The following is a 72,089-nucleotide window of genomic DNA, read 5'->3' on the forward strand; positions in this document are numbered from 1 at the left end:
GGTCTTTGGCGGGAAGCAGAGTTCCAGGAGGGAGAGGACAGCTGTCTCTCCTCCTGTCAGAGGAAGTGGATGTCTCGGGTGCTGCCTGAGAATCCAGAGAGTACTGAGTTGAGCTGAGTGGGATCTGGTGTGCCGAGAACCAGCGGGGAGCAAGAGGGGTCCAGTCCCCGGAAAGCATACACAGGTCGTGAGTACTGAGGATTGCCCCTGTGGGTCTGCCTAGAGTCAGTGGGGACCTCTCTGGAGAAGGTTCTAGGATCCAAGTGTCAGCTAGCTGTAAAGGGGGTACCTAGTCAGAGGACCCTGAAGTGATCAAGGGAGTACCTAGGTTGAGGACCCTGAAGTGGTAAAGGGGGCGCCTGCAGTTTGGGCCCTGAAGAGTTAATGCACAGTGTGAGTGCATCAGTTGAGAGTTGCAGCCATACAGGAATTCACAGCAAGCTACCTCAAGCCAGGGCAAGGCTAGAGAGAGTAGTCAGTGACTTTGCAGTGCAAGTAGTGTCAGATGTTCAATACTCCACAGTCCTGGATCTGCTAGACTTAAGTCGGAGTTCCAGCACAGCTTTCAGAGATACCATGTGTTCAAAGCGTTAGCAAGCGTTGGCTAGTGTCGGCTGGCGTCAAGACAGCGCTAACGGGCATTTTTGCTACAAAAGTCCCAGAATTGTACATAGTCGAGCCAAAGGAGTATCCCACTCATTCCCTTCTCCCATCCCCTAAAACTACAATAAAACAACCAAACAAAGATGCCGGAGTTGTCAATGTCTGTTCTCACACCCAGTGCCGCAGCTCACATGGGCTGGAGAGGTAACCGGTAACAATGGCAGACTCACCTCAGGCCACAGGCCTGGAAACCTTGCTACAATAATATATTTATTTTTACAATCTTATATACACAATCCCATACCCACAGTTTATCCAGAGGAAGGCAAAACCCCCAGCAAAGCATGATCCAATTTGATCCAGCAGGGAAAAAAATCCTTCCTGATCCCCCAAGAGGCAATCGGATGATCCCTGGATCAACTTTACCTATAAATATTTTTTAGTTGCCTAGAAATTAGGTTTAAGCATGGAAGGATTACATACACTCACTGGCCACTTTATTAGATACACCTGTTACTGTATATTGCATAGTAACACAAATTGCTAATCAGCCAATCACATGGCAGCAACTCAACTCAATTTAGGTATCTAGATGTGGTAAAGAAGATTTGATGAAGTTCAAACTGAGCATCAGAATGGGGAAGAAAGAGGATTTAGGTGACTTTGAACGTGGCATGGTTGTTGTATTTCAAAAACTGCTGATCTACTGGGATTTTCACACACAACCATCTCTGGGGTATACAGAGAATGGTCCGAAAAGAGAAAATATCCAGTGAGTGGCAGTTGTGTGGTAGAAAATGCCTTGTTGATGTGAGAGGAGAATGGGCAGACTGGTTCCAGATGATAGAAAGGCAACAGTAACTCAAATAACCACTCGTTACAACCAAGGTATGCAGAATAACATCTCTGAATACACAACACATCGAACCTTGAAGTAGATGGGCTACAGCAGAAGAAGGCCACACTGGATGCCACTCCTTTCAGCTACAAGCAGGAAACTGAGGTTAAAGTTCACACAGGCACACCAAAATTGGACAATAGAAGATTGAAAAAATGTTGCCTGGCCTGATGAATCTCGATTTCAGCTGCGGCATTCAAATGGTAGCGTGAGAATTTGGCGTAAAAAACATAAAAGCATGTATCCATCCTACCTTTTATCAACGGTTAAGGCTGGTGGTGGTTTAATGGTGTGGGGGATATTTTCTTGGCAAACTTTGGGCCCCTTAGTACCAATTGAGCATCATTTAAATGCCATGGCCTATCTGAGTACTGTTGCTGACCATGTCTATCCCTTTATGACTACAGTGTACCCATCTTCTGATGGCTCCTTTCAGCAGGATAATGCAAGGTAGCAACAGCAGAGTGCTTACTGGTGTAGCGTGCTTAGCACTGTGCAGCATTACAGGCCTCCTCAAATAACTGTCCAGAAGCATTACAGGCCTCCTCAGACAGACGACAGTCCAGGGAACTGTGCAGCATTTACAGGTCTCCTGACTGTCTAGAGCACTGTGTGCATTACACACCTCCTCAGACCATCCAGAGCACTGTGTGCATTATAGGCCTCCTCAGACCACCATCCAGAGCACTGTGCAGTATTTACAGACCTCCTCAGACCATCCAGAGCACTGTGCATTACAGGCTTCCTCAGGCCATCCATAGCAGTGTGCAGCATTTACAGGCCTCCTCAAACCACCATCCAGAGCACTGTGCAGCATTTATAGGCCTCCTAAGACCACCATCCAGAGCACTGTGCAGCATTTAGAGGCCTCCTTAGACCACCATCCAGAGCACTGTGCAGCATTTATAGGCCTCCTAAGACCACCATCCAGAGCACTGTGCAGCATTTACAGGCCTCCTCAGACCACTGTTCAGAGCACTGTGTGCATTACAGGCCTCCTCAGACTGTCCAGAGCACTGTGCAGCATTACAGGCCTCCTCAGACCATCCAGAGCACTGTCAGCATTGCATGTCTCCTCAGACTGTGCAGAGCACTGTAGAGCACTAGAGGCCTCCTCAGACCGTCCAGAGCACTGTACAGCATTACAGGCCTTCTCAGACGATTCAGAGCACTGTGCATTAGAGGCCTCCTCAGATCGTCCTGTCAGGCTTATTTGGGGAGGTTAAGATAAAAAAAAAAAAGAAAATAGAAATGTCATATTTTGTTCTATATAGAAATACTAAGCAGTGACAGACCCATTTAAAAATAAGATTTACAGATACGTTATAATCTTATATGTAACAGAATATTAACAATGAAGTATATATATATATATATATATGAATAACATACATAGATATGTATGTAAACCTTCTATATTAAAGTTGTTTCATATTCTTGCTAAGGTAAAGTTTTACTAATATTGATGACTCATCACTACATGTCAAGAAAGAAAGGCTTCATGTTAATCCTTTGTAAGTGAGAAAGTAACATAAAAACTTTTCTAACCTTGCCAGAGTCTAGAAAGTCTGAGATGGTAAGCTCTTTGTCAATATAAGGTGCAAAGTTTATTTGTGGGTAAATAATGCTGTAATATTGCTCTATGCTGAAGCTCGGAGCAATACAATACTGCCATCTCTGGTGACTGACTGCTACTAATTGAAGTCTTAGGTTGAAAAGTAATGTCCAATATATATAAATATATATATTAATAATAGATTCTTTTTAAATGATGTTACCATATTTAATCCTTTATTTAGATACATGGTGAATATTAAATGGACATGTATTAGATGAGAGTATGGACAAGTTTTTATGATGATTATTCTTAAATGGAAAAGTCCTATAGTTTTAATATTCAATATACTGGTCAACCAAGAGGTGTCACCCAATGACCTCACCAATTAATGAATAAAATGTCCCAACCAATGGGGATAATGTTACTCCCTCTGGGTTTAACTTATGGTAATTTTAATAGTCCTTTGTTCTATACCATATAAAAAGGAAAACCCAGATGAGAGAGAGGACAGAACGGACATTGCCCAACATACATCACACATACAACACACACGCTACTACAGCCATGCATAGACTCATCTACACAGACTCCATTTTGCTCCATCATGTATCTGAAACTTTGAGGGACGCCAAACGAAACTCCTCCCTACCTGGCCACCATCTTGGAAAGGCAGCCATCTTAAGGACTCTGGTAACGACCATTCTAAGCTAGCAGCCATCTTAAGTATGGTAAATGTTCCTTGCTAATTATTTGATTATTATTCAATATTGTTTATGTACTTCCTTAAATGTTTTACATTGCATATTCAAGGGTAATGAGATTACAATCCCAGCCGTATTAACCATATGTAGATTTTTCTCTAAGAGTTGATTTTTGCTTTTTATAACATTTTTATTAATATCAGATTTAGCGCATATTGGCGTATTAGTCTCACGTTTTGTATGGCCTATTCTCGCTCCATCTGCAGTGAAGTGACTATCGGCTGTATATTGCGCAGACAATTGTGGTCTGATTATATAGAACATTCATTTATGGTTTATACTATACCTGGAGACAACGTAATCTTGCTTTATTTTTACTTTCATTATTGAGCTACATATCACATTGCATTTATTGTTTGAAGTTTGTATTTTATGTAAGGTTATCATTTTGTGTCATCTCAAGTTTGATCATTTATTGTGAATACATGTCTCGTGAATAAATATTCTTATATATTCCATACTGTAGACTGTTTTCACTAAGATTGGTATATGCTTTTAAAAAGAAATTAATGAATAAAAAGAATTCGCTACATATTGATTTGTGGAAATAAGTTGAGATTCTCCTACCGCACAGATCTTTGCTTATTGACATAAATAGACACTGTTATATTCAGAGCAGTATAAATATTCTGACAGTCCAGAACACTGTGCATTGATTATGTCACTCTCTCCTTTGAAACTAATTTTAAAGAGGGGAAGTAAAGTTCAACTTCAAGTTCCCCTTAAGATCAATGGCACAACTATCAGTCCTTCCACACATGCCAGGGTGCTAGGGGTAACCCTGGACTCTGAACTGTCTTTTTAGGCCCACCTCCAATCCCTGTCCAAATCATGCTGCCTTAACCTCCACAACATTTCCATATTACGCTTCTTTTTGACCAATGACACCACAAACTTTCTAATTCACTGCCTGGTTATCTCTTGCCTTGACTACTGTAACGTCCTCCTCATTAGATTACCTTTACATGAACTATCCCCCCTTCAGTCTATATTCAATGCTGCTGCAAGACTCCTCCACCTTACCAACCATTCATTGTCCTCCACCCCTCTCTGCCAATCCCTCCACTGGCTTCCACTCACCCAACAAATAAAATTCAAAGTACTAACAATAGTTTACAACCCCATTATACAACTCTGCCCCCAGCTAAACAGATCTCAAAATATCAACCAAGCCGCTCTCTTAGGTCCTCCCAAGACTCCTGCTCTCTAGCTCCCTTGTCACCTCCTCCCATGCTCGCCCCTAGGATTTCTCCAGAGCTTCTCCCATCCTTTGGAACTCCCTACCCCAATCTGTCAGACTGTCTCCTAATCTATCCATCTTTAGACGATCCGTGAAAAAACCTTATCTTTAAAGAATCCTATCCGGCTTCTAACTAATACACTGTTTCACTTTCTCTATCAGCTCATCCCCCACAGCTATTACCTATTGTATCAATTGACCCTCCCTCTTAGATTGTAAACTCTAATGAGCAGGGCCCTCTGATTCCTTTTGTACCAAATTGTATTGTAACTGTAATGTCTGCCTTTATTTTGTTAAGCGCTGAGCAAACTGTTGGAGCTATATAAATCCAGTATTATAATATTTATAATAAAAAAGAGGTTTTCCTAGTTGCATTTCCTGTGCAGGAGACCTGACTGCTGTGCTGCTGTATGTTACCGAACCCTCAACACACCCATGACGTTTCTGAATCAACTGGGTTTACATAACCACATCATCGTAAATCGTAATGTGGAAGTGATTAATATAAGGATGTTATTTCTGCCTATCAGCCCAGTTCTTCACACCGACTTCAAGCTCCAACCTCTGTATCCGTGCATTGCCTGGCTATTTGGGCAGTGACAGAAGAGTAAGCAACTGCACTGTCACCTCCCACAACTGTGACTACATTCCCTATGGATCATGGGACATTTAGTTTAGTCTGCAGCACTAAGATCTGGGAGTAAATTATGGTATGCACCTCTTCCAATCATCCAGACTTGGCTGCAAAGATGGAACCAATCTGATCTTGCCAGAAATTGAGTATCCTTGTCACATCCTGTGAGCTGAAAGCAAAAAACATTGTTATCTTTTTTGTATAAATTACTAATTCCAGCATTCCACCACATAATAGGGATGATGAACAAAGGTTGACATGTTTGAAAATCAGCCTGTGCGAGAAGCGTGGCTCTTTCCATGGATACAGTGGGGGAAAGAGTGTAGCCACACAGGGACAAGATGTGTTGTTGATTGCAGGATTACCAAGTGAAAATAAAAGGAAGAAAAGCCTGGAAAAATAAAACTATTACAGTCACTGCATTTAATGGCTTGAAATGCTATAATATATTAAAGCCGACCTCCTGCCTTACCTTGAGTCTTGAACAGTTGTACAGGCTCCTCTCATGTACTGAAATTGTTTACAAAAAACAAAGAAGGGCGCACCGACCTAGCGCATTATCCTCAATAGAAGCTTTATTAATAGAACATAAAAATGGCTACTCACAAACAAATGTGTAAATCAGTCATATCAAAACCAAGTGCTTGAATATCAGGAGCAGTCCATACAAATGTCCACTGTCTTTATCGGATGATGACTGACACATTTCGAGGCTTCGAAACTCTCTGAGGAAGAGGCTAAGCCTCGAAACGCGTCAGCTGTCATCCGATAAGGACAGTGGACATTCATATGGACTGCTCCTGATATTCAAACACTTGGTTTTGATATGACTGATTTACACTTTTGTTTGTTAGTAGCCATTTTTATGTTCTATAAATAAATATAATAAGGCTTATATTGAGGATAATGTGCTAGGTCGGTGCGCCCTTCTTTGTTTTTTGTTTGCAGTACCTGTTGGACTACCCCAGTCCTATAGGGCAGCAAGACCTTAGCCATTTGAGATGCCAAACGTGAGTCCCGTGGAAAGAGTCGGGGAGCTTGGATTTTGAGCGCAGGAGCAAGGTGTTATACACACTATATCATTTTGGAGTAACTGAAATTGTTTACTCTGATATCATTTAACACTATGAGCTTCTCACAGTGTGCATTAGAAGCTGCAACAAGTCAAATGGAGCCCATCTCATTTCTGGACTGGAGAATGTCAAGCATCAACAAACTCTTTACTCCCAAGCTTAAAGAGGAAGTAAACCATCCTCTGCAAGTTGTGCCTATAGGTAAGCCTATGATAAGGCTTACCTATAGGTACTGTAAATATCTCCTAAACATGCACTGTTTAAGAGATATTTACCTTAAATGCAGCCAGTGACATCACTGGCGCATGCGCTCTGAAGGAACGGCCGCTGGTGCCGTTCCTTCAGAGCCCCGTGCCATGACGTAATCGCAGGTCCAGCCAATCAGATGGCCGGATGCCACGAACCCGGAAGAAGGGTGACAGAACATGTCACCCATGGAAGAAGTGAGCGGTCGGCGCTTCGGGGCTTCATTCTAAGGTAAGTATATCATAATGAGCTAGTATGCGATGCATACCAGCTCATTATATGTTTGTCTTTCAGGTGTACTTTTTGAAAAAAAAAAAAAAATCTGAGGTTTACAACCTCTTTAACTGACCCACCTCTACATTAATTGGACTGAAGTTCCTTCAGTCATGGAGGCTCAGCATCACATGTGGGCATTACCTAGGCGGTTTTGTATGCAAGTACTTTTCAGGAAGCTATATTCAGGCATAACCCACTGTTAGGTACACAATGGGACCAGAGAATGTATGTAAATGAAAATGTATTTAAAGTGAAGCAATTACCTTTTTTAATTTTTCAATGCATGTAAATACATTAGCTCTATGGGAAACCTTGGTCAGCTTGACATGGCACTGCTCCCAGTTTTTAACATTTAACATTGGTGTCTATGGGAAATCTTGGTCAAATTGATATGGCACTGCTCTTGAACCATAAGTGACAGGGACACCAAACTTGGGGAGCATGTTAAGGGGACACAGGACTATGACATGTATTACCTAGGCAAGCTGGCCGACCCCAAAATCAGATATGTTGTAGTCATTGGTCCCCTCTCGGTGCTCCCCAAGTTTGGTGTCTTTGTCACTTATGGTTCGGGAGCAGTGCCATGTCAAGCGGACCAAGAATTCCCATAAACGTCAATGGTAAAGACAGGGAGCAGTGCCATGTCAAGTTGACCGAGATTTCCCATAGATGCCAATGTGTCCGTACTTGTGAGCAGTGGCGGCTGGTGCGTTGGGGGCGCAGGGGCGCCGCCCCCCCATCCATGCATCCGGCCCCCTAATCAACATGCGGGGTGCCAGACGCATGGAGTTCAATAGGGTTTTTTTTTCTTAATCACCTGATTAGAGCCAGAGGCGCTAATAGGCTTCATAAAAGGGTGGACCGGGGGCACCGAGCACTGCACCCTAGCCCACCCGTTTGTGTGACAATAGCGAATGAATATTGTCACACAAGTCCTCCTCCTGGCCAATCAGGAAGCGGGTCCGAGACCCGCTTCCCGATTGGCCGAAAGGCAAACCCATGCCATTGGCCGAGGAGGCGGGAGGACTCGAGGAGACGCGGGGGACTGAGGAGAAGCCGCCGGTGCAGGTAAGTGCACTGGTCTCTCTGCATTTAAGGGGGCACGGCATGCTGGTCACTCTGCATTGAAAGGTGGCACGCTGGTCACTCTGCATTGAAGGGGGGCACGATGGTCACTCTGCATTGAAAGGGGGCATGCTGGTCACTCTGCATTGAAAGGGGACATGCTTGTCACTCTGCATTGAAGGGGGCACAATGGTTGCTCTGCATTGAATGGGGGAATGGCACGCTGGTCACTCTGCAATGAAAGGGGGCCCGCTGGTCACTCTGCATTGAAGGGGGCACGATGGTCACTCTGCATTGAAAGGGGGAACGGAACGCTGGTCACTTTGCATTGAAGGGGGCACGATGGTCACTCTGCATTGAAGGGGGCACGATGGTCACTCTGCATTGAAGAGGGCACACTATACATTGATTACTGAAGGTCCCTTTCACACTTTTGTGACCTCAAAGTCACGCAATTTTTTACAGCGTTTTTTGCCGCAAAGCAACGCCTATTACATTTTTCTGTTTGCGCCCCCCCCCCCAAAATTTTGAGCACCAGCCGCCACTGCTTGTGAGTGTACGTAAAGTGGGGGTACTTAAAGCAGGGTATTCCTGTACAGAACACTGCCATCCCCTCCCCTCCCCTCATGATCTGCCAGCATTGCATATAGAAGCACAGATGCCCAGTGATGATGACAATTACAGTATGTAATGAAAACTGTAAGGTTTTATTAAAGAAAAAACTTGCAACATGCAGTATTAATAAGAGAACATACATATTCCATTATAAAACACAGGAAGAATGTATGCTGTTTTTAGACATTCCTTGAGTTTGTACTGCATGCTAAAATCAGATTACTTTAACCACTTTACCACCGGAGGATTTTGCTGTCTTCCGTCCAGGCCAGACAGGCCATTCGGCGCTGTGCGACTTCAACTGACAATTGCGCGGTCGTGCGATGCCGTACCCAAACGAAATTTACGTCCTTTTTTTCCCACAAACAGAGCTTTCTTTTGGTGGTATTTGATCACCTGTGCGATTTTTACTTTTTGCGCTATAAACAAAAAAAGAGCGTTTATTTTGAAAAAATAACAATATTTTTAACATTTTTTTATATGAAATTCCCCCCAAAAAAGATGTAAAAACCAATTTTTTTAAAAAATTTTGGCCAATTTGTTTTCTGCTACCTATGTTTGGTAAAAAAAATCGCAATAAGCGTATTTTGATTGGTTTGCGCAAAAGTTATTGCGTTTACTAACAAAGGGAAAGATTTCTGTCATTTTTGGTGGTTTTTTTTTTAACGCGTAATGGCGGCGATCTGCGATTTTTTTTGCGGGACTGCGACATTGCGGCGGATAGATCGGACCCTTGACTGACATTTTTGACACTTTTGGGGGTACCAGTGACATTACTGCAGTAATCAGTGCTATATATATGCACTGTTACTGTAAAAATGACACTGGCAGGGAAGGGGTTAATTTTATTGGAGAGGCAGGGGTTAATGTATGCCTGGTGCTTACTGACGTGTGGGGGGGGAGGTGACTGAGTGAGTCATGGACAGATCGGATGTCCAGCTATGCTGAACAGTCCGATCTGTCACTCCCTGTCACTATGGAGATCCGCCCCCTTGTGTTTACACAGGCGGGCGGATCTCCACACTAGATCCCCGGCGATCGGGGCAGAGCAGCGGCGATCGCCGCTGCTCCTCCCCTGGCCCGACTCCCGCTGTGAATGAAAACAGCGGGAGCGAGCCTCCGGCGGCGCGCAAGCGCCGCCCAGAAGGGGGAGTGTCTGACGACGTAGCACTACGTCGTCAGACGATAACGAGCCACTCTGCCGCAGTAATATTACTGTGGGCGGTGGTAAAGTGGTTAAAAAAAAAAATACCTACAATGCATTGGATGGACTGGATTTTAAAAGTGGTGCTACAGATGTGGTTGCATATTTCCTTTTTCTACAGATGATTTCTTTGTAAAGCTGAACTCCAAGCAAACATCTACATATGAAAAAAAATGTTTGTTTTAATAAATGTAGAGCTGCATTAACCACTTCTGGACCGGAAGGATTTGCCCCTTAATGACCAGGCCATTTTTTTGCGATTCGGCACTAGGGTACTTTAACGGACAATTGCGCGGTCGTGCGATGCTGTACCCAAATAAAATTGATGTCCTTTTTTCCCCACAAATAGAGCTTTCTTTTGGTGGTATTTCGGTGGTATTTCATCACCTGTGCAATTTATAAAATCTAAATTTTTTAACATTTTAGGCCAATTTGGTAAAAAAAAATCTCAATAATCGTTTTTTACTAGTAATGCCGGCAATCTGCGATTTTTAGCAGGACTGCAACATTGCGGAGGACAGATCAGACCCCTAACTGACATTTTTGACACTTTTGGGGGGACCAATGACATTACTACAGTAACCAGTGCTAAAAATATGGACTGTTACTGTAATAATGACACTGGCAGGGAAGGGGTTAACACAGTGGGTGATCAAGGGGTTAAATGTAAGCCAAGGGGAGTGTTTTCTAACTGTGGGGGGTTGGACTTTTGAAATGATCACAGAGACCTGTGATCCTATATATAGAAGGATTAAAAATAAAAATAAAGATTAAAAAATATTTTTTCAACAATACAATTTGTTCATTTTAATATTTATTTTCTATAATAATAATAATAATATCAATAATAATAACAGATTATTATTATAATAACAGCGCATGTGATCCTATATATATAAGGATCACAGGCACTGTTATTATAATAATAATCTGTTATTATTATTGATATTATTATTATTATTATTATAGAAAATAAATATTAAAATGAACAAATTGTATTGTTGTTGAAAAAATAGTTTTTAATCTTTATTTCTTTTTGTTTGGCTGATTACAAGAGCGCAATTCAATATTAATAATGATATTAATAATATTAAATAGGGCTCAAGTGATCAGCAATCAACAAATAGAAATAAAGATTTAAAAAATATATATTTTGTTTCAATAATAATAATAATTTCTCATAATATTTTTGTTTTTCGTAATCATAATACATAAATACAGATACAAAAAAAAATGTGAGTATCAGTTAAGGTGACAGGCTGCAAACCCCTGAAACACCTGCCCAACCCCCACCCCACCCCCGGACCGCGGAGGGGTTGTCTTCCATGAGGTCTGTCCCTGGTGCTGGGGAGGTTGAGGACCGTTGTACTAGAGAGTCAGCTGTGTGTGTCTGTTCAAAAGGGATATCAGCTGGTGTCCTGAAGAGCTCAGTCTAACTCTTTGTGAAGGGATTATGCTCTGGTTGCTCTAAAAGAAGCTTTTGCCCTTTTAACTGCTTCTACTACTGAAGAGCTCAGTCTATCTACTTCTATGTGAAGGGACTCTGCTCTGGTTACTCTAAAGACAGAAGCTTTTACCCTTTTAACTGCTTCTACTACAAAACCAAGTCCACAGTTTGCTTTTGCGAGGACTTCTGCTTCAGCTTTTCAGAAAGGAGTTCACAGTCCTCAACCCGTACAAAGTTCTCTTTTTGGAATATCTCACCCAATTCTTCAACCCTATCCAAGTTCTCAAAATAAAAACACCAAAAAGAACTCCTCTTGACTGATTATTGAGGAGAAGAGTGAGTGGCTGTGGATGTGTGCCTGGCTGCAAGGAAAAAGAACCTGGACAATTTCCAGCGGCTCCTTTGGGAGTAGTGCTGCACATATACACTGTCCATTCACATTAGTTTCTGCCCTCCAGGAGCTTACAATCTAAGATCCCTAACTCACATTTATACATACACACAGAGCTACAGTTAGAAATCACGGAGCCCCATACAGCCTACCTGGCAGGCTCCCCCCCCCCCCCCAAAACAAAATATATCAAGACACTAAAATACACTAAAATCATTATTAGCGGACACATAGTAGAGAACCTGTGTGAATTAGCCCTTTTTAATTATTTTTTACATACAAAAAAATATATATATTTATATATATTTTAAATGTTAAAAGTATTTACAATTATTTTATTTTACAACTTTTTAAAATTATTTATTACAATGTTTAATTATTAATATTTTTTTTCTTACAATTTGTTATTTTTTATTTTTTTACAGGACAGAGAAGCCTGCAGTGCTGTGGGCGGGGGGGGGGGGGGGGGGATCAGAAGCAGGCAGAATAGGGAGAGGGAGGATCGATGTTGGAGAAGCAATTGCAAGAACGATGCCCTGTATCTGTGTCTCTCCCTGCAGCAGCTGAAAGCTGGCAGGAGGGGGAGAAACTGGCTTTCAGCTGCTGCCTGCAGAGAGCCACCCAAGGCTACCTTTTGTAATTGCAAAAGTGAATATATCCGCTCAAACAATTGACTGTATGCAATCAACTAAAGGTGCAAAAATAAGCTGCTATACCAACTGAGTTTACCACTACAAAGCAATTCAATAATCCAAAACAACGGTACAGCGCTGTACCGTTGTTTTGGATTATTGAATACCCTTTGTAATTGCCCCTCCGCCCGACTGCACCAATTCACCGTGCTCTCGGGGGGGCCCCCCTGTGTTCCCGGGCCCCCTAAAGGAGGACTGGTGCCCCCCCCCCCCCCCCCGCCCTTATCAGCAGCCCTGCATACACAAACTAGGGCCAATTTAGACAGGAGCCAATTAACCTACCAGCATGTCTTTGGATTGCGGGAGAAAACTGGAGTATCCAGAGGAAACCCACACAGGCACAGGGAGAACATGCAAACTCCATGCAGATAGCATCCCAATTGGGATTAAAACCAAGGACGGTAATGTTGATTAATTGTTACTGTTCAGTTAAAAATGTAACACAGAAAAAAGTAATATACACCGAAAATTGTTCAGTTAATCCTCTGAACAGAATAAAAATGGACATTTTCAATCATATCTGTTTCTACACATTTTGTATTCAGAGCTGCACTTCATGTCTAGGTGCACATTTATCTTTCTCCTCTAAGTAGTTTCTGCTGTAACAGCGTCGTATACATTTCTTCAGAATAGAATAATTTTTCTTCTTTCAGACACGAATGATGTGACCCATTTTTCCAGAACCTGTGTCATGCCTCATGTTTAAAATTTTGTAGGTCATCCCTTGCCTTCTTAGTTGTGATTTGCTGCACTTGCTGTGTCTCTTTGCCACCAGAAGATGGCACTGCAGCTGATGTAATCCACATTTTTCTGCTCCATTATGCCTGTAGAGTTGGATTTGAGTAACATTCAGCAATATATGTTTTATAGTGCTGAAAACAATAAAATGACTGGCTTTATCTCATTCAATATCATGCCATATGCAAGCAAATATATTAGATGACGGTTGGCTGTACCTGAGTGATCTGACTGCTGACAGTTTTCTCTGTCTTTGGCATAGTCATTTATAATGATGTCCTGTGGGCATGAATGAACTGTGATTTGCAGAATTGTAAGCACGTCTGTCCTGACAATAGGGAATAATGTTATAAAATGAAAATCAGCTACCCAGTTGATAGAATTGCCCTGCATTGGTGGCGGCTGAAGAAAAAATGACGCAGCTGTTAAAAGAAAAGCGGCAGGCTTAGCCCTGTGATCTTAGCATCTACAAGACCCCTATCCTCTTTCAGTCTTTGTCTTTTTGCATCACTTTATAATAAAAATCTAAAAAAGAAAAACAAATAGAATCCCTGCTTTTAAAATGCAACCTTTCTTGAATCCCCCGAATTGGGTACTTTTCTCATTTATGCTTTTGGGGTGATTTTGATTGAAAATACAACATGACTTCTGAAAGTTGAAACCTACATCACAGGTGTCAAACACAAGGCCCGCGGGCCGAATACGGCCCCCCAGGCCATTTCATGTGGCCCTCGCACCTCTCCTGCAGCTGCGGCACCCTCCTTGTCTCTGCTCCCACCTTGTCTCAGTAGTCGGCAGCAGAGAGGACAGAGGAGCCAGATCCTGCACTCCTCTGTGCAGCTGCAAAAAGGCTCGCCTTGCCCCCCCCCCCTTCTCAGCAGTCCGCAGCAGAGAGGAGGGCAGAACTTGCCTCTGTCTACCCTGGTCTCAGCATTCAGCAGACTCTGGAAGCTGAATCCAGCCCTCCTCTGGTTCTCCTCCAGACCATGCACTTCCCAGATCCATCTTCTTCCTGGCAGCAGCACAAGGTAAGGGGGTGCATTGTGACGCAAGGAAGGGTGGGTGACTCTTGACTTCTAATGGTGGGGGGGGGGGGGGTTATTGACATCTCATGTGTAAGGGGGCGTGGGGTGCTCTGGACATCTAATCTTATAGATCTAACCGGCCCTTTGAGGGCAACCATGATGCTGATGCGGCCCGCAATGAAATTGAGTTTAACACCCCTGACCTAGATGTAAAAAAATGGAGGAGCTCCAAAAGAGCTGATTAGTAATAATCTATTTTATTTTTAAAGGGTATCTATGGTCAAAATGTAAAATCATATAATCATTTCCAAATTGTATTTCAATTATTTTTAGCCTACTCTTATTACTCTGAACAATCTTGAAGTTTGTAAATGCAGCACCCCCCTAACCCCCAGAGGTATTTGAGGGATCCCAAAGGCAAGGGTGTACTGGCATTTCACCCCAAGGCTGGGCCATAGGTAAAAATTGGGAACTAAGAAAACAGAGGGCACCAGTCACTTTAGTGTATTTTAACCAGTTCTGGACCGGAAGGATTTGCCCCCTTAAAGCGGAGTTCCGGCCACAAAGAAATTTTTTAGCTAAAAAATACCCCCCTAATCCTAAGCTAACCCCAATTATACTAACACTAACCCCGCATTACAGTACAGGACAGTAATTGAATAAAGATAAAATCTTACCTTTAAAATTGATTGCAGAGCGCGGCCATCTTTGGTGTGGGCGTCTGAAGCCACTGTGTCCCCCGCTGTGACCTTCTTCCTGGTTTCTGGCTCCCAGAATGCTGATCGCAATCTCAGGCATGCGCTGTAGATTGCGATCGGCAAAGAGAGTAGCGGCCGGCCATTCCCATTGCATCCTGGGATTGATGACGCTCATCTCCCAGGATGCAATGCAAAGGAGGAAGTGACGTCGGGGGCCGTGGCCGCCAAAGGAGGAAGAGGAAGGAAGGTAAGTTAATTTTCATTAAAAACAAGGTAAGTGAAACAAAAAAAAAATATTAATTATCCAATTCTTTTTCAGGTTGTTTTACTCTAACTGATGCTGTAAAGTTAATTTTTAGGGTGGGACTCCGCTTTAATGACCAGGCCAATTTTTTGTGATTCGGCACTGCGTTGGACAATTGCACAGTCATGCGAAGCTGTACCTAAAAAAAAATTGATGTCCTTTTTTCCCACAAATAGAGCTTTCTTTAGGTGGTATCTGATCACCTGTGCAATTTTTATTTTTTGCTCTATAAACGAAAAAAGAGCGACAATTCTTAAAAAAACACCAATATTTTTCACTTTCTGCTATATAACATTTCCAAAAAAAAAATTTTTAATTAAATTTTTTTTTTTTCAATAATGTTTATTGAGTTTTCAAGATACAAAGAACACATATACAAACAACAAAAAACAAGTAAACTCTCGCTCAAGACGAGGTGGAACGTAATGGTTATGATCAGTGACAAGGTTCAAACATGAGCCATTTACGAAAATTTTTAATTAAATTTAAATCATATTTTTTCATCCTTTTAGGCCTATTTGTATTCTGCTACATATTTTTGGTAAAAAAAAAAATACCAATAAGCGTACTTTGATTGGTTTGCGCAAAAGTTATCGCGTCTACAAACTAGGGGAAAGATTTATGTCATTTTTATTTATTTATTTATTTTTTTTACTAGTAATGACAGCGATCTGCGTTTTTTAGCAGTACTGCGACATTGTGGCTGACAGACCGGACCCCTAACTGACATTTTTGACACTTTTGGGGGGACCAATGACATTACTACAGTAATCAGTGCTAAAAATATGCACTGTTATTGTACTAATGACACTAGCAGGGAAGGGGTTAACCCAGGGGCAATCAAAGGGTTAAGTGTGAGCCTAGGGGAGTGTTTTTTAACTGTATGGGGGAGGTACTTGTGAAATGAACACAGAGACCTGTGATCCTATATAGAAGGATCACAGGCGCTCTGTGATCATTTCAGAGAGAACAACAGTCAGCTGTGTTTACAACAGCATTCCGTCGGTCTCTCTCAACGGGGAACGATCGCGGGTGTCCCCACGAGCGCTCCTGCGAACTGCCATACAGTATATCTTCAGTGAGCGGTCAGCAAGTGGATAAGAGACTTTATTACTCAAGCAACAGATTTCCAGATTCAGCTTGTACAGTGTAAGGACCTTTAAGTCAATTCCGGGGACACTATAGCACCTTTGGCTGATTTTAGTAGACTGTCCTGTGCTAATCCAGTACCTTTTTACATCAGGGATGTGCAGTCAGGGGAGGCAGGCGAGGCAGAGCCTCTCCTGCAATGAACATAAAAAAAAAGGATCGAGCTTCAATGGTTGTAGTTAGGCAGCCTGGGGTCACAGAAACCCCAAAGTAGCCAAAGTCCTTCCCCACCACTGGTTAAAATTTACGAACTGTGAGGGGGGTTGCACTGATTGGGGGAAGATAAAGATCTGGGTTCCTGCTTAGCGGGAAAACAAGATCTCCGTCTTGTCCCCTTGCAGAACCGTGATCTGCCTTTTTTACATCCTCACCATGTCACCATGCCCTTGCAAGAAACCAGCCTCTTCCAGGCTCCTTCCATTGGCAATGTCCTCTTCCTGTCCTTTAATCTTGGCACAGTTTCTTCCTTAACCATGTAGAATATTTTTAACCACTTGTAACCTACCTCCCAGCAAAGAGCACATACTAGACCCCTCACAGGCTACAAGACTTACAAATCAGATCACTCAGCAGCACCTTCCCAGGCCACAGTCCAGAGGAAGATAGAGCTCACACGGTCCACCTCAAATATTTATACTCTCCCGCAGCATGCACTAGTGGCAATGAAATGTAAATATTTATAACTCAGGATCCCTGTGTCCTCTCATGCTATTTCGAGAGGTACCAGTGAAACCTACTGGCAGCAGGGAGAGACAACAGCAACACTGGTCAATATCAGCCAAAATAGCACCTCTGGTTGGTTAGCTGAATTTCCTGTACTTTTTCAATACCTGTACATACTTCCAGACCTCCATGCATCCTTCCAAGAGAGTCATCAGGCCCTTGCAAGAAAACAAGCTTCTTCCATGCTCCTTCCTCCAGCAAGGTTCTTCTCCTGGGCCTCAATCTTGAAACAGTTGCTTCCTTAACCAGGCAGAACAGCTTTAAGGACCACTTGTGGCCTAACTCCTAGCACAGAGCACATGCTAGACCCCTCACAGGCTACAAGACTTACAAATCAGATCACTCAGCCAGGCCACAGTCCGGAGGAAGAGATAGCTCACAAGGTCCACCACAAATATTTATACTCTCCCCCAGCATTCACCAGTGGCAATAAACCTCCTTCTGCTTGACTAGAGAAACTGCAAATATTCATAATTCAGGATTAGGGATTGACTCGACACCCCTCTGTTTGGTTCGCACCAGAACATCTCGAACAGGGAAAAAGTTCTAGTGAACATGCGAACTCTAATAAAGTCTAACATCAAAAATCAGAGTCCTCATTTTAAAGGCTTATATGCAAGATATTGCCATAACAAGTGTATGGGGACCTGGGTACTGCCCTGGGGGACATGAATCAATGCAAAAATTAATTTTAAAACAATCATTTTTAAAGAAGCAGTGATTTTAATGATGCTTAAAGTGAAACAATAAAAATGAAAAATTGCTTTAAATATAGTGCCTGGTCCCCTTAATGTGCCTGTAAAGTGGCGCATCTGTACGATGTATAGAGCCTGCTGCAGCAATACTGTAATTTAAACTTGCTCGCAGGTGTAATGTAATGCCGGCTGCCGGCATTACAGATAAAAAGAAAAATGAAAAAAAAAAAACGGCATACGGTCCCCCCTCCCCAGTCCATACCAGGCCCTTTGGGTCTGGTGTAGATTTTAAGAGCAACCCCACGGCAAAATTGTAAAAAATGGCGTAGGGTCCCCCCCAAAATATTTACTAGACCCTTATCCGAGCATGCAGCCTGGTAGGTTGATGGGGACAAGTGCCTCTTCTCAGATCCTGGCCCCCTCCTATGTGAATGGGTATCAGGTACATAGTACCCCTACCCATTCACCAAAAAAGGTCAAGAAGTAAGAAACACAAGAAACAGTTTTTGACTTTGTCCTTAAAAAACAAAAAAATAGTGTCCCTCAATGCTAATAAATCCTCACTCACGACGCCAGCTGTACCTGAAAAATAGAAAAAATAAAAATTGCTCCACCTCTTGGGAGGAGTCCCGCCGTCTTCCCACTCTGCGCTTTGACAGTTCTTATATAGGCAAGGGGCTACCCAGCTACTTCACCCGGTGGCACCGCCCCCTTCTGACGGCACCTCAAAGCACCCTCCCCATGTTGAGGGCAAGCGGCCTGGTATGGTTCAGGAGAGGGGGAGGCGCTCTCCCCTCCCCCCCACTTTTCTGGCCTGCCAGGCTGCATGCAATTCAGGTGTTAAGCGAATCCTGAATGGGCGATGTTCAGGCCAAACTTATGCTCAGTCCAAACCATTCGCCTGCCGGGCTGCATGCAGTTCAGGTGTTAGGCGAGTACTTGAATGGGCGATGTTCAGGCCAAACTTATGCTCAGCCCAAACCATTCGCCTGACAGGCTGCATGCAGTTCAGGTGTTAGGCGAGTACCTGAATGGGCGATGTTCAGGCCAAACTTATGCTCAGTCCAAACCATTCGCCCATCCCTAGTGGTGCCTGAACACTGTAACCCCTCACAGTTACTCTTGCTGGAACATGCCCAGCTGTTATAAATGAGAAAAAAAAATTTAAATGACAGACACCTGTCAAACAGGTGCAGAAAATTGGGCCTTGGCTGTTGGTGAAGCCTGAACACTCTAACCTGTTTCAGTGCTGCTGCAGAAAAAAAAAGGAAACGACTGTTGACGTAGGTGAGCAACACCTGCGATGCAGAAAGGGAGGGGGCAACAATTATGCTCTAAATATTTTAAGTGCTGCTGCACCAAAAATAAAAGAAAACCGCTGCTGACGCAGAAAGAGGAACACCTGTGATGCAGAAGGGGGGACAGCAATTATGCCCTAAATACTATTAGTGCTGCTGTGCCACAGAAAAAAAGGAAAAGCACCTGCGACACAGAAGGGGAAGTACTAATAATGCAGCAACAGAACCTGCTGCTGCTGCTGCAAAAATAAAAAAAATGATCAATGAAAAAAAAATGGGATTAGTGAGGTGACACAGACGTGTATACACCAACACTTCAGTGGCATCACTACACTGTGTTACACAAGAATCACAGCACAGCACTACACTGACTACACTTAGCTGGAAATTTTGTAGATCACCGATCAACGATTGCAGGGATCTTACCTGGAAGTGGGAGCGGGTACCTGGATTTGACCCCCCCAAAGGTGCCAAATGTAGCAGCAGAGGGGGGAAGGAAGCAACAAGCAGAGCTTCTCTCCCCTTTTGGGTGGAGCCTTGCTTTAAATTGATGAAGAACTTTGTTTTTTTTTTTATTTCTTAATTGGATATGTTTTATAGCGGAAAGTAAAATATATTGTTTTGGTTTTTTTCAAAATTGTCGGTCTTATTTTGTTTATAGAGCAAAAAAAAAAAAAAAAGTCCAATGGTGATCAAATACCACCAAAAAAAGCTATATTTGTGGGGGAAAAGCGATACAAACTTTATTTGTATACAGCGTTGCATGACCGCTCAATTGTCAGTTAAAAAAATGCAGTGCTGTATCGCACAATGTGGCCTGGTCATGAAGGGGGGGGGGATCTTCCGAAGGTCAAATGGTTAAATAAAATCAGTTTGAAAAAACGTTATTGTAAAGTAAACCGACAAATATGTGGCCTGGTCATGGAGGTTTCAGTTGCCTCCAGTCATAATGGTGTCAACATATTTAAAGCACAATATTGCTAAAGAATGTAGGGTTCACAAAAAAGGGACAGAGATAAACACATTTAAAATCATGTTAGCTAAGCTACCCTTTCCTGCCGTTCTCTTTCTTTCCTTTTCACTGCCCCCCACCCCTTCTGTATGACTATATCTTGTTCCACCATCCCAGACTGCAGTCATCTTCTGCCAAGGTTGGCACTGTGAATGCTTTGATCTTTATACATGTCCCTCCCTTTCCCTTTTATTTATTCTGCTTCTATCCCTTCCATGTGAATTCAGCTTGCCTCTTAAAAAAAAAAAAAAAATTTAATTGACTACATGTATATTCGCTATAACGAAAAAACAGCACTCCCAAATTTATTATTTTTAATTTTTTTTATTGCAAATGCTTTTTATTAGGGTTATAAAAAGTAAACCACATACATCAATTGAAGCTTAGAATATAAAGGCATTAAAATACTATGCATCTTCTATAGTCTCACATCAGTAAAGTATACAGTATACAAAATTAAAATTTTATTTTATTGAAGTCAATCTTTTGGGTGTTGGCTTTATCTTACGAAGTTCTTAAAATGTGAGTCTTGTGAGCTGCTATGTTGATGTATTTGTGTTTTAAAGCCCCGTACACACGAGTAGAAATTCGGCCGGGAAATTTCGTCCGACGACCGATCTGCCAATTTTCGGCTTGTTAGTGTGGTTCTTCCGACAACCGACTCTGACTTTTCGGCTGAAAAAATCCTGATGTGCAGGCTATAAAATTTTTGTCGACCATCAAAACACGTCCGATTTTCGTCTCATTAGTATAGAGTTCGATGGGGAAAAATCTTATGAGCAAGACTAGGCATGCTCAGAGATGAAAGAACAGACACAAAGCAATCCAACACATGACATCACTTCTGAAGTAGAATTCTGTCATACGGGAAAATTTGTGTGCAGTCTAGAGCACATTCCAACCAACAGACACGACTCTGGACAAAAGACGGACGACCGGTCGGCGGAAATTCGTTGCGTGTGTACGAGGCTTAATGGTCGGAACAGTGGCGTACCAAGGGGGGGGGCGGGGGGGCGGCCCGCCCCGGGTGCCAAGCACTGGGGGGTGTCAGCCGGTGTCCTGTCCGGCATGTTCCGTATCGCTGTGAAGGGAGCTCCTTCAGTTAGCGCTGGGGGGGGGGGGCGGAACGGCGGCGGGAATAGGGGGCGGAGCCGCGGCGGGAGAAGGGGGCGGAGCCGCGACGGGAGAAGGGGGCGGGGCCTCGGTGGGAAGAAGGGGCGGAGTCTTAGCCTCAGCAGGAAGAAGGTGAGTGCCGAAGTGTGTGTGCTGAATAGGAGGGGGATGGGGCAGCTGCATATGAGGAATTCATCTTTCCCTAGCTCCCTGTCCCCTTCAGTGCTCTCCACCCCCCTGGTTTTCTCTGCCCGCCCCCCAATTGCTCCCTGTCCCCCCCCCCAGTGCTCTCCACCCACCTGGTTTTCCCTGCCCACCCCCCAAGTGCTACCTGCCCCCCCCCCCAGTGCTCTCCACCCACCTGGTTTTCCCTGCCCACCCCTCAAGTGCTACCTGCCCCCCCCCCAGTGCTCTCCACCCCCTGGTTTTCCATGCCCACCCCCCAAGTGCTACCTGCCCCCCCCCATTGCTCTTCACCCCCTGGTTTTCCCTGCCCACCCCCCAAGTGCTACCTGTCCCCCCCAGTGCTCTCCACCCCCTGGTTTTCCATGCCCACCCCCCAAGTGCTACCTGCCCCCCCCCCATTGCTCTTCACCCCCTGGTTTCCCCTGCCCACCCCCCAAGTGCTACCTGCCCCCCCCCATTGCTCTTCACCCCCTGGTTTTCCCTGCCCACCCCCCAAGTGCTACCTGTCCCCCCCAGTGCTCTCCACCCCCTGGTTTTCCCTGCCCACCCCCCAAGTGCTACCTGTCCCCCCCAGTGCTCTCCACCCCCTGGTTTTCCCTGCCCACCCCCCAAGTGCTACCTGTCCCCCCCAGTGCTCTCCACCCCCTGGTTTTCCCTGCCCACCCCCCAAGTGCTACCTGTCCCCCCCCAGTGCTCTCCACCCCCCTGGTTTTCCCTGCCCACCCCCAAGTGCTCTCCACCCCCCTGGTTTTCCCTGCCCACCCCCCAAGTGCTCCCTGTCCCCCCAGTGCTCTCCACCTCCCTGGTTTTCCCTGCCCGCCCCCAAGTGCTCCCTGTCCCCCCCCCCAGTGCTCTCCACCCCCTGCACCTTCCAACCAACCCTGCAATGCTTTTCAAAACCCCCTCTTAATTCTCTCCAGCCCCCCCCCCCCCCCACCGTGCCCTTCAGCTCCTCCAGTGCTCTCTGCTTCGCCTGTGCTCTCCGGCCCCCCTAGTGCTCTTCTATCTTCTATCATGTCCTCAGTCTCTGACCATCTACTGTATCATGTCCTCAGTCTCTGACCATCTCCTGTATCATGTCTGCAGTCTGACCATCTCCTGTATCATGTCCTCAGTCTCTGACCATCTCCTGTATCATGTCTGCAGTCTCTGACCATCTCTTGTATCATGACTGCAGTCTCTGACCATTTCCTGTATCATGTCTGCAGTCTCTGAGCATCTTCTGTATCATGTCCTCAGTCTCTGACCATCTCCTGTATCATGTCCTCAGTCTCTGGCCATCTCCTGTATCATGTCCTCAGTCTCTGACCATCTCCTGTATCATGTCCTCAGTCTCTGACCATATACTGTATCATGTCTGCAGTCTCTGACTGAGCATCTCCTGTATCATGTCTGCAGTCTCTGACCATCTCTTGTATCATGTCCGCAGTCTCTGACCATCTCTTATATCATGTCTGTAGTCTCTGACCGTCTCCTGTATCCTGTCCTCAGTCTCTGACCATCTCCTGTATCATGTCCTCAGTCTCTGACCATCTCCTGTATCATGTCTGCAGTCTCTGACCATCTACTGTATCATGACTGCAGTCTCTGAGCATCTCCTGTATCATGTCTACAGTCTCTGACCATCTACTGTATCATGTCTGCAGTCTGACCATCTCCTGTATCATGTCCTCAGTCTCTGACCATCTCCTGTATCATGTCTGCAGTCTCTGACCATCTCTTGTATCATGTCTGCAGTCTCTGACCATCTCCTGTATCATGTCTGCAGTCTCTGAGCATCTTCTGTATCATGTCCTCAGTCTCTGACCATCTCCTGTATCATGTCCTCAGTTTCTGACCATCTCCTGTATCATGTCTGCAGTCTCTGACCATCTCCTGTATCATGACTGCAGTCTCTGACCATTTCCTGTATCATGTCTGCAGTCTCTGAGCATCTTCTGTATCATGTCCTCAGTCTCTGACCATCTCCTGTATCATGTCCTCAGTCTCTGGCCATCTCCTGTATCATGTCCTCAGTCTCTGACCATCTCCTGTATCATGTCCTCAGTCTTTGACCATCTCCTGTATCATGTCCTCAGTCTCTGACCATCTCCTGTATCATGTCCTCAGTCTCTGACCATATACTGTATTATGTCTGCAGTCTCTGACTGAGCATCTCCTGTATCATGTCTTCAGTCTCTGACCATCTCTTGTATCATGTCTTCAGTCTCTGACCATCTCTTGTATCATGTCTGTAGTCTCTGACCATCTCCTGTATCATGTCCTCAGTCTCTGACCATCTACTGTATCATGTCTGCAGTCTCTGACCATCTACTGTATCATGACTGCAGTCTCTGAGCATCTCCTGTATCATGTCTACAGTCTCTGACCATCTCCTGTATCATGTCTGCAGACTCTATCTATTTATGCTGAAGGTAGAACTGTGCAGGGGAGGCAGAGAGTGCAAAAGGAGGAACTGTGATTAGAGAGACGGGGGAGGGGGCAGACGGCAAGGGGCACTGTGATGGGGGGCTGTGAAATTTGTGCAATAAATATTCTTGAAAACATTACAAATTTCTGTGGGTGTTTTTACATTTTAAAGTTGGGGGGGGGGGGGGGGTGCCAGATATAGGATCCGCCCCGGGTGCCAAATGCTCTAGGTACGCCACTGGGTCGGAATACACAATAAGAAAATCGGCCGAAAATTTCCGTTCAGCGAAGGATTGGCCGATATTCTACTCGTTAATGCCCAGCCATCAGTGACCGATATCGTTATTGTGAACGAAAAATCCAGTTTGAAAAAAAACAAAAAATTCTGTCGTCTCGTTTGCGAACGAACGATATTCTATACATTGGTGTTAAGGTCGTTCATTTAAAATCTGTAGAACATCATCACGCATGCACTGTTTCGATGGTTGGCGGTCAAACGGTCGGGCGAAATTCGGCCTGTGTATGTTGGCAACGTTTTCGACCAAGGAACACTTTTTCATAAGTCGCTGGTCGAATGATCGGGCGATATTCGGCCCATGTATTCCAGCCATAAGACTTCTAAGCAGCCCCAACTTACAAACACTCTTATATGTGTTCATTGAAAATTCATTAACACAAGGTGTAGCGCTGTTTGTCCTCTAGTATAAAATCCATCAATCATATATACATAAATACATATGAAAATAAATAAAAATGAAATAATAAAAAATTTTTATTCAAAAAGATTGGTTGCTCATAAATTTTTGTAATTGTTTTAAAATGTATTATAATTTGCATTTATCGTATAAAATTACCCTGTCATCATCATTAGCCAAGCACCCATCAAGCCTTTAAAGGTAGGGGATGGATTTTTTCCAAGTTTCATCTCTATTCTGACTTCAGTTATAATAAATAAAAAAAAAATGTCCTTAACGTGGATAAGGTGCAGACAAATTAATTCCCCTGCTAAGCTATTGCATTCTGACAGCCAGCAGCAGCTGTCAGAATACCAAAAGGATTCACCCCTTTTTTATGGATAGTGTAGGACCCACTGATAATGGGGTACTTTGACGCAGTGGTGGGCTTGAGCACGATATGGCCATATGGTGGGACTAAATCCCCATTTTTATTTATGGATTGTCTCCATATTTGATAGTCATTTCTTTTGCATGGTTGCGCTATTCTTTTTTATTATACATGTTGCTTGGTCCATAGCTGCAACTGGCTTTAGATATACATGTTCAGGGTTTGCTCCCCCAATTTTTTGCTTGTACCAAAAGATTTGATTGGATGCAGTCACTGAAGCTACTGGGTCCATTAGATTGGATGCAGCCACCGTTTGACCTACAATTTTCCACCCACCTCCTTTGATTTTTTAATAGAAAAATGTTGGACAGGAGAGGGTAAAAAGGGTCACCTAACAAAGTAAATTTCAGTTGGTTTATCAGGATCCAGCCAAATTCACTCAGTGTATGGCAAGTTTAAAGTGACACTAAACGAGATCCTTATTTTCCAAAAATAATCCATGCATAACAACTACCTAAAGTGATTGTAAAGTCTCCTTCTTTTTTGTTAAAAATAACAAACCCTCTATATTTAACTCCTCTGTACAGTTGGTTTTGCACAGAGCAGCCCAGATTCTCCTCTTCTCAGGTTCCTCTTCGGTGCTCCTGGCCCCTCCCCCCTGTTTAGTGCCCCCACACCAAGCAGCTTTCTATGGGGGCACCCGAGCCGAGCCACAGCTCCCTGTGTCCGTTTAGACACCTCGCCTCGCCCCCTTTTTCTCCTCATTGGCTAACTGACTTTGAGTGACAGCAGCAGGAGCCAATGGCGCCACGCTGCTGTCTCTGCCAATGAGCAGGAGTGTCCCGGGCAGCCGAGACACAACTGCAACATTGCTGGATCTAGAGAGAGCTCAGGTAAGTATTAGGGGGGCTCCTGCATTCTATACAATAAGTTAAAAAGCCTTCTACCTTTACAACCACTTTAAAGCAGAACTTCACCCAATAGGGGTAAGTTCTGCTCTTCCTCCAATTTTTTTTTTTTTTTGGGGGAGGGGGGGGCAGGTTCCTGGTTTTGACAGGTACCTGCGCCCCAATTTCTGGTTAGATTGTAGCAATAATCTGAGTGGAAGTTCAGTCTCCCTCCTTCCCCTGAAGCCTTTGAAGACATGTCACAGGTCCCAGAAAGCTGTGGGACAAATCAGATGGCGCAGCGTGGCTGCGCACACTTAGTATGCCAGCGGCGGCCGAAGCCTGGTGAAGAAACCGGCTGCGCGAGGACACTGCTGGTTCATGGGACAGGTGAGTGTCTATTAAAAGTCAACAGCTACATTTTTTGAAGTTGCACATTTTTTATTTCTCAAAATATGACTAAAGCTCCTCTTTAAAGCATAACTATAGTCATCTGTTTAACATCACTGAAACCACAGAAAGATCCCTGCTGGCTGCAGATATCTTCAGCCCGGCAGATTCTGAGTATCGATCACCAACTGTTTTAAAGCATTACAATTCCCACAACAGTAAAATCTGTCTGTTAATGCAGTAAAGCATGCTTGTTATGCTGACTGTGGAACCTAAGGGGTTAATCCTCTGCACTGTGTAAAAAGGCTGTGTGATCCTGTCTTCTCTGATCCTTCCCTTCTTTCACAGTCCCCAAACCATCTCCTGATAGAACAGAGCCTCGAGGGAAAGCAGCACATGCTCAGTTTGGTATGTATTGCCAGGGAGCTTTTATTTTCTCTTGGGAGAGTGCATGTGATCAGCACAGGGCCAATCAGCACTGTCCAGACAGAGGGTCAGGGGTCCTGCAGCCTCATAGCACAATCAGGGGAGATGGAAAACCCCTTCTAAAAGCTTTAACCAGACACTGATAGAAGTCACAAGACTGCTATATACTGTTGATGAAAAAAGCTATTTAGCAGTTTATATTCACAAAAAATATAGCATTTTCATGTTTTGTGTACTGTGGGAGACCAGATATAGTGAATGCAGGGCCCTGGGTTTAGTAACACTTTAATTGGCCGGCTTTAGATGATGTCACTCCTGCGCAGGGGTTCGCTCACCCTGTGCAGCTCAGTGTACAACATGGACAGGCAGGAAAGGGAACTTTAATGAAGAAAAGAGGCATGCTATGTCTCTTCTGCATTAAACATCCTGCCTGTCCACAATTTTTTTATTTTTTCAATAAAGTTTACTTTATAGAGGTTCTAAACCTCAGGAAAAAAAAGAAAAAAAAAGAAAAACCTGAAAGACAAAGGCATAATGAGTTAGTATGCATTGCATACTAGCTCATTATGAAATATTTACCTTAGAATGAAGCTCCCGCAGTGCTGCCTGCTCCCAGCTGAGACGGTCGACATGTTTAGCCGTCCTTCTTCCTGGTTCGCGTCCTTCGGCCATCTGATTGGCCAGGGGCGGGATAACATCACTCCAGCGCATGCACGGGAGCCGCCGTTCACAGGACAGGGCTCTGAAGGAACGTCACGGGTGGCCGTTCCTTCAGAGCGCATGCGCCAATGACGTCATCGGCTGCATGCAATGTAAATATCTCCTAAATGGTGCAAGTTTAGGAGATATTTACAGTACCTACAGGTAAGCCTTATTATAGGCTTACCCAGGGCTTTTTTTCAGCGGAAACGTGGGGGAACGCAGTTCCGGCACCTCCAGGACTGAATGTATGTAATGGCAAGGGGTGCTGGAGGTGTGCTGCAGGGTCTGTTGATGCTGGTTGCTGGGGATTTATTGTCACTGGAGGGAATCTATTATTGCAGGGGGGTCTGTTGCTGGGGAGATCTGTTGTTGCTGGCAGGTGGTCTATTGTTGCTAAGGGTGGGTCTTGAGGAAGAGGTCTATTGTTGCTTCCGGGGGTCTATTGTTGCTGAGGAAGGGGTGGTATTTTCTTGTAGGTGGTCCATTGTTGCTGGGGGGGGGATCTATTCTTCCAGAGGGTCTGCTGATGCTGGCTGCGAGGAGATATGTTGTGAGTGGTCCATTGTTGCTGGCTGCAGGGGATCTATTCTACTGCTTTTCTTGTTATCATTAACAAGCTCAATACAAATTAGTTAGTACCACAAATGTTACTGTAATATCTAAAAGGGGTGGTCTTCGGAGGTGGGTAATGGGTGGAACCAAGAAACGGTGCTTGGAGGTGGGTAGGGGTGGAGACAAGGGTGACTTGAAAAGGGGGAGTTCCGGCACCTATTCTCTGAGAAAAAAAGCCCTGGGCTTACCTATAGGCAAAAGTCATTAAGGGGGGGGTTTACAACCTCTTTAATGGCCCTGTAATCCATTTTGCAATAAACCGTCTCTATGTTTCTGCCTCCTTGTGATGTCCTCCATGGACTTGCAACCCCTCCTTTATTCCTGTCACCTCTGGAATGAGAAGTTGCACTACTCTAGGCACAGTACACATCTCCTAGCCCATAGTCCCTAGTCCACTCAACTGCAGGCCACTGTGGATGCCTATGTATGACAGCTGGGTGTTAAAGCCTATTTTTCCTGCCACAGTATATCTGTGTTACGCAGTCGGCAGGAGGTTAACTTTTTAGGTGCGGAAGGCATCAGACCATCCTGTGCCAGGGTCAGCAACAAAAGTTCTCTGTCCTGCATTGAGCTCTACCACAACAAAATCTTGGCTTCAAGAACAACACTTTTATAAAAAAAAGAATTACTAAGTATAATAGACTTTTGGCTTTGGAATCAATTTCAGTTTAATATTCAACAATGTGTTGTTCATTTCCTTTTTCCAGATGTTGGTTATGAATCCTACTGACTCCAAAACATTACAAGTGCTTTGAAGGGCATTTATCACAGTGGGGAATAACAGAACTTCCCAAACATAACCACATATACCACTAAGATGTGTAGGCTTCAATAAAGATCAAAACGGATATACTAAAATTAGAAACCTGGTAAGCATTGCAGTTTTTTTTGTTGCTGTAATGTAGTGCAATGGCTGCGATGCGCTGTGCAAGTCAATGATAGATTAGCTTTCATTGTCTTACAAATAGATAAATGTAAGCCATTGGCTAGCATAGAAGCACATCTAAGTACTACTAAATTATGGCTACCAAATACAACTGTGCATGTACAGTACACACATATGCCTCCTGAAGCCCATTAAATTCCAAATTCTGCTAGATTAATAGATAATTTCTCAACCTTTTCTGTTGCAGCACCCTTTAACTGTATGCAAAATCTTGAGGTACCCTGCTCTAAAATGTAAGAATCGTAAATGTTACTTATCAATAGGAAACCTGAGACTGGGACAAAGCACATGACTACCTTGATGAAATAATTTCATATCAGAAGCCCCCTTTCACATCAAAGGTTCCCCCATCACATCAAAACCCTCCTTTTACATCAGAGGTCTCCCATCATGTCAGAGGTCATGTCAGTGTTACTCCTTTACATTAGAGGCCCCCCTATGCATGAAAGCCCCCCATCACATCAGAGCCCCCCTATTACATCAGAGGTCTCTCCGTCATGCCAAAGTCACTCTTTCACATCAGAGGCCCCTCTGTACATCAGAAGGGCCCCTATACAGGGAATCCTCAAACACTTCAGGGCAGCCCTCTCCAATCAGGGTTTTTTTTTATCAGCACAGAACCCCCCAACTACACAGTCCACCCATCACAGGGCACCCCCAGTCACAGGGGCCCCCCTATCAGAGAGCTCCCCAATCACATAGTCCCCTCTTTACATCAGAGCTCTACTTTTTGGCTCCAACAGCCAACTTATAAACCTGACTTAGGGAAAATTGGGTCCTGTGCTTGCGGCACCCCAGAGGAACCCCGGCAGCACCCTGGTTAGAAACTTTGCTTTAAAGGATTGAGCAAAGAAATGTAGCACCCTCCTAGGTATGTGCTAGCTTGGTAAAAGCTTAGCAGCTCTATCTGCTTATCAGGGGATCCTGATTGTTAGTTCTGCCTGTTGCATGTGTCCAGGGTGTGATTCATCTGGGCTGAGGGAGTGTCCCCACTGTCCAATGGGAGAGCCTATTGGACAGTGGAGAAAACACAGCCAATGACACACAGGCTTTTGTGGCTGTCCCACTGGGTTGACACAACAGTGGTGCATTCTGGGATAGGTCATAAAAGCCGGGGGCACATGTGACAGGGCGTCTTTGGGCAGGAAGCCAGGTCCCAGGAGGAGGGTGACGGCTGTCTCTCCTCCTGTCAGCAAGCAAGGTGGTCACAGGCAGTCGGCCTAGTGGACTGAGTGTGTGATGCTGAGCCAGGAGGTCCAGGATACTGATGAGTGGAGCTGAAGGCAGAGCAACCCAGGGAAAAACAGTGTCCATGAGTACCGGGAAGCTTGCCAGAGGTCTGCCCAGGAAGGGGACCACTCCAGTGGAGAGTCAGTGGACAAGGGCTAGCATGCACGGGAAGTGAGAAAGGGGGTGCCAGGTTAGGACCCTGAAGAGGAATGAATTCAGGAATATATCTTCTAATTCACTTCAGTGGCAAGGTGAAGCAGCGGCCTTGCCGCACACACTACAGTCAGTTGTCCTCAGAGATTGTGAATAGTTCAAGTTGGAGTATCCCACTCATCCCTTCTCCCATCCAAGTTCTAAAATAAAACACAAAACCCAAATCCCCTGGACTGTTCATTGTTTGAGCCAAGTCTTAAAGTGATAAGTTTTACAGACTGTTGCTATGGGTAACCCAGGGGAATCCACACTCAGCATCTCCCTAGGGGGCAGTGCTACAGAAAGCTATGGGCTCCTCCATACCAACCAATGTATGTATTTTTTTTGTATATACAGTATGCTGTTTTTTGCAAACTATGCTCTTTCCAGGACTGAATAATTAAAACAAATCTTCCACATGCATGACTATTTTGAGGTTTGTGTATCTACATTGTCTATACTAAAGACACTGAGTGCTTTGAGGGTATGTATACTTGAAAGTCCCTGGGAAAATCCTATTTCTGTAGTCCTCCAGCTGCAATCTGCGTTTGTGTATTTGTATGCATAGAGCTGGAATAGAGTGTTTTATAACTTGTTTGCATACATCCCAGACCATTTCTCCTAATCCAGCTGGCAGAACATGTACAGATAAGCATATTTAGCTTGCACATATGTCAGCTTTCATAAAGAGTTACAATGCTGCAGAGTGGAATTGCATTCACTGCAACAGCAAGTTTCTGTCCACTATACAAAATCAGCATTGTGTCATGGTCAAACTTAGTTTTCTGTTATACTCTGGCAGGAAAATCTATCCTTTCAAACAAACGTGCCCTCAAAGCTATACATCAGAAGGCACTAATAATGATCATGCTGTGCAATAAGGGCATGCCTTTACTACCCTGGCAACCCTACTCCTTCAAAGCGAAAAAAGTAGCAGAAGGCGTGTAGTTCTTTACCGTGGCGGCAAAAATCACTGCTTGGTATTCCCGTGGAAGCTGGTCAAGTGATCAAAAGGCTAAAACATTTGTACTGTAGTGGGACATAGAGGGAGGAAGATATTATTATGATTTTTATAAAGGATTTAGAAGGATAGTGCCAACAGTTTTTGCAGTGCTTTACAAAATTAAGGGAGACAGCACAGTTACTATTCAATCCAATACAGAAGGGTTTAGAGGGCCCTGCTCATTAGATCTTACAACTAATACTTGTGGCACACCATATTGTTTATCTTCGGTTCAGGGGAGGTAGAATTCTGCTCCCTGAGCACCAGACCCACCCTTCCAGACAATGGACACTGCAGATGCTCCAATCTCACTATCGTATGACTTTAACTTTTACTGAGACCCTCTAGAGCAGGCATGTCCAACCTGCGGCACGGGGGCCGCATGCGGCCCAGAGCCCCAGGCAAGGCGGCCCACTGCCCCCTGACAATTTTTTTTTTTTTTGATGGGGAAGAAGGAAGTCGGGTCAGGTAAACGGCCACAGCGGCTTCCAACTAACTGTAGGCAGAGACTGCCTCGGAAGGGATCATCCTCTAGTTGTGTTAAATTAGTGCTTGGGGGGCAGCAGCGTGGGAAGGGCACGGCGGCGTGTTATTACTTATATACCTTAACTATAGTTTATATTTTACATGCGGCCCGAGAAAATTTCTCTACACTCAATGTGGCCCAGAGAAGCCATAAGGTTGGACACCCATGCTCTAGAGCATGGGTGTTCAACCTTTTGGCTTCTCTGGGCCACATTGAGTGTAGAAAAATTTTCTCGGGCCGCATATAAAATATATACTATATTTAAGGTGTATAAGTAACAAAATGCCGCCCCCCCCCTGCACTAATTTACCACAACTAGAGGATGATCAAATGAAATGGAATCAGTATACAGAGGTTTACTTCTTCTGAGAGATATTAAAGGAACACTCTAACCACCATGACCACTTCAGTGATTTGAAGTGGTCATGGTGGTAGGAGTCAGAAACACTGCACATGCTCGCCTACCCCCCCCCCCTCCAAGGCAGCCTCTGCCTACCGTTAGTTGGAAGCCGCTGTGGCTGTGCCCCCGACCGACTTCCTTCCTCCCCAGCAAACCCAGCAAAAAAATTAATTGTCAGGGGTCAGTGGGCCGCATTGCCTGCGGTTCTGGGCCGCATGCGGCCCCCAGGCCGCAGGTTGGACATGTCTGCTCTAGAGTTTCCTCCTCTGTATCTATCCCAATGTCAGCACACATGCAAATTACCTTTGCACCTACACACTTTGTAAGGTTTCAATTAGTTTCAATTGAGAGACCCGTGTCCACACACTTCCTCATGCTTCAGTTCACATCCATTTCCAATCCAAGGGGGTACAGTCCATCTTTCCTTCCCTCTCCATTAGGCAGTAGTCCAAATGCCCTCACCATCCTTCCTCAAAGGGAAGTGCACAATCCAGGGCTGCAGGCACATACATGATGTCCTATGAGCAGGGACTTAGAAGAAAAGGAATCACTGTTGTTATTTTGCCCATCGAAATGGAACACTTTTCTTCACCCACCAATACATTTGTATATTATGTGACGAGCAGTATGAATGGCAGTAAGATATTGCCAAGCATTCTTGGTTGAACCTGCTCTCCAACAAACGTCATGTGACCAGTGCCTTGGTGTTTGCTTACAAGGCTGGCCATTGTGAAACGTTATGACTTAGGGTGAGCTAACAAATCCTTCAAATTGAGAATCTTCTTAAAATTTCCAAATTATCTCATATTCTCTCAGTCATGTCCTTGTGAAAGTGAAAGACACAGAAGAACCATTTCTCAGATGCAGCAATGTTTGAGAGAAAATGCTTTAATCTGCTAGGCATGAAATTACTAACAGGAGAGGCTCTCATCTGATTTACCATTCCTATGCTTTTCCCGTGCAAAGGAAAGCAATATAGCCACTTTAATAGCAGCCATACTAGCTGCACATATTCACCTTTCCCGTATTTTGTCTGCAGCTCCTGCATGACTGGCGATTGGAACCTACCAATATCCCATGGGGGGTAAGGCTAGAAAAATGTTACCAAGCCAATGAAAAAACTGATTTACAAACCCTTACTTTCCAGCATTAGGAAAGTATTTACAGAAATACAAATATTAGTTACCTAGCACGCATGTCCCATCATGCTATGCTATGACTCATCATGCCAGTTATCACTGGCAGCTGCCTGATATGGAGAGCCTCCACCACTGACTTGTTCTGCCTCCAACTGCAATAAAGGTCCACATGCCAGTTACCCGGTGTTTTGGGTCTGGTTTCCAATGCATAACTTCAGAAGATCCAGCCTCTATGTGCACACTGCAAAAAAACAGCAATTAAATTTGAGTTGCCCCTTTTAAAAGTCCTTTTATGTCAAGTCAAAAACTTTCAGCCTCCTAAAAGTGCATGCCAAGTGGATAGAGTGGGGAAGATTTACAACTCCTATAGAGTTTTAACTGCTATCCACGGGTCCATTAGAGAGAATCAATCTCCCTTTCTGTCCTGTTGACCATAGTTTTTCCAAGCTGACATTAGTTCTAGCCTTCATGCACTCAGTTAAATAAAAGCATACTTATTTCTAACTGCGCTGCGGTTGGAGATTCCCCTTATTCTCAGTTTTTGAAAATGTTGTCAGCAGGACAAGAAGTGAATGGTAAAACTCTCTAATGGAGCTCCAGAGAGCAGTAAAAACATTACAGGGTACTTGCTTTTCCACTCTATCCAAAACTAAGAAATAAAGTTTTGACTGCACATAGACTATAAGGAGGCCTAAAGAGTGCTCCGCAATCCAAAATCCAAACCTGGATTCTCTGTGTGATGTTCATATTTTTGGAACTGTATGTACCTAAGAGGCAAGTCTGCAAATGGGCACCAGAGCCAGGATAGATGTGGTCCTGGTCTCCCTACCGGCATCAACTTTATTTGTATATAATATTTTGATTAGGGAATGTAAGGTTACATTTTTACTAGAAACCAGACACACTTTAATTTTATATTCTTTTCATAAATCTAGCTGGAGTGCCTCCTGCAGATTTTTTTGTCTTGCACATGGGGACACTATGCCCAGGGGCAGATAGGGTACATAGGTAGACCAAGATTCTATTACTGACAACTCTGTGGAGATATGAATGCTTCCTTTGTCCAAGAACCACCTTGAAGACACAGAGGCAAAATGTAAAAAAACACCAATCTCACGACAGGTTAACACTACCAGGAATACAACAGCTTGGTAGATCACAGGTGGGGTGAAGTATGACAGACTTGTTGCTCTAGAACAGCTATTCTCAACCAGGGTTTCTCCAAAAGTTGCTAGGGGTTCCTTAAGCTGTGGCTAATTGACCTCCCTTTTGATGGTACTTGCATAGTTCCAGGGTCCGTGGTAGGACACCAGTGATATTTTTAGCTATCTGTTCAGGGTGGCAGTCTAACCTCCACTGTAAGGGGGACCTTCTTTCCACCAGCCACCAATTGTAGCACTTCTCCCGTAGCAGCCGCACAATAACTGTCAATGTCATCCCAAAACTCCGGCCCCGCAGTCAGGCACACAACAGAATCATTCACTATTTCTTCAAGGACCACAAAAACCACAAAAGGGATGTTGTTTTTGTGGTTTTTATTTTTGGAGAACTTGGATAGGGTTGGGGAAGTGGAGGGATAATCCAAGATAAGAACTATTACAACTTAAGGGCTTTGTATTCCTTTCTGAGCAAGCTATAATAAAGTCTAGGCTTGTAACAAACAGTAGACTTCAGCCTAAGTAGTAATCAGAGCCACAAGAGCAGAGTCCCTTTAAAAAGGAGATTATCTCAACACCAGTGTCCCTTTTACCAGACCTACATCTGACTATAAGGCACCACAGGGGTAGCTACAGCACAAAGTCCCCAAGATCTCTCAGTGTCTGTACTCACAAGGCCTAAGGACAATCTTACAAGCAACACCATCCAGTGATACCAGACAGATCTTTGGCAGACTGCTTCCCTCAGTCAGCTTCTTCTTAGCGACTCGGTCTCAGCATTCCTCCCCTCAGGTTTCCACCATAAGCCTCACCAACAGCAGCTTCTGCCTGGTAGAGCATCAATATTCATGCTGCCATCTGCATAGCTCCACACCTATCATCCAGAAACTTCTCAAGTTACCTGGAAACAAAGGGAGCTATCCAGTAGACTGGCACACAGAGCAGACCTAACTAAACAATCACAGCTCAATGTGTACAGTGGGCCAAACTATGCTTGTACCTTACCCAAAATTACAACCACACTGACTACAGTGTGGCAACTAAATTTACCTATCAAAAACACACACTAACACTTACCTAACTACCCTTGCACCTACCTAGGGTAGTTAGGTAAGGATGCTACATAAGGTACAATGTAGTGTGCATTTTTTACTGACCCCCCAAAAATTGGTTTTAGCAGTGATTCCCCAAAACCTGGAAATAATTTCAAAGGTTCTGAGCTGGTGTAATAAGGTTGAGCAAGGCTGCTCTAGAAAATCAAACACTTCATTGCAGGACTGCAATTTAGGAATAGTGACAGAACAATCTCTGAGACACAAGAGGAACATAAAGTCTCAATACTACAAAAGTGACACTTGCCAGTCATATATAAGACAAATTTGGATCAATTTGGAGGCTTTCATGAACTGTTTCCAGTGATCTCACTAATAAGGATCTATCAAAACCAAAATGACTTTTTTTTCACATGATTTCCAACCCAATTTTTTATCATTTGGACACTTGAAATTAGGAAATGTTTGTGATTGAAAGCAGATTCAATGCAATAAATTTGTCAAGGGTGTGGTTAGCATAATGGGCTTGTGGTGACAAGAAGATCTTCATAATTTAGGGGGAGAATGCTTGTCATATCCAGAGGAATCCATTAATCAACAAAACAACTGAGATGAAGAACCGTTACATTACACCATGTTTCTCATACTTGGATCCTTTGCTTTTCTAGTCTTTTCAATGTGATTGAGGTGAATATCAATCAAAATCAAAATGACTTTTTTAGATTGATTTCCAATCCAATTTTCATTTGGTCGCTTGAAAGCAGATTGAAGGTAAGAAATTTGCTAAGAGTGTGGTTAGCATAATAGGCTTGTAGTGACAAGAAGACCTTAATCATGTAGCGATAGCAGGCTTGTCATATCCAGAGAAATCCATTTAACAATACAACGATGAGATGAAGTATTGTCACATTATACCACAGTTTTTACACTTAGATTCTTTGCTTCTCCAATCTTTTTTATGGGAGATCCTTCAGACCCGGTTCACACTCATGCGAGTGCCGGGTTCGCATGTAATGTCGGAGCGCACTGCTCCGACATTACATGCGATCAGCTGTGCGGTGCGAGTTTAGCCATACAGTTTGTATGGCTAAATTCGCACCGCACCCGCAGCAAAGACGCACAGGAGGCATTTTTGCAGCCGCATCAGGATCGGATCGCACAGCGGTTCACACTTGTGCGATCCCATCCTGTGCGAACTGCACGATCGCACTGCGATATGCGATCAAACTGGGGGTGTCGTTAAGATTACATTGACACCCCCAGCGTATCGCATATGGCAGTGTGAACTGCCGGGGGTGCGTGTGCGATGCGGGAAAAGGCTGCGAATTCGCAGCTTTCCCGCATCGCAATAGTGTGACCCGAGCCTCAAGGTCTAGTTTGTTTTTTGTTATTTTATATACCCATCACTTGTGCATTCACGTTCTGACCATCACTCTGCAGTCTGCTTAAAACATGTCTGAGCAACACCTACCAAATGATGTCAAGAAAACAAACAAATGGCTCACAGCTATGTGCATTAGACCATTTTTTTACAGTGGGTATATGAAAGAATCACCCCCCCATTTTTTGGTTTTATCCAGCTGTATTTACTCAGTGCAACGTATTACATCCATTAAAGATATGACACCAACATGTCAGAACGGGTTTTCAAAAATTCTAAAACAGAAACACTGAGTTGGAAAAAGGATCACCCCCTTCTAATAATGACTTGTAAACTCAATCAGATGTGTAGCTAATCACCTTCTCGATGGCACACAAAGCCATCCGACTTTCAACTGTGATCAGCTTTGGTTATTTTGATTAGATCAGCATGAAAATAGCTTTTCTGGAGCATTTCAGTCCCTGATAGTGCAACTGAAGCAAACAATCAACTATGGGTGGTAAGGGACTGTCAAAAGATCTCTGGAATATAGTTGTGGACAGGCACAATTTAGGAGACAGATACAAAAAAAAAAATCAAAGGCTTTATCAATGTCTAGCAGCACAGTGAAGTCTATTATTAAGAAGTGAAAGGTAATTGGTACAACACAGACCCTCCCTGGATTGGGACGTTGCTCCAAACTGGATGAAGAAGCAAAGAGGACTAAGAGGCCTACAGCAACCCTGAAGAAGTTGCAGGAAATTATGACAAAGAGTTGTCACTGTGTGTATGTGACAACAATATCACAAATTATTTGCAAATGTGGCTTGTATAAGAGGCTTGCAAGACAAAAAAACACTCCTCAAGAAAGGCCACATGCAGCCATGACTAAGCTTTGCTAAAAGGCACCTTAGAGATTTTGAGACCACATGGAAAAAGGTGTTATGGTCAGATGGGACTAAAATGTAATTATTTGGCCTCAACAGCAAACGATATGGCTGGTGGAAATCCAATACAGCTCACCATACAAATAACATCATTCCTTCAGTAAAGTATGGAGGTGGTAATATCCTGTTATGGGGGTGCTTCTCTGCAGCAGGGACTGGAGAACTTGTCAGGATAGAAGAAAATGGATGGGGCAAAATACTATCAAAATCTTGAGTAAAATCTGCTGCCCTCTACCAGAAAGTTGTCAATGGGGAGAAGGTTTACGTTCCAACATGACAATGACCCAAAGCACACATCAAAAAGGACCACACAGTGGTTGAAGGAGAAAAAGGTGAATGTCCTTGCATGGCCTAGTCAGAGCCCAGACTTAAACCCCATTGAAAATCTGTGGATTGACTTGAAGACTGCAGTCCACAAACGGTCACCATCAAATTTAACTGAACTTGAGCAGTTCTGCAAAGAAGAGTGGGCAAATATTGCAAAGTCTAGATGTGCAAAGTTACTGGAGGCATATCCCAACAGACTAAAGGGTGTAATTAAAGCAAAAGGGGCTTCAACAAAATACTGACATAAGGGGGTAATTCTTTTTTCCAACTCAGTGATTCTGTTTTTGATTTTATTTAAATTTGTTTCTGACATGTTGGGGTTATATCTTTCACTTGGATGTTACAAGTTGCCCTAGTAAATACAGCTGTCTTCATTTCAGGCTGCGAAGCAACAAAATGTAATTATTTTCTATACTCACTGTATTTATTATAGTTACTTACATAGCACTGTCAATTTACATATATATTGTATATTCACATCAGTCCCTGCCCTCAAGGAGATTGCAACCTAAGGCTCTGTTCACACCTGAGCAATCCGGATTGTGGGCAGAATCAATGCAATTTGCCACAATTTGGATTGCTCAGGTGTGAATAGAGCCTTACTCACATTCATACATGCAGTAAACACACAAGGGCCAATTTGTACAGGAGCCATTTAACTTACCAGAATGTCTTTGGAGTGTGAAAGGAAACTGGAGTACCCAGCGGAAGCCTAGGCAGGACATGCAAACTCAAGGCAGGTAGTACTATGGCTGGGATTCAAACCAACAACCCTAGTGCTGCTAGGAGGAAGTGCTAACCACTTAGCCACTGTGCTTCCCAATTATAGGCATACATTATTAATCCCTGCATTTACCCTACCTTCTTACAAGTGTACAGACAAAAACATAACATTTATATAAATTCTATATAACATTTATATATATATACATTTATAAATTGCATTACTGTATATACAGTATCTCACAAAAGTGAATACACCCCTCACATTTGTGCAAATATTTTATTATATCTTTTCATGTGACAACACTGAAGAAATTACATTTTGCTACAATGTAAAGTAGTAAGTGTACAGCTTGTATAACAGTGAAAATTTACTATCACCTCAAAATAACTCAACACACAGCCATTAATGTCTAAACCGCTGACAAGAAAGGTGAGAACCCCCCTAAGTGAAAATGTCTAAATTGGGCCCAAAGTGTCAATATTTTGTGTGGCCACCATTATTTTCCAGCACTGCCTTAACCCTATTGGGCATGGAGTTCACCAGAGCTTCACAGGCTGTCGCTGGAGTCCTCTTCCACTCCTCCATGACTACATCACAGAGCTGGTGGATGTTAGAGACTTTGCGCTCCTCCAACTTCCGTTGGAGGATGCCCTACAGATGCTCAATAGGGTTTAGGTCTGGAGACATGCTTGACCAGTCCATCACCTTTACCCTCAGCTTCTTTAGAAAGACAGTGGTAGATTTTGGAGGTGTGTTTAAGGTCGTTATCATTTTGGAATACTGCCCTGCGGCCCAGGCTCCGAAGGGAGGGGATCATGCTCTGCTTCAGTATGTCACAGTACATGTTGGCATTCATGGTTCCCTCAATGAACTGTAGCTGCCCAGTGTCGACAGAACTCATGCAGCCTCAGACCATGACACTCCCACCATAATGCTTGACTGTAGGCAAGACACACTTGTCTTTGTACTCCTCACCTGGTTGCCGCCACACAAGCTTGACACCATCTGAACCAAATACGTTTATCTTGGTCACATCAGACCACAGGACATGGTTCCAGTAATCCATGTCCTTAGTCTGTTTGTCTTCAGCAAGCTGTTTGCTGGCTTTCTTATGCATCATCTTTAGAAGAAGTTTCCTTCTGGAACGACAGCCATCCAGACCAATTTGATGCAGTGTGCAGCGTATGGTCTGAGCACTGACAGGCTGACCCCCACCCCTTCAACCTCTGCAGCAATGCTGGCAGCACTCATATGTCTATTTCCCAAAGACAACCTCTGGATATGATGCTGAGCACGGGCACTAAACTTCGCCGACCATGGCGAGAACTGTTCTGAGTGGAACCTGTCCTGTTAAACTGCTGTATGGTCTTGGCCACTGTGCTGCAGCTCAGATTCAGGGTCTTGGAAATCTTCTTATAGCCTAGGCCATCTTTATGTAGAGCAACAATTCTTTTTTCAGATCCTTAGAGAGTTCTTTGCCATGAGGTGCCATGTTGAACTTCCAGTGACCAGTATGAGAGCTGCTCACCATTCACACCTGAGACCTTGTAACACTAACGAGTCACATGACGCCGGGGAGGGAAAATGGCTAATTGGACCCAATGTGGACATTTTCACTTCAGGGTGTACTCACGTTTGTTGCCAGCGGTTTAGACATTATTGGCTGTGTGTTGAGTTATTTTGAGGGGACAGCAAATCTACACTGTTATACAAGCTGTGCACTCACTACTTTACATTGTAGCAAAGTGTCATTTCTTCAGTGTTGTCACATGAAAAGATAGAATAAAATATTTACAAAAATGTGAGGGGTTTACTCACTTTTGTCAGATACTGTATATATATATATATATATATACAGTTGTGCTCATAAGTTTACATACCCTGGCAAAAATTCTTGGGCTGTCTTGCATGAACTGCACGTTTGAGATCTCCCCAGAGTGGCTCAATGATATTGAGGTCAGGAGACTGAGATGGCCACTCCAAAACCTTCACTTTATTCTGCTGTAGCCAATGAAGATCGACTTGGCCTTGTGTTTAGGATCATTGTCATGTTGGAGTGTCCAAGTACGTCCCATGCGCAGCTTCCGGGCTGATGAATGCAAATTTTCCTCCAGTATTTTTTGATTAAGTACTGCATTCATCTTGCCATCAATTCTGACCAAATTTCCTGTGCCTTTGTAGCTCACACATCTCCAAAACATCAGCAATCCACCTCCCGTGTTTCACCGTAGGAATGGTGTACCTTTCATCATAGGCCATGTTGACTTCTCTCCAAAAGTAGCGTTTATGGTTGTGGCCAAAAAGCTAAATGCTGGTCTCATCACTCCAAATGACTTTGTGCCAGTAGTTTTGAGGCTTGTCTCTGTGCCGTTTGGCATATTGTAAGCGGGATACTTTGAGGCATTTGCGTAGTAATGGCTTTCTTCTGGCGACTCGACCATGCAGTCCATCTTTCTTAAAGTACCTCCTTATTGTGTATCTTGAAACAGCCACACCACATGTTTTCAGAGCTATATGTCCGGTATTTCCCCTGAAGTTATTTGTGGGTTTTTCTTTGCATCCTGAACAATTTTCCTGGCAGTTGTGGCTGAAATTCTAGTTGGTCTACCTGACCTTCGTTCGGTTTCAAAAGAACCCCTCATTTTCCACTTCTTGATTAGAGTTTGAACACTGCTGATTGGCATTCTCAATTTCTTTGAAATCTTTTTATATCCCTTTTCGGTTATATACAGTTCAACTATCTTTTCCCGCAGATCCTTTGACAATTATTTTGCTTTCCCCATGACTCAGAATCCAGAAACGTCAGTGCAGTACTGGATGAAAGATGCAAGGGTCTGTCAGGAGTCCAGAAACTCATTGACCTTTTATACACACACACACACTAATTACAAGCAAACAGATCACAGGTGAGGATAGCTACCTTTTAATAGCCATTCAAACCACTTTGTGTCAACTTGGTGCATGTTATCAGGCCAAAATCACCAGGGTATGTCAACTTTTGATCAGGGTCATTTGGGTAGTTTCTGTTGTCATTATGATTTAAAAAGAGTAAATACAGTTGATTGATAATAAATGGTTTCAGCCAAACACTAACCATGAGTGAAAGAAAAGTTTTTGTGTTATCATTCATATTCTCTGAAAAATTGCCAAGAAATCATAAATTCTGCCAGGGTATGTAAACTTATGAGCACAACCGTATACAGTAAACCCCCCTCCATTGCAGGGGTTACGTTCCGGACCCAGCCGCGAAAAGTGAAAATCCACGAAATAGAAAAACTCTATTAAAATACACTGTAGGCATGTTTTTTTTTTTACTGTCACTGTACTTTTAAAAGCATTTTAAGGTCTTCAAACACACTTTTAAAACAATAGAAACTCATTTAAACACATAAAAGATACTGAGAGACATAGCAAGAGCTATGGAAAACACAAAAATATTTAAATTATTAATGATTTATATAGTAAAATAACATTACGACCCGCAATATACCGGGACCACAAAAACTGAACCGCGATGGAGCGGGGGTTTACTGTATATACAGTATGTGTGTGTGTGTGTGTATATCTATGTAGATCGTTTTTTAATTTTTACATTTTTTTATTTTTTATTTTCCTTAGTTGCATTACCTCTGGAATTTTCTTAACCGCTTTACGACCGCCTGCCACAGTTATACTGCGGCAGGGAGCCGCTCCCAGGTAAATCGACGTACATGTACGGCGCTCGCTCTCAAAAGGCTAGGGGGCGAACACGCGCTCCGATTGCCGCCTGACACCCGCGATCGTTCCCCGCTGAGAGAGAAGGACGGTCAGCTGTTGTAAACACAGCTGACCGTTCTTCTCCCTGGAATGATCATAGAGCCTATGTTATACTTCTATATAGGATCACATGTCTCTATGGTCATTTCAGAAGCCACACCCCCCACAGTTAGAATGCCCTAGGCTCACATTTAACCCCTTGATCACCCATAATGTTAACCCCTTCCCTGCCAGTATCATTATTAGAGTAACAGTGCATATTTTTTTAGCACTGATTACTGTAGTAATGTCACTGGTCCCTCCCAAAAGTGTAAAAAATGTCAGTCAGGGGTCCGATCTGTCCGCCGCAATGTCGCAGTCCCGCAAAAAAATCGCAGATTGCTGCCATTACTAGTAAAAAAACAAAAAAAAACAATAAAAATGACATAAATATTTCCCGTAGTTAGTAGACGCGATAACTTTTGCACAAACCAATCAAAATACGCTTATTGCGATTTTTTTTGCCAAAAATATGTAGCAGAAAACAAATTGGCCTAAAATGTTAAAAAATTTTGATTTTTACATTTTTTTTGAGAATGTCATATAGCAGAATGTGAAAAATATTGTTTTTTTTTTTTCAAAATTGTCGTACTTTTTTTTTTTAGCGCAAAAAATAAAAATCGCACAGGTGATCAAATACCACCAGATACCACCAAAATGAAAGCTCTGTTTGTGGGAAAAAAAGGACATCAATTTTATTTGGGTACAGCGTCGCATGACCGCGCAATTTTCCATTAAAGTAACGCAGTGCCTAATCGCAAAAAAGGGCCTGGTCAGGAAGGGGGCAAATCCTCCCGGTCTTAAAGTGGTTAAAACTCCAGCAAGAAAACTGAAGGAAGGAGGGAATCTACCCCTAGGGGTCAGTTAGTTGTTATAACATTTCATAATGAACACTAGATGACAACATAACTGGTCAGTGTGTTTACTGTACAATTACTTGTTGGTTGAGTGCGGGGTTGAAGCTATATTAGCTCTGATAGATGCTGAGTATTAGGGCTGCGCATCTTCACTGGTCTCACGATTCAATTTGATTACGTGAACGTTTATCGATGCATCACGATTATTGCCCACAGCCCCCATTTACATAACACAGCCCCCCATTAACATTAGACAGCCCCCCATTGACATAACACAGCCCCCCATTGACATAACACAGTCCCCCCATTGACATAACACTGCCCCCCCCCATTGACATAACACAGCCAATTTACATTATATAGCAGCCCCCCCCCCCCCCCCCCGCACTTCACAGGAAAGCCCTGCTGGCTGCCAGTGCACTCAAAAGTTAAAACAAATTAGTGTCAGTGACTCAGTTTCAGGGACCCTTCTAGTGTGTAAGGGTTAATGTAAACTGATGCCTGAGTAATTACCTTATTATCTCTGGTATTTTCATCCTCACTTGTGCACTGGTCCAGCTGGTGGGGAGGAGGAGGAGATCAGCCGGCTGGAAGTGTCCCTGAAATGGAGTCACCGACACTAATTTGTTTTAACTTTTGAGTGCACTGGCAGCCAGCAGGGCTGTCCTTGGAGAGGCGGGAGGGGAGCAGGGATGACGTCATCCACACATCGATGCGGCCGGTCCTCAGCACTGGATTTGAATCCTTCAAGGCTGCATCGCAATGCATCGATGCAACGATTATTTTCAACACCCCTACTGAGTATACAGTTTGATGTAGCAAGCATGTCCCCCATCTCCTAATTGGGCCTCCAATAAACAAACACCAAAAACGCTATGATAGAACATTGTAGGAGTGGGCATTTGTTTTTTTAACCTGCAGAGAGCAAATGAAAGCTGACATCTGATTGAATACAATTATCAGGTATCTTTGATCAACGTTTTTTTTTTTATTTCCAGGAAAAAAATCCTTTATTAACATTGATCCAGTACATCCTTTATTAACATTGATCCAGTACAACATAGCCAAGCAGTTGGGTTTGTATAAGATATACAGACACAACTTCATCAGCACCATATCACAGTGTATATGCACGTACATATGAGATCTTTGCATTCAATTTGTAGCCAAAACCCAATCATGATATGGCTTTACAGCATCAAGAATAGGGTGTTAAACAGCATTTAAACATAGCAAACCGTCCATAACTAGGTCCGCCGGGGCAAGTTCAGGTACATTCAACTAGGAAGCCCACAGCCTTTCATACTTTCTCGGGCATCCCCTGTGTTGGTAGACAAGCTTTTCCATTCGTATGGTATTACCCACTGCCATAATCCACTCCTTTACTGTAGGAGGATTTTCAGATTTCCAACGCACCATTAAAAGTTTGCGTGCCAATTCATCTAGTATATTAAGTAGACATTGCTTGGGATCCAGAAATATTGATGCTTGGTAAACTCTGTTCAAAGTGTCCACCACCCCTTTCCAATAGATATGCTACTTGGGGCATCAGCATAGCAGGTGTACTATGTCTCCATGATCACGTTTACATCTTGTACAGATGGGGGTTGGCAAAAAGCCCATAACATGCAATCTCTGGAGCGTGAGGTATACCCTCAGGACAATATATAGCTTGGTCAATCTTTGCGTCACATTTAACTAGCATGTTGGCACTGTTTGTAGGGCTTCCTCCCATTGGTCTCCCGTAAGCTGCCCAATGTCCTTCTGCAAACTCTCCCTAACATTCAAAAGATGTTTTTTTCAGAAAAGAGTGTAGTAGCATAACAGAGTATTGTGATATAAACCCTTTTGAGGTTTCTGCTTCTCTAATTTGTGTAAATAAAGGCGTCGGGACATAGTTCACTCCGAAGATCTACCTTGCACTATCACTGTGTGCTTCAACTGCATGTGGTAAAAGAGCATGGAGTTTGGTAGATTAAATTTACCCTACAGCTCTTCAAAAGGAAGTATTGTTCTATTGCCAAAGATTTGCCTGAGATAAGGCACGCTATAACCCCTCCATTTAGCACCATGCTGCAGCTTAGCCAGCTCTGGGTAGCTCTCATTTCACGAAATAGGGCTCTACTCCATGTATCCTGTAACCCCCTGAAGATATTTAGCCTTGTTCCACACCTTCTGAATGAGGTTGTATGTCAGGTATAATTTATGTGGTTTAGCCAGCGCTTGAGCTTCCAGAGCCAAAAGGAGAGACTCTGAATGTACCATATGCAGCATCACATAGTGTGACGATCCACGGGTACATGGAACTTGTTCGTCTTCCCCTTGAATTGTTCCAATAAGATGCTGTAATTGGGCAGAAATATAATAGAGCCAGGGATTAGGCAAAGCCAATCCATCATCATCCTTAGGGCGCTGTAGATGCTCAAGCTTTATTCTAGGGGTCCTATTATTGCATATTAGAGTGCGAAATATTGAGTTTACAATTCTTTTTTTTTCCAAAATGAGTTTACAATTCTAAATGTATGGAATTATGAAGGAAGTAGAGTAATTGGGGCATGAGTATCATTTTGATCAAATTTACTTTCCCGGCGATAGACATATGGAGGGAATTCCATGTTTTAATACAGTCTCTAAATCATTGAAGTAACAGGATATATTAAGCCGACTACAATCCAGAATATTGGGTGTTACTCGTATCCCTAGATATTTAAAGGAGGAGGTAGCTGGGACAGGGCCTTCTGGGTTATCCTGACCTGTACCAGTGTCATCGATCTGCATCAAGGCTGACTTGGAACAAATCATTTTGAGTCCCCAATTGTTCCCAAATTCCGTAATTGTGGCCATAGTTTCCCATCTATCCGAGTCCCCCAGCAATATCATCGTATCATCAGTATATAGCATCACCTTTTTCTATCTATCACCATAGCAGAAACCAGTGATGTCTTTGTTGACTCTAAGGGTTCAAGTGCTAGGGCAAAAAGCAGGTGCAAAAACGGGCACCCCTGCCTTGTGCCTCTTCCCAAGTGAAAGGTGCGGGATAACTTACCCGACGCCCTAATGGCTGCCTGTGAGTAGCTATTGTGACAGGAAGTCAGCTAAATCTGGGAATGTAGTCACAGGAAGGAGATACATTTCCACCTGATTTAGAAAGTCCATTAATTAATTTAGGGTGTTGGCTACAGAGCTAGCCAGCAGGAAGTTGAAAGGCCTTCACCTGTTCAGAATGAGGGAGTTAAGGCTCTATAATTTGTTCAGAGAAAGTCCTATTGTTTGCTGCCTCCTGTCGCTGTGTGAGCTGGGAAGAGGAGGACAGACATACGTGTACCTCCCGACGCCGTGTGGGCATGGGAGAAGGACTGCTGCCTCCTGTCGCCGTGTGGGCTGGGAGAGGGGGACAGTCGGATGTGTGCCTCCCGACAAGCTGGTGAGCATGGGAGAAGACCCCCTACAGCGATGTGAAGCTAAGGAGGGTAACCACGAGTGAAGACGTCTCAAAGGTGAGAAGACAAAGTGTTCCATGTGAAGAGTGTGAAGAGTAAAGGATCCTGTTATAAATGAACATGTGCTGTGTGAAAGAAAACAAAGGGACATGTTCAATGGACAATGTTTGTGCTGTGTGAAAAGCAAACAAATGGACATTTGAGTGTCTGCTGTAGGATCAGCAGTGTCGGCCCAACAGTAGGTTGGGAAGACTTCTTAGGTAGGTTCCAGCGTGAGAAGGTAGCCGCCCACAGAGGCAAGGATTTATTTTGTCTTTTATTTTATTTTGGCTGTTTTGACGCTTGCAATTATGTGAAGTAAATTGCATGAATAAATCAGTCTTGTTTTCAACCTCTGCTCGGCTATCTCTCTGTGAAAACGCACCCCCAAAAGGGGTCACCCATACGCCTACCACCGAGCTAATCCCTCACATATGGTGGAGGTATGCAGTGGGCATAAGCAGAGATCCCTGCAAGGAAGTGCAAATGTTTGATGAACTTTATCTGGTGCATGAGATTGCACAATCTATGTGTGCAGGAGAGAAGATCCTGACAGAAAAAAAAAAAAGTGTTTTAAAGAGACAGCGGTCTCAAAATTATTTGATGAACTTTGTTGTGTCTGGTGCAAGTGACTGCACAAACTGTGTGTGCAGGAAAAGAGATCTTGCAAGAGAGAGAAAAACTACATGTGTTAAAGAGACAGTGGTCTGAAAATTTTTTGCTGGACTGTGAAAAATTTGTTTGTGGAGTTATTGAAGATGGGGCGTTCAAAACGCCTGAAGAATGCAAAGATAGATGAAATGAGAGACCGGATTCTATGGATGGAGGGGATGCTACCGTCTGAACCAGCCCCATCCATGCCTAAAGAGAGTCTACTCAAGAGGAAGGTTGTTGTCCCTAGCAACACTGATGAAACCGCTATGGAGACGCAGTGTGCTCAGATGAAAAGTAAACTCAAAATGGAGGAGATGTTGAAACATCTGATTATATCAAATGCAGCTCAACAGCAAGCAAATGCAGCTCAACAGCAGGCAAATGCGGATTTTCAGCAGAGCTTTGCAGCTCAACAAAAGGCTCATCAAGAGAGCATGGCAGGCTGGAAACAGAGACGCCAGCAGCCAATGGAGGCCATCGGTTTGGAGGAAACCGAGTATGTGTGCAGGGCTGAGTTGGATGCCTTGCAACGGAAAATGGAAGAAAAGGAACAAGCCTTGGAATTGCTTAAAATGGAGCATAGAAACTTGCAGGAAATGAATGAACTACTCAAGTCTCATGTGTTACAGTGGGAAGAATCCACTGCTCTTCTTTTGGTCGAGTTGCAAAAACGCAGAGAGACTATAATGGAGAAAGATACCATCCTCATGGAAAAGGAAAGTGAAATTCAGACTTTGCAGAAGCAAAGTATGGCTGATATGTTGGAGTTGCGTAATCAGCTGGAAAAAAGTCTTCAGTCTTTGGGAGCTACAAAAATAGACCTGCAGGAGTCGCAGGAACAGAATGTCGCTCTGAAAACGACATTGTCTCTCAGCGACAACGAGAAAAGTGAAAGAGAGGCTAAATTACTGAGTACTGTGTATGAGCTCACTACTTTGAGCAATGTGGTAAATGAATGGCGTGCGGACTGTGAAAGTTGGAAAGGGGAAGCCCAACGTGTCCAGCAGCAGTTAAAGGAGAAAGAAGCCTGTGTGGCAGAATTACATTCTTATTCCCAGATGCTAGCCAATGAGGTGAAGGCTCTTATGCAGGGAAAAGAAGATTGTGAACATAAGAGGGAAAAAGTAGAGGCACAGCTTCTGGAATCGCAAGTCAAGGTGTCAGAAGGTGACCGATTGTGTGCTAAGCTGTCAGAGAAGGCAAACCGACTGCAGGTTGAGTTGGACAATGTTACAAATCAGCTTTCTCAAGCAGACAGCAAATCTAGAGAAATTGCGGAAGATTTTTCTATCTTGGAATCGCAGCTGCAAGACACGCAGGAACTCTTACAGGAAGAGAGGTGTCAAAGGCTGAGTTTTAGCACAAAGCTCAAACAAATGGAAGATGAGAAAAATGGCTTCCTGGAACAATTAAAAGAGGAGGCGGAAGCAAAGAAAAACCTATCAGAGCAAGTCGCAACATTGCAAGCTCAGATAGCGGTTATGAAAAAACGCATGGAAGAAAGCGTTGGTTCATTACAGTGTGTTGAAGATGTGAAAAAGAAGTTTGATCAGATGCTTGGTGAAGAGAAGAATGTGTCTGCAAAATATGCAGAAGAACGCGCACGTGCAGAAACGGAGGTGCGTGATAACGAGAGCAAAGCCCTGTTCTTGGCTCGCTCTTTGGAGGAAGCTCTAGAGTGTAAGGCTGAACTAGAAAGTGTTGACAAACAGCTGCGTACAGAAATGGAAGAATTGGTCAGCTCCAAGGATGATGTTGTGAAAAGAGTTCAGGAGCTAGAAAAGTCTAAGCGAGCCTTAGAACAGCAAGTAGAAGAGATGAAGATTCCGTTGCAGGAACTGGAAGAGGAATTCCAGGCAACAGAGGATCTGTCCCAAAGAGGGGATAGTGTGCCTGATGCAGTTTTTAAAAGGATCAGTGTTTTGGGGTCTGTCCTGAGTGAGCCTCAGAAATGTGACGACATGTGGCTTGAATCACCCCTTTGGAATAAACCGTTCCTTCAAAAACTTCAAGCATTGGAAAATGTATCATTAGAACTTCAGCAAACAAAGGAGCTGAGTAAGAAATGTGGTGATTTCTCAGTTCAGGCTGAAAACCTAGTGGAGAAAACTAAGGCTGTTGGTGAAAACGTGAAGCAAATGAATAAGTGCCTTTCAGGGAGTGTTTCCAAAATGGAACTGGTGAAAGACGGGTGGCAGAAGTTTGATCGTGATCTTGAGATGCATTCCATGTGGAATTCAGATAGAGAAAAAGAACTAGGTGACCTTGAGCGGTCAAATAGTTCAGCAGAAAGTGCATTGAAGAAACCTGTAAAAGAATGTGTTGCAGTTCCATGCTTCTTCACTGATGCAGAGAGGAGGTCTATAATGGATACCACCCAGATCGCTGGGTTCAACTGTGTTGTTGCCTTTGACCCCTATGTTGGTGGAAGGAAAGTTGATGATGTTCTGGTTGGCTTCTTCTGTGAAGAGTTTGGCAAGAAATATAAACTGAATATCAAATCAAATAGTAGGCCTTTACTGCGACTCGCTCAGGAGGGCGAAAAGTTTAAGAAGTTGATGAGTGCAAATGCTTCAGATCTGCCTATGAATATGAAATGTTTGGTGAATGATATTGATATCTCTGGGAAAAGGAACAGGGGTCACTTTGAAGAAATGTGTGACAGCCTGTTGTCTCAATTGGAAAATCCTCTGCACAGCATCTTAGAGCAAGCAAAGCTCAAGAAGGAAGATCATTCCCTTTTACAACAAAAAGTCAATGATTGTGTACAGATGTATGGAGAGGCAACTCAAGTCACAGAGGGATGTCAAGAGTCCCTACTTGGAACAAAGCTTAGTGAAGCAAAGGTTCTCAAAGTTTTGTGGAAAACATTTATGGATTGCAGAGAGAGGCGTCTTAAGAATGTTGAAGACATTAAGACTAGCCCAATTGAGTTGCCTATGGATCACGGTCCTCCATGGTGGATTGGACAGACGGTTATGAGGGACAAGCTGTCTGACATTTATGAGAAAGCTGTCAATGAAGATGACAGAAACGAGAAGGAGCAAAATGATGCCAAAAATGCAGTTGAAGAATGTGTATATGAGATGAGAGACAAACTGTGTGGCATTTATGAGAAATCCGTCAATGAAGATGACAAAACAGTTTCATCCGGAAGCTTGAGGATAATAGGAGGCTTATCAGTGAGTCAGCAGTGCCTGACACATGCGTGCCTGGAAATATGTGTCCCAACCCTAGGGTTGAAACAAGAGGGGGGGGTATGTGACAGGAAGTCAGCTAAATCTGGGAATGTAGTCACAGGAAGGAGATACATTTCCACCTGATTTAGAAAGTCCATTAATTAATTTAGGGTGTTGGCTACAGAGCTAGCCAGCAGGAAGTTGAAAGGCCTTCACCTGTTCAGAATGAGGGAGTTAAGGCTCTATAATTTGTTCAGAGAAAGTCCTATTGTTTGCTGCCTCCTGTCGCTGTGTGAGCTGGGAAGAGGAGGACAGACATACGTGTACCTCCCGACGCCGTGTGGGCATGGGAGAAGGACTGCTGCCTCCTGTCGCCGTGTGGGCTGGGAGAGGGGGACAGTCGGATGTGTGCCTCCCGACAAGCTGGTGAGCATGGGAGAAGACCCCCTACAGCGATGTGAAGCTAAGGAGGGTAACCACGAGTGAAGACGTCTCAAAGGTGAGAAGACAAAGTGTTCCATGTGAAGAGTGTGAAGAGTAAAGGATCCTGTTATAAATGAACATGTGCTGTGTGAAAGAAAACAAAGGGACATGTTCAATGGACAATGTTTGTGCTGTGTGAAAAGCAAACAAATGGACATTTGAGTGTCTGCTGTAGGATCAGCAGTGTCGGCCCAACAGTAGGTTGGGAAGACTTCTTAGGTAGGTTCCAGCGTGAGAAGGTAGCCGCCCACAGAGGCAAGGATTTATTTTGTCTTTTATTTTATTTTGGCTGTTTTGACGCTTGCAATTATGTGAAGTAAATTGCATGAATAAATCAGTCTTGTTTTCAACCTCTGCTCGGCTATCTCTCTGTGAAAACGCACCCCCAAAAGGGGTCACCCATACGCCTACCACCGAGCTAATCCCTCACACTATACAACAACTTTACCCAGGAAATGTATACCTTACCAAAGCCAAATCTCTTTAGAACCTGCCACAAATATGGCCATTCTATGCTATCAAAGGCTTTCATGTCCGTCCAGTGATAGCAAAGCCCTCTGGCCCACATTGTCCGCCCGAGACTGCATGTTTAGGAACAACTGCCTCAAATTGACTGCAGCGGACTTATTAGGCATAAAGCCAGGTTGATTGGCATGTATAATGGAAGTGATTACACTATTCAGCCTAAGCGCCAATACACCTAGCTAATAGTTTGATATCGCTCTGAAGCAATGATATAGGCCTATATGAGCTAGGGTCCAGTGGATCCTTTCCAGATTTCAAAAGTAGAACGATATTAGCTTTAGACATAGAAAGGAGCAACAGCTCCTGTTCCCTAGCTGCAATAAATACCTATAGCAGTTTTGGTAATAATATCTCCACATATTGTTTTTAAATTTCTACAGGAAGACCATCTTTCCCTTGTGCTTTAAAGTTAGGGAATGTGGCAACCGCTGCCTGCAATTCCTCTATAGTAAGTGGGGAATCCAGCTTTCCTCGTGCTTTTGAGGTAAGTGTAGAAAATTATATCCCGTTTAGATATTCCTCCAGTTCAGGTGGAGAGCATCTAACAGTGGGTATATATAGTTGCTTATAGTATAGCGCCAACTTCTGCACCATCATGTTCGGGCGTTAATCGTGGAGATTGGGACTTAATCGCTCCTATAGCGGGCGCACGGCTATGTGGATTAGCAATTTTTGCCAACAGGCTTCCCGTGCATTCCCTTTCCTCCGTGAGGAGGATAAAATGTTCATACTCAGATTGAGCAGACAACCAGTTCCCCCGTGAGGAGTCTGTGGGGTCCTGTATATATTTCTGTTCCAGAGTCTGCACTTGGGACTCCAACTCCTCCCTCAATCCGGATGAGGCTCGCCTAATTTTAGTGATTTTAAAAAAAAGAATAACTCTCAGAAATACTGTTAATGCATCCCATTGGCTGAGGGGGGAGTCAGTAGGTTCCTGCCGTTCAAAAAATTCAAGTATACTCCGCTCCGTCCCAGTATGGGACAGAAATAATTTTAGCCAAAAGGCGTTGAATTTCCAGGGTGCCTTAGACAGTTTGGAGGGTGGAGAGGTTACAAGCTGTAACACCATATGAGAGTGATCTGAAACACATCTCGGCTTATACATGACCTCAGAGACAGATGGAAGCATCCCCAAATTACAAATAAATAAATCAATCTTTGATCAACTTTATTACCACTTAGTAGTAGAGACACATGATGGCAGCTGCATGAATGAAGTTGCTCTCCAGAATATCATACAGTTCTCAGTATTTTTACTGAATACGACACATCCTTCATTAATATTTTATGCTGCAGGTTAAATAATTTAACTTTGATCTGTAAAAAAGACATGTTTTTCCTAAGCAGCGTCATTTCAGCGCATTATGAAAGTAAGGCTGTTGCTTAACAATTAATGGCTTGATGTGCACATTACAACAGCCAAATGTATCTTCTACACCCTCGTCATTTTCCATGTCATAAAAACTGGCACAAGGGCTTTCATGAATCATATACATTATCACACATTTTTGTATGCAAAGGTTTTATGTGCATATATGTTTTTTTTTTTTTTTTTTTTGCATGCTTTTTGTCTCATTTATGTTTGTAATGGAAAAGAAAATGTGGCTTTTGCTGTCAATACATGTGGTTTTCTTTATGTGAAACTGACTAAAACACTATAAGCAAATTGAATGTCTTTTCCTTTATTCCTACGGAGAAGTGACATACAGATTAACAAAGCAAAATGCAGCAGGCAGGATTTTTAAGAACACATTACGTTTCCACACAGTGATGTGAAGCACTCCATTTGACTTAGATGGATATTGGATGTGAGCTACTAATACCCCGCGGTGAAAGGATGCTGTTTATTGCAGGGAAATACAGAAGTGTGAATAGAGCCTCGCAGTCTTCAGGAAAAGTGGGTGTTTATGGGAGGCCTGCAATAACACCCTCCGGATGTCTATTTCGTACAAGATCGGCAAAAAGGCTAAAGATGTTTAGTTAGAAATAAGGGCACAGATCAGAATGAAATCATGTTCTTTAAATTCCGCAAGCCCTTTAAAAAAATGTTGCTGGGTTCAAGTAGAACTATAGTCAATTCCCATAAATGGACCAATGAAATATGACATTGTAGAAATAACAGGCTTACTTATATAATATACTGTATATTTTTTTTCTAATATAAATGTATCCATAAGTTTACAGTTTAAGTTTACCTGTTCAATTAAATATTTTTGGTAATTAGCCCTTAACTGCTTGCCTACCTGGGAAGTTTTGACATTTTTCACTTACATGTTAAAATCTGCATTTTTTTTGCTAGAAAATTACGTAGAACCCCCAAACATTATATATTTTTGGAAAACAGAGGCCCTGGAGAATAAAATGGGGGCTGATGGAATTTTTTATGTCACATGTTTGTGCAGCCATTTATGAAATGCAAATTTTCAGGAAAAAATACACTAGAATAAGTTCACCTTTCATAACATGTTATGTGTTGCACCCATATTCAGAGTGTAACATGTTATGAAAGGACAGGTCCCCACTCCCCCCCTAATCCCCTGCTCTGACAGCAAACAGAGATCTTTTTCCCCTGCTACCTGTCAAATGTTTTTTTAAATGCGGCTTGCCCGCCTGCATCACTCATTCACAGTACACATCTTCTCATCTAATCCCCTCTCTGAGGCTGCGGGGCCCTCCGGGTCCCAACCATCAATCAATGCACTGATGGCGGTCCTGGAGTCCTTTGTGTCCCGGTTGGAGGTGGCTTTCAGGCGACAGGCTAGCAAAAGCGCTCTCCGCCTTCCCCTACCTCAACTGTCTCATCAGATCCTGAATCTGATTTGGCCGCCACGGACGTGGGTCACCCTGCTGGGTCTGCAGCCTCGCGCCCAGGATCCTCTGATAGTGAGGATGAATACTCCACGTCTGCAACCGCACATGAAAAGATACTGGTGGAGGCACTGATTGTATCTATGCGTGGGACCCTGAAGCTAGAGGATGCAGCTGCAGCTGTGACGGAGGCGCAGGTTCACTTTGGCACTCACAAGCCATTCAGAGCTGCAAAGGTGTTTCCTCTCCCTGCCTATTTTGACAGAATTATCATTAAAGAGTGGGGACTTCCCCAAATCATCCCTGTGGATTCCCTAAGCACTCTACTCGACGTTACCCCTATGAGGAGTCCCTTCTTAAGAAGTGGGCTGTTCCAACGGTAATGGATCCTCCAGTTTGCAGATCAAACAAGGCAACCATGATTCTGGTTGAAGAGTGCCCGGCCTTTAGGGATCCGGCTGACAGGAAGGCAGAGGCTGTGACCCGCAATATGTACACTCTGGCTGGTTTGGCAATGAGGCCGGTATTCACCATTGCCCTGGTGTTGCAAACTCTGACCGAGCAGGCTAAGCTCTTACACCGTGACCTGGAGGGAGAACAGCTCCCCCCTGCCTTTGCTGAGCTGGTGGACCAGCTGGTCCAGGGGCTGCAGTTTATTTGTGATGCGGCTCCCCTAGTGGGTCGGTTCTCTGTTTGAGCAATGATCCTTCAACGTGTCTTTTGGCTCAAGTGCTGGTCTGTGGACCAGACTTCTAAAAAGGCCTTGACTGAACTTCCTTTTCAAGGAGATCGCCTGTTTGGAGCTACCCTGGATGACATCATTAAGGTCTCACAGGGGAGAAGAGTCCTTTTATCCCGCAGGCTACTAAGGGCAAGGAACTTTGTCGTAGACGTGGGCCTTCCTTCTCGGCTCATAAGAAGTTTTTTTGTCCCTCAGGGTCGACTGACAAGGGATCAAAGCCTTTCAGGGCCTTCTCTGGAGGATCCAAACGAACCTGGTCTGGCAAGTGAGAGCGGGCTTCTCCAGACCTGTGAACAAGGCTCCTTCAGCATGAAGGTGTGCCTTCACCCGTATTGGGGGTGGGGGGACGTTCTGGCTGGTTTCTGGATTCTGAACCCATGGACTTCCCTGGTGCAAGACAAGTAGGTCCACAAAATCATTTGGTCCGACTACAAGATCGATTTTCGCTCTTATCCCCTAGCAAGGTTCTTTCCTTCTAACTTGTGCCTGTCCCCAGACAGCTTACAGGATCTGTTTGGGACTGTACAGACCTGTTATTTCAAGGGCATTGGTGTGCGCAGCCTATTGCATTAGGCTGTGCACCCCAGGGCACAAACACACATGCGTGTATATAAGCAGAGCAGTGGACGGTGTCAGTACAGCAGAGATTAGTGTCAACAGGGCAGTGGTTGATGTCAGTAGTTTTTTGTTTTTATTATTTTTTTACAATATTATTTTTTATTTTTTTTTTTACAATTTTTTTTTTTTACACAGCCCTGTTGGGAGGCTTTGGTGAAATATCAAGGGTCTAAACAGATCCCTGATGCCTCACCTTTGAGACAAGAAAGGAACTGTAGACAAGGATTCCTTAGTCCCTTTCAGCTGCACTGGACAGTGAATGCATGGGAAGGGTTATGCTACATAGCTTCCTGTTCATTCACATAGTAAACATAGTTTACTATGCTTCAGTTTAGAATGAACACATATGTACCGATCGGTACATATCACTTACTGTTTCCTCAGAAAAGGAAGGGGATGATATATTAAATATTTACCGGCCCCATCCCCAGTTCACCATCCTGAAACATACACCGGCTGGAGAGGAGAGGGGGAAAGCTGGCAGCACTGCAGGTGGAGACAGGGGGTGCAAGGAAGCAGGGGCAATCGGCACTGCATGAGGTGATTAGGGTGTGCCCAGGTGCACCTGGCACACCTGGCACACCCTGTGCGCATGCCTATGTTCAAGGGGTGATTGTCCTGGTTCCAACTTCAGAACGTTTTTAGGGTTTTTACTCAAACCTGTTCACAGTTCCCAGGAAGGAAGGCAAAGTGCGTCCAATCCTAGACCTCAAGGTGCTAAACTGCTTTGTGCGAGTGCAGAAGTTCTAAATGGAGTCTTTTGGAACGGAGGTGGCATCCCTACGTCAGGGATTTTTACCTTTGCCCTGGTGTCGCAAACTCTGACCGAGCGGGCTAAACTCTTACGCTGTGACTTGGAGGGAGAACAGCTTCCCCCTGCATTTGTGCACAAAAGTGTTAGCCCCAGTGCTAGCCTTGTTATGCCAGTGGGGGATCGCGGTACTGGGCTACTTGGACGATCTCCTCCTGCTGTGATGGAAAACCAGGAGATCACAATGCAAACTCTGTGGGAGTTTGGCTGGATTCTGAATTTTCAGAAATCTGCTCTGGTTTCGTCCATGAAGCTGGACTATCTGGGCCAGACTCTGGACTCAACCTTAGCCAGAGTGCTCCTTCCTCTGGTAAAACTCCAGAAATTGCAGGCTGCCATTCATCTCCTGCTGTCCAGCAGATGGTCATCCCTCCAGACTTGCATGCGGGTGCTGGACCTGATGGTGTCTACCTTTGAGGCGGTTCCGTTTGCACAGTTCCATATGAGGTCCCTGCAAAGGGAGATTCTGACCACATGGGACAAGACTCCGCAGTCCCTGGAAATCAGATCCGGCTGAGTCGGGAAACAAAGGAGTCCCTGATATGGTGGCTTTGTTCTCCGGCTGGGCAAATCCTCCCTCCCCTTATATTGGACAGTGGTCACCATGGATGCCAGTCTGTCCGGCTGGGGAGGCGTCCTCGACAAGCATTCTGCTCAGGGGACAATGGACACTGGAAGAGTCCAGACTACCAATCAATGTCTTGGAACTCCGAGCGATCAGACTGTGTCTGGACCATTGGACAGATTGTCTTCAGGGATGTCCAGTGCACATTTATTGGCACAATGCCACAGTCCTGGCTTATGTCAATCACCAAAGGGGCACAAGAAGTGTCCTGGCGGCTCTGGTGGTAGCCGGCATTCTAAGGTGGGAAAAATGGTTTGTTCCAGCCCTCTCCGCCGTACACATTCCAGGGATAGAAAATTGGCAGGTGGATTACCTCAGTCAGCAGGTGTTTGACCAAGGGGAGTGGTCCCTTCATCTGGAGGTGTTTTATCAACTGTGTCTCCGATGGGGCACCCCAAGGTGGATCTGTTGGCGTCTCGGCTCAACAGAAAAGTGCAGAGGTTTGTGGCTCGGTCAATGGATCCTCTGGCAGATGCCACAGACGCGCTGTTGGCCCCATGGGGGTCAGTATTGTCTGATTTACACCTTCCCTCCTCTCAAGCTTCTGCCAAGACTTCTCCGCAGGATAGAGGCAGAAGGGATTCCGGTCATCCTATTGGCTCCTGACTAGCCTCTGTGATTTTGGTACGCCGATCTGGTGCGGCTGTTTGCCGATGTTCCTTGGAATCTTCCTCTAAGGGAGGATCTGCTGTCCCAAGGACCGATCTTCCATCCTGCTTTACAGTCGCTGGCTTTGACGGCTTGGCTGTCGAATGCTAGGTGCTGAAGGATAGGGCCACACACTCCCTGGTGCGTACCTTTCTTTAGGGCAGATGTCTTCAAACTATGGCCCTCCAGTTGTTCAGGAAATACAATTTCCCATCATGCCTAGTCCTGTCTGTGAATGCCAGGGTTTTACAATGCCTCATGGAATGTGTAGTTCCGCAACAGCTGGAGGGCCGTAATTTGAGGACCCCTGCTTTAGGGTGTCCCACATTTGGTTCCTCCAGTGCGGGTTCCAATGCTGCCTTGGGATCTCGATTTGGTGCTTTCGTTTCTCCAGAAGCTTCCCCTTGAGAATCCCAGGGAGATTCCCTTGCTTACGCTGTCCCAGAAGGTGGCCTTTTTGGTGGCTATCACCTCTGCGCGCAGGATATTGGAACTGGTGGTGTTATCCTGTCGTTCGCCTTACCTGATGATTCAAAGGGATAAGGTGGTTCTTGGCTCCTGTTTGTCATTTCTCCCAAAGGTTGTCTCTGATTTTCATTTGAATAAAGACATTGTGTTGCCTTCCCTGTGTACCAGGCCGAAACATCTGAAGGAATTTGCCTTGCATGCCTGGATGTGGTCCAGGCAATTAAGTTGTTCCTGTCAGCTAAGGAGTCTTTCAGGAAGTCAGACCCTCTATATGTGCTCACGGATGGACCTCGTAAAGGGTTGTCCACTTCTTCTGCAACCATTTCCAGATGGATCAGACAGATGGTGAATGAGGCCTATTCCATCAGGGGTCATGTTCCTCCTTACCTTGTCAAGACGCACTCTACTAGGACGCTTAGTGCCTCCTGGGCTTTCCATCATCAGGCATCAGTGACGCGGGTTTGTAAGGCGGCCACCTGGTCGTCGGTGCACACTTTCACAAAGTTCGATAAAGTGGATGTGTTGGCATCTGCAGATGCTTCTTTTGGCCACAGGGTTTTGAAGGCTGCTGTTTAAGATGACTTGATCCTCTTTGAGGGTGTATTGTTTTTTTCAGGTGGGCTCCAGTTGTTTTGGTTGAGTTCCTGTTGCCTGGTTGGCTACTGTTAAGCCTGGGGAACTTTTTTGCTGTTCCCACCCCTCATGTTTTACACTGCTTTAGGACGTCCCAATGGTTAAGAATATCAGGAGCTGTGTCCATCAATGAACGTTAGAGAAAATGGGATTTTTTGACAAACTGTAAAATCCATTTCTCTGATGTTCATTAACGGACACAGCATCCACTCCTCTGTGGAGTTATAATTCTCCTGACACTGCTTGTAACTAAACTGAGTGCCTATAGCAGAGAGAGGGAGTATACCCCCTGGAACTGCCCATGAACTTAGCCAGACTTTTTTTCTGCCTAGTGTCCTATTCCTGTAGGGGGCAGTATAACCCAATGGTTAAGAACATCAGAAGCTGTGTCTGTCAATGAATATCAGAGAAATGGATTTTACGGTAAATCAAAAATCCAATTTTTGTTACTTGCAAAAAATGTGCATTTACTATTTTTTTGTAAAAAGTATTTAAACGTATCCTTTAAATTAACTTTAGTGCACACAAACATGATATTTATCTATTTATTTTTTACAGGTACTTAACCACTTCTGGACCGGAAGATTTTCCCCCTTAATGACCAGGCCATATTCTGCGATTCGGCACTAAGTTATTTTCACGAACAATTGCACAGTCGTACCCAAATAAAATGGATGTCCTTTTTTTCCCACAAATAGAACTTTCTTTTGGTGGTATTTGATCACCTCTGCGATTTTTATTTTTTATTTTTTGCGCTATAAAAAAAAAAGCGACAATTCTGAAAAAAAAAGTATATTTTTCACATTCTGCATTATAACATTCCCAAAAAAAATTTAAAAATCAAAATGTTTTAACATTTTAGGCCAATTTGTTTTCTGCTACATATTTTTGGTAAAAAAAAATCGCAATAAGCGTATTTTGATTGGTTTGCGCAAAAGTTATAGCGTCTACTAACTACGGAAAAGATTTATGTCCTTTTTATTGTTTTTTTTTTTACTAGTAATGGCGGCGATATGCGATTTTTTGCGGGACTGCAACATTGTGGCGGACAGATCGGACACCTAACTGACATTTTTGACACTTTTGGGGGGACCAGTGACATTACTACAGTAATCAGTGCTAAAAATATGCACTGTCACTGTAATAATGACACTGGCAGGGAAGAGTTTAAAACTGTGGCAGCACTGATACATCTATTCCCAAAGACAACCTCTGGATATGATGCTGAGCACGTGCACTCAACTTCTTTGGTCGACCATGGCGAGGCCTGTTCTGAGTGAAACCTGTCCTGGTGAATCGCTGTACGGTTTTGACCACCGTGCTGCAGCTCAGTTTCAGTATCTTGGAGATATTCTTATAGCCTAGGCCATGTTTATGTAGAGCAACAACTCTGTTTTTTAGATCCTCATAGAGTTCTTTGCCATGAGGTGCCATGTTGAACTTTCAGTGAGAGAGTGAGAGCGATAACATCAAATTTAACACACTTGCTCCCCATTCACACCTGAGACCTTGTAACACTAACGAGTCACATAACACCAGGAATGGGAAAATGGCTAATTGGGCCCAATTTGGACATTTTCACTTAGGGGTGTACTCACTTTTGTTGTCAGCAGTTTAGACATTAACCACTTTAGGACCGGAGGATTTTCCTGCTTTACGTCCAGGCCACTTTTTGCGATTCGGCACTGTGCGACTTTAACTGACAATTGCACGGTCGTGCAATGCCGTACCCAAACAAAATTTACGTCCTTTTTTTCCCCACAAACAGAGCTTTCTTTTGGTGGTATTTGATCACCTCTGCGCTTTTCATTTTTTTCTACTTTGACAGTTAAAAAATATCCAATATATTCAATTTTTGTCATATATTTAGGCCAAAATGTATTTAGCTACATGTCTTTGACAAAAAAATTCCCAATGAGCGTATTTTTAACCGCTTTAAGACCGGATAATTTCTGACCAAGTGGTTAATGGCTGTGTGTTGAGTTATTTTGAGGGGACAGCAAATTTACAGTTATATAAGCTGTACACTCACTACTTTACATTGTAGCAAAGTGTCATTTCTTCAGTGTTGTCACATGAAAAGATATAATAAAATATTTACAAAAATGTGAGGGGTGTACTCACTTTTGTGAGATACTGTATATTTTTGAAAGACATTTTATTGGTATTTAATTCTTCAGACATGAAAAATGAAAGCCAAACAAATAGATGTTTTGAACATTACAAAGCTGAAATGGCATAATGCTAGGTTTAGTCATCTAACAAAGGTGGAGGGGGGAGTGTAGGATAAGGTGGGGAAGGGGAAAGGGGGAAGAAGAAGATTGGGAGGAAATTAAAGCAAGATTTTACAATAATTAAGCTATCACTGAGCTCAGTCAGGGCAAGCATAGTAAGATAAACAGTTTAACAAACTTGTGAACATGAGGTGATCGCAGGGAGATGGAGAGGTCCATTCATACAGAACGTCCTTCTTTGCATAGTACAATAGATAAGAAACCAGTAATTTGGTGTATCTAGGTCTCTGTTCATCATCTCGTATTCCCAGAAGAGCCAGCTCCGGAGATATAGGGAGTGTCAGGTCTAGACACGTGTTAATAAGGTCAAAGACCTCCGTCCAGAACCGAGCCACCCTGGTACAGGTTCAGAACATATGGAAAAACGTCCCAATAGAGGAGTGACAACGGGTACATCCAGGAGACCTATTCAGGTTAATTTGATGCAACCTGTGGGATGTATAATACACACGGTGTAAAAATGTAATCTGGATTAACTTATCTTTAGAGGAGATAACCAATTTAGACCTATTTTCAAATCATTCCTCTCATGATTCTCTATGCAAGGTAGGAATATCCCTACTCCACTTTTCCTACAGCCTCCCCATCTTGGGGGACTCCACACACAAGAGGGTCATATATAACGCTGAAAGAGGTTTGGAGGACTGCTCCTGTGTAAGGAGATCTTCCACCGGGTCAGTCTCTAAGATAGGGGAGCCGGAAAACTGTGATCGAGCTGCATGACACAATTGGTAGTAGTGGAATTGCATCCAACCGGGTAGCCCATACTTAACAGAGGGGTTCCGAAATGCCTCTTGGCATAACATCTCCTAGAGTCCTAACATCGTTACGTGCCCAAACCTGGGGGGGGGGGGGGTCAGGAATTGTTCCAAAGTGTGTCAAGTAAGTTGCGGTTACCCCACAAGGGATTGTAGGGAGACCACTGATTGGGCTTTAGAAAACACTTCCTAGCCATGGTCCAAACCCTAAGGGTAGTCCTAGTAAGAACAGGGAGAGTGGTATAAGCCCTAGCACCCCAGTACACCAAGTTAGCCAGTTCTGTGAGGGAGCCTAAAATGGCAGCCCCAAGACAGATTAGCAAACGCTTTAAGTTAAAAAAAAAATACTTTTTGATCCTGACAAAACTATTGCGCTGATAATATCCTGATCTCTCTGTCTGTCCTGCACTGTTATCAATTCAAAATTTTCCCAGCACCCTGTGTGGTATACAAAATACCTCTGCCTCTCATGTTAATGAGATGAAGAAAGGGGAAAGTGTTGTGTGGTCCCAAGATACTTCCTGTCCAAGTTTTGTCCCCTCAAAAACACAAAGTGTGCTCCTGGCAGGATCATCAGGTGAAAATAAAGAAGAAAAAAGCCTGGAAAAAGAAAAAAAATGCAACCACCACATCACGAGACTAGTGATAAGCCTGGGTTTGGTCCAAAGCCATCATTGCTGGGCCAATGAGCTGCAAACAGGGATACTTGTGACACATTCCGTTCAAAAGATTCCATGCAAAATTTTGTTTCAACAGTTAAAAAATAAGACGTAGCCCATATTAGAATCTAAACAAGAGTATCACAAAAACATCCTGTATTAACCACATCAGCTTCGAAAGGTTTTACCCCCTTCAGGACCAGACCATTTTTTTGCGATTTAGCACTGCACTATTTTAACTGGTGATTGCACAGTTATGCAAAGCTGTACCCAAACAAAATTTATATTATTTTTTTCCACACAAATAAAGCTTTCTTTTGGTGGTATTTAATTACCATCAGGTTTTTATTTTTTTATTATTTAAATGTGTAGCACCCTCCTAGTTAGGTGCAAGGAAGGAGAGTAGTTTGCTCTGCCTGCTTAACAGGGAAGTAGCAGGTAAAATAAAGCCTGCTCCATCTGCTTAACAGGGGAGCCTAATCAATAGTTATGCCTGTTGCATGTGTCCATGTGTGATTCATCTGGGCTGAGGGAGTGTCCCCACTGTATCCAATAGGGGAGCTTGTTGGATAGTGGAGGAAATCCAACCAGTGACACACATGCTTTGTAAGTGTCCCAGTGGGTTGGCACAAACAGTGGTGCATCCTGGGATATGGTATAAAAGCAAGGGCACATGTGACAGGGCGTCTTTGGGTAGGAAGTCAGGTCCCGGGAGGAGGGTGACGGCTGTCTCTCCTCCTGTCTGTATTGAAGGTGGTCACAGGCGGTCGGCCTAGTGAACCAGAAGTGTGGTGCTGAGCCAGGAGGTCCAGTGGATGCTGACAAGTGGAGTTGAAGGCAGAGCAACCATGGGAAAAACAGTTGTCCGTGAGTACCGGGAAGCTTGCCGGGGGTCTGCCCAGGAAGGGGACCACTCGAGTGGAGAGTCAGTGGACAAGGGCTAGCACGCACAGCAAGTGAGAAAGGGGGTGCCAACTATAACATGATCATATTCTTTATCTTCACTTCAGAGACAGGGTGAAGCAGTGGCCTTGCCGCACACTACTGCTAGTTGTCCTCAGATTTGTGCATAGTTCATAGTTGGAGTATCCCACTCATCCCTTCTCCCATCCCAGTTCTAAATAAAACACAAAAACCAAATCCCCTGGACTGTTCATTGTCTGAGAAAAGCATCTAAAGTGATACGATCCCACAGACTGTTGATACGGGTAACCCAGGGGAATACAGAAAGTGCAATACTCAGCAGTCCTCTATGGGGAAGTGCTACAAATGAAAAAATACTGAAAATTTTGAAAAAGAAAATATTTTTTGCTTTCTGCTATAAAACATATCAAATATTTAAAAAAAAAAAATTCTTAATAAATTTAGGCTAAAATGTGTATATTGATTTATTTGCGAGAAAGTTATAGCATCTGCAGATGATGGTATATCTACTGGAATTTTTTTATTTTTTTTCTACTAGTAATGGCATTGATCAGCAACTTATAATGGGACCGTGATAGTGTGCTGGACAATCTGACACTAACTGCCACTTGGTGGGAACTGACTAACTGCCAATGACATCACCAGTGACACTATTACAGTGCTAATGCTATACACTGTCACTGTACCAATGACACTGGCTGGGAAGGGGTTAAAATCTAGGGGCAAAGAAAGGGTTAACTATGTGCTTAATAAGTTTATTGTGTGCATTGCTTTGCAGGGAAAAAAACAGCCACATCTCTGCTCCGTGTACATAGCCCTGTGTTGTTCATAAACTGTGATTCGCTAAGCCGATCAGCAGGTCCCAGCCAAAAATCATTGGCCGGTATCTGCGAACCGACTTGTGCTGTAGTGAATCACAGCACAAATGGGGCAGCGGGGCTCGCGCGCTGCCCCCTATCCGGAAATGCCGGATCATGTACATGCACAAAATCCGGCGCAGGGCAGCCACCCTGTCGTCGTAAATGTGCATGGGGTGGTCTGCAAGAGTTTAAATACAGTACAGTATTTATAACCATTACTGGAACAGGTTCATCCAGCGCCCAAGGCATGGATGAGGAATGGCACTCTTTCCCCACTACTAATGCATGAAATAGAAAGGGTGTATTGCCTTGCACCCATTCTCTGACGCCTTGCTCCAGCTGCTCACGGTCGGCACGGAGTGTGCACTTGAATGTGCATGACCAATTGCATGCTTTCGCGCAGCTAGAAGGCAGTTGTGCATGTTTTTCATGTCAGCTGTAGACAGATGGGGTGAAGACTGGGCGGTGACCGCAGTAGCTTTCAGAGCAGACATGAAGTTGCCTTCCACTGATCTGGAGAGTACCTGCAATGAGGGGGTTCCCTCCAGTGTTGCTAACTACCAGTATTTTTACTGGCAGTCAGTAAAAAACAGGCACTTTTCACCTGCCAGTGACAGGAAAAGGTTGCCAGTAAAAAATATGGCTGTGACGCTCGGCTCGAAACTGCGCATGCACAGCTCCGGCTCAGACCATTCAAGTGCCTGCTACAGTGTGTTCAGGCGGGTCTGGCGGAGAAGGGGTGCGTGAGCATGTTGCATGATTTCCTCTGCTGCGCCAGGGACACCCCACCCCTTGTCTCGGTCCTGTATATAACACCTTTTTAAGCAGGGTAACCATGATAGAATAGGCTAGTTTATAAATGTTTAAATATAAAACAATGAAATAACATGGACCAAAAAACTATAGTTTCTTTTTTAACTTAAGAAAAGAGAAGTGTTTTTTTTCACGTTTAACCTTCCTAGCGGTATTCCCGAGTGTGGCTCTGGGTTAGTTTTCAGTACCAAAAGCGGTAACCCCGAGCCACACTCGGGATTACCCCATATCGATACTCACCTTACCCTGCGATCCCTCGATGTCCTCCCCAGCCTTCCTCCAGCCTTCCTCCCACTGTCCTCTCGCTCTGTGTTTGGCTGATGCCGTCACCTGTCTTTCGGTTCCCTTCCCTGCAAACAGTGGGGTGGAACCGGTGGGAGATTAAAAAAAAAAAAAAAAAATGACATGATACAGTGTATGCTACTACACCTAGAGGTTTTTCCAGTGCCCTCTCTGTACTTTTTGCGGTACTTTGTGCCTGGAAAATTGATAACGTCCATGGCGTCCAAAAAGCGTTATTTTAGCTCAAAAACGCTTTTGGATGAACTGGAAAACAGCGACGGTGTTTCAGAGTTGTTTGAAGAACTGAGCGATAGCGATTCGTGGTAAAATTCATCATCAGGTACTAAAAGTGACATCAGCGACGATTCTGCGACTGAGCTCAGCGATGTGCGGATTTGGTGCTCTATTGACTGCGATGCGGATCAGGCAGCGCCCCCGAGTACAGATTCTCCCTCATAATGAAATATCTCCACTTCGAAAACAATGAAGAATTTGATGAGATTTATTATTATTACATTATAATTTATGATTTCGTATTTCAAACTTTATCATACCCGGGATGTCTACTAGACTCTGATTTGGACAGATTTAAGTGAGTTATTCCTAAGAATTACAGGCCTAAAATATAAAAAAGATTTACATGCAAAACAATGTACCGCTTTTAGCACAGAAATTCTGACATAATCAGACCGCCAGCGAGGTTAAAAAGGCGTCTTTTAATTGTGGCTGATCCTTTTTCTGGTAAACGGATTAAAATAACCACAAAGGATTTTTAATGATTCATCATTGTTTGGAATATTTTGAAAATCTGTAAAGAAAAAGCAACAAAGCTAGCAGTGGGAAAACTAACATTTATACTGACAAGATTAATGTAATATAAATGCAAAAAACGCTGACACAGGCAGAAAATTTATAACAGAAAGACCTTATTGGTCTTTTCTGTCTTTAAAGCGGAGTTCCGGCCACAAAATCGACATAATCGATTTTGTGGCCATCTGCTTCCTATTTGTCACCTGAAAAAGAAATGGATAGTTACGATTTTTTTTTTTTACTTACCTTGTTATTGTAGAAAAATATACTCACCTTTCTTCCACTTCCTCCCTCTGCGCCGCAGCCCGCGCCATCTCTTTCCAGCTTGCAATGACTCCGGGAGCTGAACTTCATCGCTCCCAGGAATCAATCCGCCGGCACCAGCCCCGCTCGTCACTTCCGGTGCGGCGCCGCATTCCCTGCTAAACAGCTTCTGGGCATGCCCAGAAGCTGTGGAGGAGTGCGGCGCCGCACCGGAAGTGACGAGTGGGGCCGGCGCATTCTGGGAGAAGAGGACACGGAAGAGGACGCAGAAGAGGATCGCGCTGGCTTCAGCTGCCCACATCCGAGATGGCAACGCTGGAGAAGTATTTCTTGCAGGTAAGTGCAACCCGGGACAGTACAGAGGCTATCCATTGTGGAATGTACTAGCCCTGACTGTCCCAGGGGTATTTTTATTGAAAACCTTTTTTTTGTGGCCGGAACTCCGCTTTAACTGCTTCTCATTCTGTCAGCATTAGCGTATAATGAGCTGCGAATGCGCAGTTTAGCGTACATTTATGGCACCTCTATGTGCTGTGATAATGTGATACTCTTGCGCATGTGTAGGAATGACCTGATCGCGGCCTGGTCTATCAAGCAGCCAAAGAGGCCAAGCTTGGAAGCAAGATGGAGAGAAGATGGAAGTGATTGTAACAGCTGAGAGCACTAGTGGTGCGGTGCTGGAGTGGGATCTGCTTGGCATGGAAGTCGGATATAATGTGCTAATATGCTGTGCATACGAATACATTTTGGTATAAATCTCCTGGGGGGGGGGGGGCTTTTTACATTTTTTTTCCAGGTTTAACTTCACTTTAAAGAGACAGTCTGCCCAAATCTAATATTAAATTAAAAAAATGCTTGAATGTCTGGGTAGGCACACCTAATGTGGTCACTGGGGGGGGGGGGGGAAGCTGCATTTTCCTTGTTTTATTTTGATATATAAGATTTATATTGTAAAGAATGCAAGAAGAGGAGATGCGAACACAATAGCAAGATAATCAAATGATGGTTCAAAGTCGAAAAACATAGATTGCAGATCTCATCACTTGACTATCCAAAGTTGGCCATGCATGGATCAAATGTTGCCCATTTTCTGCTAAATTAGGCAGAATTCATCCAAGGATGGCCCAGCTAACACCACTTGGCTAAGCAAATTTTGATTTTAAGAGCAAAGGCCCTAGACGGAAAATAGTTTGCCAAATAGTGACTGCAATCAATCAGCTGCCATCACTGCTTGGGTATTCTGACTGTCAGAATACAATAGCCAGCACTAGACATTTGTCTATGAAGGAATCTATTGGATTTCTTTTGTTCTGTCATGTATTTTTATAATTTTGCATAGAGTAGAAGAGTTTTGCACCTCTATCGGGTGTAAATTGCTGTTTGCTTTATCATCAGGGAGGTTTCCTTGAACTTTCTCAGCCTATAAATACAACAGGAAGTAGGTGGAAATCTCCTAAAACTGAAAAATCCTACCTGTGACCACTGTCCCCTCTGCAAGCCATCCCAATTCCCCCTGGTGGGGTTCACAATTGTACCAATTTGAAATCCACCTCACTTTTTTTTTTTTTCTTCCCATGACAGCGGTCACCAGGACAGATTGTGAGGTTAGATCTCCCCAATGGGGGTAGAGACTTTATAAAAACCTGACAGAAGCATTCACCCTATTTTCCAAAAAACTAGAAAAAATGTTTTAGTTGTACAGTAATTACAGGAACATTGAAAGCGTAAGCTAGTTACTTTTAGTGGTTTTACCATCTTGGTGCACAAAAAGATAGATTGCTGTTCTTGAAGGATTGTGTAAATATCCTTACTTTATTGGAGCAAATTTAAAAGCAACACAGTAATGCTATGCATTTCAGACTTAAAAAGACTGGCTTAGTCCATAAAGTGTACAGTGTGTTGCTTTTAACCTCCCTGGCGGTATGATTCTTTCGGATTTTAGGTGCTGAAAGCGGTATCATTATTTTGCATGTAATTCTTGTGAATGAGCAGCCCAAACCAACTGTATACATTTATTATATATATATATATATATATATATATATATATATGTATATACCGTGTTTCCCCGAAAATAAGACTGGGTCTTATATTCATTTTGGCTACAAAAAACACACTAGGGCTTATTTTAGGGGGATGTCTTTTTTATTTACGGTATGTACAATGACGATCCTAAAGTTATTGTAACCCTAAAATAAATAAATATCCTGATCCTTTAATGCATGACAGACAGCACAGTGCTTGTGCTGTGTTTGTTAGCCCTCTCCATGTTCTAAAAAACCTGGAATAAAGCAATAAAATATAAAAAAAGTTCTTGTGTCCCCTGTCTTCTCTCCCCCTCTCCCCCTGTCAGCTCAGGAGTCAGCATTATGACATTCTGTAACCCCAAAAATAAACCTTGGATAAAGTCATTGTAAAATTATGTAATCGATTTTGTAAAAAGAATATGTAATGTGCAGAGATGTATAGTAACTAAGTAGAACTACTTAACTACTGTACTTAAGTACCGAAAGGCGGTATCTGCACTTTCCTAGAGTAGAATTTTTTTCTCCTACTTCCACTTTTACTTCACTACATTTTTTCAATGATTTCAATACTTCTACTCCGATATTTTTTTTTGTGCTGCATAGTTACTCGTTACAATTATAAAAATTACCACTGCCAGAACAGTAGATGGCAGGTTTCATGAAGCTCAAAACGTGTGTATTATCAGCGCATACGAAAATAAATGCTACTGCATGTATAAATAAAAGCTGCATTTGAAATAAAAAAAACAATATGATGTTCAAACTTTTGACTTCTTTCTTTAATAACTACATAACACAGTACTTGTACTTTTACTTTCAGTACTTGAGTAGAATTTTTTTTCAAAACTACTTGTACTTTTACTTTCAGTACTTCAGTAGCAAAATTTTTTAAAAAAACTACTTGCAATACTTAAGTACAAAAAATGTTGAATAGTTTAGTACTTCTACTCAAGTCACTTTTTGATCGAGCACTTCCACTTCTACTCAAGTCACTTTTGGATTGAGCACTTGTACTTTTACTCAAGTATGGGTTTCGAGTACTTTATGGTAATGTGCAGTGTGTCTCCTTTTGTAACTTTATTGTAGAAAAAATCTTATTTACAGCGCCGCTGGGCACTCACGTGACCCTCCTGAGCTCTACTTTCCCTCTCTGAATGCTGCAGAGGGAGGGATTGAGATCCCTGCTGATGTCAGCCCCGCTCCAAGCACTGCAGAGGGAGGGGCCACTGATGACAGCCGGGAGGGGAAGATCTCCGGCGGGTCACGTGGGCATCCAGCAGCGCTGTAAATAAGGTATTTTCCACAGTAAATTATAAGAGGAGACACACTGCTCATTATATAATCTTTTTACAAAACCAATTGCATGTTTTTACAAGGATTTTACTAGGGCTTATTTTCGGGGTAGGGCTTATATTGCAGCCATCCCTGAAAATCACGCTAGGTCTTATTTTCGGGGTAGGGCTTATTTTCAGGGAAACAGGGTATATATATATATATATACATATACATAAAAAGTACAGTAAAACTGCAGGAAAGGGCACTGGGGGGCAAACTAATGTGATTTTTTTTTTTATTTTGTATTGTATCAGTGTGTTTGGTGTAATTTACATTTGAATTTGCCGCCGGTTCCACCCCCCTGCGAACGCCACGTCGCAGGAGACGGAAGCCGGGGCACGGAGACGATCGGGAGGAAGAACCGCCGCCAAACACCGCCGGGACACATCGCTGGATCCCGGTGACAAGGTAAGTAACCCTGCTTACAGGATCCAGCGATGCTTCTGGCGGTACCGCTTTTGGCTCTCAAATTTAACCCCGAGCCACGCTCGGGAATACCGCTAAGAAGGTTAAAGTGGATCCTATCATTTTCTAATTTTTACACAATCCTTCAAGAGCGCTGAAGTACACCTGCTTGTGTACCAGGAGGACTTCAGTCTGAGCACCTTTAGTTGGTGGTCTTCATACAGCTGGATGGTTTTTTTAATTTGTAGACAATGCATCCTGAAAGTATTCACAGCGCTTAAATTTTTCCACATTTTGTTATGTTACAGTCTTATTCCAAAATTGATTAAATTCATTATTTTCCTCAAAATTATACATACAATACACCACAATGACAATGTGACAGACATTTGTTTAAGATCTTTGCAAATGTATTAAAGATAAAAAACAAAATAAAATCACATGTACTTAAGTATTCACAGCCTTTGCTCAATACTTTTTGAAGCACCTTTGCCACCAATTACAGCCTCAAGTCTTTTTGAGTATGAAGCTTGGCACACATATTTTTGGGCAGTTTCACCCAGTCTTCTTTGCAGGACCTCTCAAGCCCCATCAGATTGGATGGGGAGTGTCGGTGCACAGCCATTTTCAGATCTCTCCCCAGAGATGTTCAATCTAGTTCAAGTCTGGGCTCTGGCTGGGCCACTCAAGGACATTCACAAAGTTGTCCCCTAGCCTGTTGTCTGTTATCTTGGCTGTGTGCTCAGGGTAGTTGTCCTGTTGGAAGATGAACCTTCACCCCAGTCTGAGGTCCAGAGCGCTCTGGAGGAGGTTTTCCTCAAGGATGTCTCTGTACATTGCTACATTCATCTTTCCCTCAATCCTGACTAGTCTCCCAGTTCCTGCTGCTGAAAAATATCACCACAGCATGATGCTGCCACCACAATGCTTAACTTGAATGGTGCCTGGTTTCCTCCTACATAACGCTTGCCTTTCAGGCCAAAGAGTTCAATATTGTTCTTAATGTGTCATCAGAACAGAGAATTTTGTTTCTCATAGTCTGAGAGTCCTTCAGGTGCCTTTTGGCAAACTCCAGGTGGGCTGTCATGTGCCTTTTACTGAGGAGTGGTTTCCGTATGGTCACTGTACCATGCAGGCCTGATTTGTGGAGTGCTGCAGAGATGGTTGTTTTTCTGGAAGGTTCTCCTCTCTC

The sequence above is a fragment of the Pelophylax lessonae genome (assembly GCF_965119305.1).
Source record: "Pelophylax lessonae genome assembly, chromosome: 11".
NCBI classification, from domain to species: domain Eukaryota; kingdom Metazoa; phylum Chordata; class Amphibia; order Anura; family Ranidae; genus Pelophylax; species Pelophylax lessonae.